The sequence below is a fragment of the Cupressus sempervirens genome, chromosome 6 (assembly GCF_028749045.1).
Source record: "Cupressus sempervirens isolate cs-2001-9-10 chromosome 6, ASM2874904v1, whole genome shotgun sequence".
Taxonomy (NCBI): domain Eukaryota; kingdom Viridiplantae; phylum Streptophyta; class Pinopsida; order Cupressales; family Cupressaceae; genus Cupressus; species Cupressus sempervirens.
In genome coordinates this window covers 208293571-208365659 of record NC_143123.1, presented here as the reverse complement: position 1 = coordinate 208365659, position 72089 = coordinate 208293571, and the positions used below count along the sequence as shown (strand labels likewise).

Genomic DNA, 72089 nt, shown 5'->3' with positions numbered 1-72089 from the left:
GTGTCAAAATTTGTGAATGCTTATTGTGTTGCATGTTTATTTCATGTTAATTCTTCAGTGATGCAACTTGGTATAAGTTGGATGATCACTATGATACTTGGTATAGTAAGGTATATTAAGTTGATAGTTTGATGTAAAGTTTATATTAGTTTGAATTATGATGCTAGATCAACTTACTAAGTTACTGATATGAAAGTTTAAGTTGGTGAAAATTGTTTCTAAGGCCTCTATGATAACTGGTTATAATCGATTCACCCTGCCCCCTTAGTTATCTAATACTAGTAAAGGAAAGAATCAGTTTAAAATGAAGAATTCTAATCATATTAGCACTAACCAACCTACCCATAATGGAATATAAAGATTTAGAAAGAGGATTAAACTTATGATTCATCTGAAAAATAAAGGAAGAAACAGTGGCACCTCGAGATGCAACAACTACTTATTCATCTATTGTATTCATGAATTTGTTAATCTTGAAATAGTTGTTAGGTTTCTAGATTTTTTTATGATTAGGTACAACATCACTCTTATCAACAGGTACAAGATCCATTGGAGTTGTGCTCTCAAACTAACTCACTTGTAATTGATAATGATGAAGCCCTACATAAAGTTGTGAAAAGGAAGTAAAATCAATAAGAAGATTCTTATCTCTAATGTATTCTTGTAAATTCACAATAAACATATGTTGAATATCAATATCAAACACATGATAGAAATATGAGATTGAAAATTCTTAAATCTGTTAATAAAATTAGTCACTTTTTAGTTAGGACTTTATTTACAATTCATCAAATCAATCAAAGACAAAGAAGGACCAATGTTATTATAAAATTGTTGGATAAAGAAATTGGCATGTTTATGAAAGGAAACAATAGAATAAGGTGGCAAAGAGCAATACCATTGCAAAGCTTTGCCATAGAGAGTGAGAGAAAATAAGTTAGCTAAAATCCCATGATCATGAGCATAATCACTACATAGAACTTGGAAAGTCTTAAGATGAGTCAAGTGATCACCTTTACCATTATAAGTATTAAGGCAAGGTATATCAACTTGTTGAGGAGCAGTGGTATGGATAATGTCAAAAGGCAAAGGACTACCCATATCACATCTAGGGACATTAAACTTAGATTGAGTAAAGGAATCAAGTTGTTTTTGTAAAGAATAAATTATTTGAGCAAGACAAAGGATAGTGGAGCCATTAGAGGAAATGAATAGCACAAGCACATTCAATATACTAGGAAGAGTGCATGAATTTTTTGGAATAGAAGGAACTACACATGGGAAACTAGGAACCAAAGTAAGAGGATTGTGATAAGTGAAAGGAACACTATTATTTGAAGCTTGTGAAGTGGGCAATGAAGTAGGTGAAACACTCACAGGAAAAAGAGATAGGAATACTACTAAGAGAAGGATTAGATGACTAAACATAAGTATTCACAATATTAGCAACATAAGCAGGAATGTTAGAGATTGTTGCCAAAATAGGTAATACATGTTCAATGGTATAACAAGCAAAGCTATCCTTGTTCTAGATGTGGCTTGAGTCAAAGGCTTAACATGAGTATGGACAAGGTGAGTAAGACCACTCAAAATATTAACACCATGTTTATCATTAGGGATCACATTTTTAAGAGCATCAAAAGAAACAATAGTCTCACTATTTGATTCTCTTCAAGAAGCCAATCATGCATTTTATCAATCTCAATAGAAATATTATCAACTTGTTTAGGAGAAACTCTCAAAGCCTCATCCTCATCATGAGATGACTAGGAAGATTCATGCTCCATAGAATGATTAAGATCATGAGAAACCATATGGTCACTAAGGTTCCTAAGGAGAGGAAGGAATTTAGATCAAAGAAAGTCATGAGTCTATGACTTCTTTTAATGAAAATATTTTAGGTAGGGTTGAAGGTAATAAAAATCACACACCAAATGAGGCAATAAGACACAAAATAAATCTAACATTTTAATATGAACTAAATAAAAAAGCACACAATATAATCTAATGAATATATACAACATTCAAGGATAAATCTAATGACATAAGAGAAATATTTGAAAAGTTAAGTTCACCAAAGATTTTAAGGTTGGAAATGTGAATCAAAGATAAGAAAACCTAAGTTTGTCACACAACCATGCTTACACAACTCAAAGAGGGAATTCAAGGAGATAGGCTCTTCTAATCACAATCCTAAAGACCTGGATCTAAAAAGATTAGAACTAACCAAATGAGAAAGGATCACCAATGCAAACTAGGTCTAGGGAATAATAGGAGAATAGATAACCAAATCCTTGAAAACCCTAGATGATATCATAAGCTAGGGATAGATATGTAAACAAAATAAGTAGATATGTTGAAAGGACAAAAAGAAGGTAAGAAACAAACCTTTTAAACCTAATTTTATGCTTGATGTACATATCAAAATAGATAAAAATCAACACACCTGGGCTTAAACCATGTGACAAACAAAACCAAAAAATTGTGTGGTAATCTACCAAGGTTGAACTAGATGACCAAGGGTGACTTGGTCAATGTTGGGTACCAATGGTGACCTATTCAACCTTGGAAGAATGAATGCGACAATTTTTTTTTCCTATTCTAAAGAAAGTTGAAAAGGGTACTCAAATCTACAACATGTTCCCAAATTCGATATCCACAACCTGTAATAAAAATGGATTTTTGTTGTTAATGGGGAGTTTTTTGTTGGTCAAACCTTAGTTTAGGAGTTAAACTTGAATTAAAATAATTGAACTTTCATAAATGTAAAGCAAATTCACAAATTCACCTTGAAATAGTAGGATTTTTTGAATCGAATGCAATGTGCTTACTTCACCAATTGATTTGGATCAAGAAAACGAAGATGAATAAATGTAGAAGATGCAACAAAGTATCTTGAATGGATTAAAAAAGATCTTGAATATGGTTCCCTCAATTGATTGAATGCTTGGATCTTTGATCTTTAATAGAGAAATTAGTTGAAGGATGCTCAAAGACTTGAAAACATGAGAGATTGAGTGCTTATGTGTATATGACCTTGGATTTTTTTTTGTGTATGTATCTTTCTCTCTAAAAAAAGGAGGAAATAGAAGGGTTTATAAAGGGTTCAGAATTGACTAACTCTAACACCTTGAGGTTAATTGAGCACGAGATCCAAATGTATTAAAGGAGATCTTGAATATGGGTCCCTCAATCGATTGAATGCTTGGATGCTTGATCTTTAATAGAGGAATTAGTTAAAGGATTCTTGAAGACTTGAAAACATGAGAGATGGAGTGCTTGTGTGTATATGGCCTTGGATTTTTTTGTGTATATATCTTTCTCTCTAAAAAAAGGAGGAAATGGAAGGGTTTATAAAGGGTTAAGAATTGACTAATTCCCGCAAGTTGAACCACCTAGAAATTAACATCTTGAGGTTAATTGAGAATGAGATCCAAGTAGTAGACCTAAAAGGGGACCCAACCAGGGATGCACTACATCGTGTTCCTGGCAAGAAGGGCTAGGAACCATCAAGAGGCCCTCGGGGTCCTAAATTAGGTCCCAAATCCTGAAATATCAAGTACAAAGCTTGAGAAAAGACCATTTTGGTGCAGAGAGTAGATTCTAAGTGATTAAATGAAGGGAATGGAGGACCTAGGTGAATAGATCCTACCTTGAGCTTTATACCGTGAAAATAGGAGATCTTAAAGATGATCTATTAGGTTTTACCCCAATTCTACCTAAGAGATAAGACAAAAAGGGGGAAAATAAGGAAAGATGCAAGGAGATTGGTGATCTCACATTAAATAGGTTTTAAAACTCCATTAAATTGGAGTGATTCCAATTTAAGGTGGTACAAATCTATATTAAACAAAAGGTGTGATTCCTTGATAATCACCTTTAATTCATTTGCAAAACTATATTCATTATAAACATAATACCTTACTTTGGGTTTCAAATTTTGTAATTTGTCATTAAGAATCCCAATCTCACCTATAGATAAGGGGATAAATGGGTGAATTCTTGTTCTCCTCCACCTCTTTGTCTTGAAGATGTTACTTTGCTCAAACATTCCTCTGAAAGGTGGATGCGCTAAAACCAAAATGTTTTCCTTTCAAGGGTTTGTTACCCTAAGCAAAACATCCCTTCATAATTATCTATTTTCTTATCCTATAAGAGTTAACACTCTTGACTAAATTTGTAGCATACATTTTTGTCTTAATGTCATCTCCTTGTTGATGAAAGTAGGTATTCTTGATTCCCTTTAGTATAATGTCTACTATGTGACCACTTATAAGGAGGGGGCATTCATATGGCCTTCGCTATATATTCTCTTGCCATTTTCTTATGAATTTTCATATACAAACCAATCCCCATGATATAAGTGATATGTAGCATCAATGGGGTCCACATACATAAATAAATCCTTGTAACTATAATTTATTTATATCCATCCATGAGGTGTACATATAAAAACTAATTTTCATGGTTACAGGTGATTTGTATCCATATTGAAGTGTGCATATATAAAATTCTTCATGACATAAGAGATTTGTACCCATTCATGAGGTGCAAAGAGACAAATTTGCCAATAGACACTAGATTTTTTATGAAACTAACTGGCATGACATATAACTTGCTAGGAAATTTTAATCATGTCTTTTGTATGATTCATAGTAAGATATACAGTTTTATTAGGGGAGATAATCATCTCTCTCTCTCTCTCTCTCTCTCTCTCTCTCTCTCTCTCTCTCTCTCTCTCTCTCTCTCTCTATATATATATATATATATATATATATATATATATATATATATATGGGCCCATCTGACCTGTCAATTTTGCCCTACCTATCATAGGAGGCCACTTGCCATTATAGATGACTGGATGGGTGGGTGATAAGGGGAGTATTTTTTAGATACCCACTTGGGTTTGGGACCTTAATGGATGATCCATCTACACTAGCCCATAGAATAGTAGGCCTAGTGGGTAGGAGCTATCTAATTTATGGATAGCTGGATGGTAGTTGGGTAGAGTGAGAGGTAGCGGGTGATTGTTAGTAGGGGATCTGGTGTAGCTAACAAAATATTCAAAAAAATAGGCATGCCTCCTTGGCTAGGAAAATGGATAGTGATCCCAAGAATATTAATAATATAGAGGGTCAAGTTAGCTATTGAGTATAGTAAGATATCAAGCTCTATATATCCCTACCTCCTATTATACTAGTGGGTTAGATCATGGAGTTGGTATTGTCATTGGTTATTCTCTTGATGTTCCTATGTGATCACTTGTGCCCTTGCAATAGCTCTCAAGACATGATATTAGTGGATGAGACATTTTCAATTGAGGTCCCTTTCACTAGTTGATTTGAAGTTATATTTTCATATGAACCCCTTTGCCATTTTTTGGTGTCTTTTTTATTTTCTTGTTCTTCTACTTTTTGCTTTATTTGCATGCCCTTGCGTATGGACATGGAGTTAGTATCCTTAGTTTGGAAGCTCACATTCTAGGACTTAGTGATGTATTATCTCTTTGTAACTTGTCACAATCTCTCTCTCTCTCTCTCTCTCTCTCTCTCTCTCTCTCTCTCTCTCTCTCTCTCTCTCTCTCTCTCTCTCTCTCTCTCTCTCTCTCTCACACACACACACACACACACACACACACACACACACACACACACACACAGAGTGAGCACAATTTTGTCTTATAATCTCACTAAAGTGGGGGCTAAATATATTTTCTTGAAAACTAAGCACTTAATTTGTATCCTTTTTTAGACTATTTTTATCCCTCTTTAGTGTGTTTGTTATGTTAGGATCTCACATTTCACCTATTTGTATACATAGTTTAAATTGAAATCTTCCCTTCTCCTTCATTCTTGATCAAAAATCTAAGTTGGCTCTAGTTTCTTTGCATAGTTTCCCATTTATCCATCTTTTCACATGATTCATTTCCCTCTTGGGCCTCAATTTAGAATTTATGATTGTTTTCCCCACTTTTGTTTCTATTCTTCCCCAAAACTCTAAACACTTCTTTAATCCCACAATTCACCAAATATATTAAATCAATTTCAATCAATACCTTGGGGAATTATTTTAGGTGGCCTTCATGCCCAATAGAAAGTATTTTTATTTTCCTTCCTAGTGAGGTCAATCTTCACGAATTCAAACCCTGAAATTATTATAAAAAGAGACTTATCTCCCTTCATTTTCACATCTCATTCAATATATCTTATTCCAATCTATGTATAAATAAAATATAATAATTCAAGGTGTTTATGAAAGAGAAAAATAATTAATTGAACAAATTGATCCATCATCCATAAAAAAATTATTCATTTCCTTCCATAGATCTAGCTAATTTCTCTGTAGGAGAATTGTTCATCAAGGAAGGAGATATAGAGTCATCCCTTCAAGTTTTATTCCTATATTATTCAATTCAACACTAATTCAAATAATGCAGTTGGGTTGTAATGGTGTGTGGAGAGGGAGTGGGAGTAGGAGTAGGAATTGGCAAGATTGGTAATTTGAATTATACTTCAAGTGGGTCAATCTAGGATGGTGCAGAGAAGGGATCTGAAGTTTTCCAGGAGGAGGAAGACTAGGGGAATAAGCCAGCCTCTAGGAATAAGGGCCCATATGAACCAAGGAAGGACCCCAGGAAGGATGCATTGAGAACTAGTCAAACTATGTCGGGCCTGCACTCTGCTCAAAAAGTCCTCAATGCAGATTTGACTAGTCGGTGGTCTTCTCTCTTTGGTATCAAACCTACAAGTAAGCCTTTTTTCCTAGAGATAAAGGACATCTTGAATAAGGAAAAGGGGCAATATGCTATTGAGATTCCTGATGATCGAGTAGACCATAATATTGGTACAATGGCCTCTTCTCTAGTTAGGAAGTATATTGGACCAAGGTCAAATATTGATATTGTGCAGACCTATCCTACAAACAAATGGGACCTGAAAGGTAATGTTGAGATTATGGCTATGGCTAAGGGTTTCCTCTCCTTTATGTTCTCTTATTTGGAATATCTCATATGGATCATTTGAATGGGATCTTGGTCCTTTGGTCGATCCACCCTTGCTCTACAAAAATGGATCACAAATTTGGATCTTAATGATTCTTTCTTTGTTCAAGCTCATGTATTGGTCCACCTTCCTAAAATTCCAATGGAGTTTTGGTATGAAGATGTATTTGATGGCATGGAAAAATCTTTTGGGAAGCTTCTATCCATTCACCCCATAACAGTGTCAAGAAGTCGATTAACCTATACACATATCTATATTGGGGTCAATAAGGGTAGAGACATCTCAGAGGTTGTGTATCTTCACTCCAAATTGGGAATGCATATTGAAGAGCTGGACTTTGAAAGTGTCCCTTTTGCATATTTCCATTTCAAAAGAAAGTAGGCCATGTGTCTAAGATATGCCCTAGATTTTTGGAGGAAAAAGCTAAGAAACAATCGTTGAGTAAGAATGAGACCAAGGGCATTTCCAAAGACAAAATCAAGAATACTAAAGATGGAGATAAGGTATAGAGACAAAAAGAAATTGTGAACCATGAAGGAGGGCCTGAGAAAAAATAGGAGGACCAAGTGGGAGCCCAGTCATCGATAGCTATAGTGTTTCAAGGGGCAAAATCTGGAGGAATCTCCATTATGGAAGCTGATATGGTTAAGCCTTTGGTAGCTCAACAATGGGCTATAGAAGAGGTAAGAACTAAGGTTGTTTCTCATGGAAAAGAATATGAGGATATTGCTATTCCTCATATTTCTTATCCTACGAAGGCTAATTACAAGGTTGATCTTTTTTTTGGGGAGTTAGGGATTGTAAGCACTAATCATGCAGAAGAAGAAGTTATGTCACAAGTTCCTAACACCCAGGCTCTTGAAGGGCGTAGGGATGCTGCTCAAAAGAGTAGACCCTCCCCTAGGGAATCTATTATCAACCTCATCCTAGAGTTAGCATCCCTTAGGAAGGTTTCAAGAGTGATGGAAATGGTTAGATCCTCATTGTCAGGCCAATTAACAAGAATGAAGGCTCTTTTTGTGAGTTGTGTAGATGAGCGATAGGGGGAGAGGACTATGGTTAGAAAGAAAAATAAAAATAGAGACCTTTCTTTGATTTCCCCAACTACTACTAGGAGTAGAGCAAAAGATGATGTTGGAGCAAACCTAAAACCCTTGGAAGGAAGAGTCACAGATAGAATAGGAAAGAGGAGACTAGAAGGAATCTAGCAGGTGGAAATCAAAAGACCATCCAAAAGGCCTAACTTGCAAAGAAGAGATGAAGGTCATATCTTGGAATATACATGGGCTAAATGGAGCCCACAAATAAGAGGTAATGAGAAATATGATTAGGGATCATAGACCAAATTTTATGCTTATTCAAGAAACCAAAATGAAAAAGGAGTCTGTGGAGATAATCTCTTTTAGTAGTAGTTTGGAGTGGTTTGCTACGAATTCTGATGGGGCCTCAGGGGGTCTTCTTACCCTCTGCAACTCTAAATTTTTCAAACCTCAAGTCTTATATGGTGAAGGTAATATTCTTCTCATTCAAGTATTTAATATCAAAAATTATGGAAGTTGGTATCTTTTGAATATATATGCTCCTAATTCTAAGATTGGTAGGAGGAACTATTGGGTAAATATTAGAAATATTTTAACTAGATTCCAAGTGGCAAATTTTATCATTATGGGGGACTTTAATACCCCCTTAAGGGATGATGAGAAATAGGGTGGTTTGGCTCCAAATTTGGATAGTAGGTAGGACCTTTTAGACTTCATCAATGATTTGGCTTTGCTAGATGTTGAACTTCAGGGTGGCCTCTTCACTTGGTCTAATAGAATAGTTTGTAGAGATTGCATCCAAGTGCAGCTAGATATGCTTGTCATGTCTTTAGATTGGATGAATTCCAACAATTTGTCATTATTGGAGTGGACTAGTTCAGATCACTCTCCTATTTCTCTTACTATTGACCCAATTGCCATCAAACGTAACTTCCCCTTTAGATTTAAAAGAATGTGGACTTCCCACCCAACTATCTCTTTCTATATCTCAAAGTGGTGGAATATTTACATAGAGGGCACTGCCATGTTCAAGGTGGCCAAGAAGTTGAAATATATCAAGAACAAAATCAAGAAGTAGAATAAGTCAGATTTTGGTAACATATTCTAATCCAAAACAAAGATCGCACAGGACCTCAACATCATTCAAGGTGTTATTCAAAAGGAGGGCTATAATGACGAGAGGCTAGAGGAGGAAAAAATTATTCTTTCTGAGCTTCACAATATTATTGGTCAAGAGGAAGCTTACTGGAAACAGAGATTGAGATTTGTCTGGTTGAAAGAGGGGGACCAAAACACTAGATTCTTCCACATCTCTACTTTGAAATATAGAGTCCATAATAGAGTTAGCATAATCAAAAAAGGGGTTATTGTTTTGTAGGAAGAAAAAAATATAGAAGTAGAGGCCATCTCTTTCTTCACTAATCTTTTGACTAGAGATCTTAATCTTTCGAAAGATGATCAATATGATATTATCTCTAATATCCCAACTTTGATCTAGCTAGAACACAACTCTATGAGTTATTCCTTCCCCTCTAGAAATTAAGCAGGCAATATTTTCCCTCCTTGTAGACAAATCTTCAGGTTTGGATGGTTTCTCTACTTTCTTCTTTCAATTGTTCTAGGAAGTGGTTCAATGGGATGTTATCAAAGTGGTCCAAGAGTTTTTTGGAGCTAAAAGTCTACTCAAGGAGGTAAATGATACATTATTAACTTGCTTATCCCTAAATTTTTGGGGGTAGATTCTATGGATCTTTTCAGACCTATCAACCTCTGCAACTCTTTCTACAAGATTATTTCTAAAGTCTTGGGTAATAGGATTATCAAGATCCTCCTTATTATTATTGCTCCTCAGTAGTCTAGTTTTGTTCTAGGGAGGCAAATCATGGATTCTATCATAATTGTTCATGAAGTCATCCACTCTTTGGAAGAAGGCAAGAGAGAAGGCTTTCTCCTCAAGTTAGACCTATCCATGGCTTATGATCGGGTTGATTGTCTTTTCTCTTCAAGGTTCTTAGAGCCTTTAGGTTCAATTCTATGGTTTTCAAGATTATAAACTAGTTGATTTCTACTTCCTCCTTGGTTGTTTTGATCAATGGTTCTCCATCAACAATCTTCAAACCCTCAAGGGGGTTAAGGCGAGGGGACCCAGTATCGCTCATTATCTTTATCATTTTAGCTGAGTGTTTGGGAAGGATGACTTCAGCCAACAAAATTTTAGGGGCTTTGAAAGGAATCAGACCTTCTTTTGGTCCCCTAGTCTTCTCTCATCAACAATTTTTGGATGACACCATTATGGGGGGTGAAGCTTTGGTTGGGGAAGCCAGGTGGTCAAAAATATTTTGAGCTCTTACACTAGGGGATCGGGGTAGCTTATCAATTAGAATAAGAGCTCTATCTTCTTCATCAATACTCAAACTATGAGACAGAGAAAGATGGTTGATATTCTAGGATGTGGCATAGGTAGCCTTCCCTTGACCTATTTGGGTCTCCCTATGGGCCTCAAACGACCTGATTCTTTCTAGATTAGTCTTCTTGATAGGTTTAGTAAGAAATTGGTTGGTTGGAAGGGTATCACCCTAAGCCAAGCAGGCAAAATTCAATTGGTCAAATCAACCCTTCAAAATCTTCCAACCTATGTGCTGAGTCTTTCCGAGATTCCCAGTAATTTTTCTGACCTTATGGAGAAAATCCAAAGGAATTTTCTATGGTTTGGTTCTGAAGACCATAAGAGATTTCCTCACATTGCTTGGGACAATGTGTGCCTCCCCAAACAATATGGGGGTTTGGGTATTATAAACTTTTCAATACAGTTCTTCAAGATAAACAAATTTGGAGAATCTTTTCTAGCAAGGGGGATTGGCGAGATATTATGGAGGTTAAATACCTTTGGAGACCTTCCATTAGATACATATTCAATGAAGTCACCATTCCCAATAATTCAAATATTTGGAATGGCATACTCAAAGCCAGAGATACTGCCAAATGCAAGGCAAAGTGGAGAGTGGGAAATGGTAATGACATTCTTTTCTAGTAGGATAATTGGTTGTTCTAGGGACCTCTCCTCAATTTTCCTACTTTTGATAGATGGGCTAATACTTGCATTTAGAGGTTTGGTAGTAAAGTTAGTGATTATAGATTAGGCCAATACTAGAGATACCTTTCTTTAATCTCAGGGGATCTAAAACCTCTTATGACTATCCTCCACTCAATTATTTTGAATGAGGATCAGGACCAGTTAGTGTGGGAGAATACTTCTAGTGGCATTTACTTGGTAGCTTCTGGGTACCAAGCTTTGATGAAGTAGGATTCCAAACCTTTATGGGTGAATACTCGGTACTCTGACCTCATTCCTAAAATCAACATCTTCTTTTGGCTTTTCCTCTAGAATTGGGTTTTAACTATTGATAATCTTAGCAAAAGGGGACCTATATTCCTAATAGATGCATTATATGCAAAAACTAGGTTGAGTTTGTGGACCACTTGTTTATTCATTGCACTTTTTTGAGAGAGGTGTGGTCTAGTTTCAGTCAAGGTTTTGGTTTGGACTGGTGTACCCCTTCCTCAACTACAAATTTCTTTAGGCAATGGAAAAATTCTTGGAAGGGTTCTAGCTTTTATGCCATAAGAAAATGGGATCTTACCCACTTTGGTTGGGGAATATGGAAAGAACACAATAATCATATCTTCAGGGATGCCAGCTTTCTTGCCAAGATTGTGTCAAATAAAATTATAAATTCCCTTACAAAAATTTATCTTTTTTGCAAAGGATCTAACCCATTTGCAAGAGTCAATCACCAATAGAGGTAATGACACACAGAATAGAAGAAAAGAATGCCAATGGTTGTTGCCCCTAGATGGGTGGCACAAAGTGAATTTCAATGGGGTGATAAAAGGTAATCCAAGTGAAGCTAGTAGTGGTGGTGTGATTAGAAATAGCTTTGGTTTTGGTATAGCGGCTATCACCTTCCCTTTGGGGCACCAAACTAACCACTTTGTTGAGGCATGTGCTTCCCTTCATACAACTAAGCTGGCAAAAGGTATTGGTGTTAAATGCCTTTGGCTTGAGGGGAGTTCTAATAACATCATAAAGTGCCTCAAAGGTGAACATTCTCCTTCCTAGTCTATTAAGGATATGGTGGAAGAAACCAAACAAACCCTACTTACTATTGAGAGGGTCTACGTGTCACATGAATATAGAGAGGAAAATTCAGTAGCTAACTAGATGGCTAATGAGGTGGTCAAAAGGGACATGTCATATAGGTGGATTAATGGTGACAGTATCCTAATGACAGTTACAAGCATGATTGAGATTGAAAGAATCTAGGGGAGGACAAGTAGTATAGGGAGTAATGATGAAAGGTAATGTTGTCAGTTCCACATATAACTTAATGAAAGCTAAGAACAAGTTGAACATGGGGAAACTTAATTTGGTGGCTTTTTGGCATGCTTTCTGGGTGTTTTGTATTCTTAATTGCTCGTGTATTCCTGAGGAGAAAAAAAAGTTTAGTTTTGGTGAGATATGTCAGAGGTTTGTTCTTCTCTCAGAGTTTGTAGAGAATTTTCCCTACTCTTATCAACACTATGTTGGGAGAAAGGCATCATAGAGAGTCAGAGGATGAAGTGGCAAAATGGAAAAGGAGGTTGAAGATCTGGTAGAAGTTGAGGGAAGGTGACATTTCAAATTACATTGAGATTGCATGGCTAGAACCCTAAGGTAACAAAAATTATGGTCACGTCTTGGAGAGAAGGGAAAGTAAAGATTGACGAAAAATTGATTTCCAGGTTAATGAAGGTGTTATTGCAAAGGTCATTAACTCCCCTTCTGAGGGCATCAAATTCTTTAGGGATAAGAAAGTTTCCCTTAATGTTGTTAAAGAATTTGCCAAGAATGCAAAGGAGATGAAGGATTTGGTGAAGATGAGAGTGTACTATGAACCAACTTCAATAAAAAAACTCTGGAGGTTTGTTCTTATGGTGATCATCTCTTGCATTACACCGGACACAAGATATGATAGAGTTTGTACCCATAACTTTATCATCCTTAACCACTTCAGGTATGGCACTAAGATCTCCATAAGAATGTCATGGGATATAAGAAAAAAATCTTATGCTAACCTGACTTTCCATGAGAACCTATTGTTACTAATTTATGAGCACTTTAAGGCTCAAATCTATGGCAGATCCATAGCCCAAAAAGTGGAGTCCTTAGAGGACACAGAAAGCTCCTATCTCCCATCTGACACTAAGGATAGTGTTGCACTTCATTCCGATGATGAAGAGGAGGTGGCCAAGATTATAAAGTATTTAGGTAAAAATAAGAAGAAAACTGAACCCAAAAAGAATATAACCAAGGTTGGGAAAGGCTTGGTGGGTAAAATTATTAAGTCTGAAGTTAATTTTGCTGAGGACTATAATGAAGAGGATCAGGGAATGGAAACAAAGGAGGAGAATAATGTGAAAGATGAGGGTACTAGCAAGAACCTAATTTGCAGGAAGGTGGAAAGCCTAGTCAAGAGGAGAAGGGGCAACAAAATGGACCCATATTAGGATTCTAGTAAGGGACAAGAGACCCCTCTCCACACCTAGGAGAAGAGAAATGAGGATTATAGCATGGAAAAAATCACTTGTACATTTGGCTCTAAGGTTAGGAAAATGGTCTGGAGAAAATTTGAAACTCAGACTGTGAAAATGGGCATTGTGAGAGAAACCATCCAACCCAAGGTCTTGGAGCGTAATGGTGGTAGGATTCATTTGGAGAAACTTATTGATTCGACCATGGTGATTCTCAGTGACAATGCCAGGGAGGTGTAGATGAATCTCCTCATAAATTCCCATAACAACATGGTGGACAACTTCCAATCTATCAAGTGGATTTTTCATGAAACAGAGGATATAAAGATTAGGTTACAGGGTCTAGAAAGGAAGGAAGGGGAAGACGAGATTGACAGAATCAACAAACTGGATATCAGGGTTACTGAGGTAGAAAAAAGAATGGAAAGAATGGAGAGCTCTCTCCACAACATTGCTAATCAAAGCTTCAAAATTATCAAAAGCTTAAATTATAATATCAAATAGCTACATGTTATGATAGAGGTTAGCACAGGGTTGAAAGATCACATGGAAAATGAGTACAACATGGAAATAAAAGATGATGTCAACCCCCTTGTTGAGAGCCCGAGCAATAAAACATGATCGAACAAGAAGAACAGTGACAGGGATGATGCTCATATCAGGGTTACTGAGGTAGAAAAAAGAATGGAAAGAATGGAGAGCTCTCTCCACAACATTGCTAATCAAAGCTTCAAAATTATCAAAAGCTTAAATTATAATATCAAATAGCTACATGTTATGATAGAGGTTAGCACAGGGTTGAAAGATGACATGGAAGATGAGTACAACATGGAAATAAAAGATGATGTCAACCCCCTTGTTGAGAGCCCAAGCAATAAAACAAGATCGAACAAGAAGAACAATGACAGGGATGATGCTCATATTGACATATAGTTTATGAGTGAAGTGGCAGAGACCATGGAAATGCTAGAGCTCAAGGCTATAGAGTTGGTCAAAAATACGGTGCCCTGATCGGTTCCCTTGGCTTTTATGTTTTTCCTTTATTTTTTCATTTGCTAGGCTTGCCTGCTCTTTCGGAGGTTGTCTTTTATTTTGTTAAGTTTACTTGGCCTTCTATGGCCTGTTGTTTCTTCTTGCTTCATGCTCCAGACATAATGTCAGTTTCTTTTGTTTATTGTTTGGTTTCAGGCACCCATTAAAACCAGTTTTACTTAATCAAAAATATTGAGGTGAATTATAACATCCACTAGATAATATTTTATCTTACATCATTTCTTTTAATTTTTTTGTTGATTCAAAGCTATTGTATCAGCATACTTGATCAGATATTAAGGATAATTACATTTACATGGCTCAATATTCTTTATTATTGTTTAATCCCTATTATATGAAAGAATTTATTTTATTTCAATTTAAGATTAATTCTAAAATAGGGGCTTGACCAAGGAAATTCCCTTCCCCCTCATAATTTCCCCTTCTCTTGTGTGCATGTGCATATTCATAGAGTTTCAAATTTAGAATTGAAGACTTAGAAGCATAGAATGATTCATAGTATCAAGACCTTCAAACTTATCCCTCTCGAGTATAGGTTGACTTGGTGTGACCTATACCAATATAGGTTGAACAAGGTGTGACCTATTCCTACATATATGATTTTTTTACAGTAGGAAGATACAACCTTTAAGCTTTTGGATTCTGATATGTTTCTAGTTTTGACACAGTTTGACAGGGTTTCTACAAATTTGAAATTGTTTCCTTTGCTAACCCTTAAGGTGAGTAAATATTCATCCTCCTTCTTTTATAAATCTTACTTTAATACTCTTGATCTAATATGTGTTGTTTGTCATGGCATGAATGCTTACATTACTTTACTTGCATTTACACACTCCTTTTGTGATATCCCCGTCAAAATAAATAATATAGAGAAATAATAAACCAAATAATGGTATAGTTGTGATTTATTATAATCATACTATAATATTATATTACTATTAAAATATGAGAATTATATATTATTAATAAGAATATATATCAAGTAAATATATTATGCAATAGTATTAAAATAATAATAAGAAATATAACTTATATTACATATTAATATAATTTAATAATTATTTATGAAAGGACATGGCTCTTAGTATGAGAAACTATATATATAGAATATTATCATTAAGAAATGATCATGAAGAAATGGATAAATAAAAAATACTGAGATATGTGAAGGTATGGAGAAATACCCAAAAAAAAAAATTATATCCAGTCTATAATTGGAAAAAATATAATAAATTACTTAAGGTCCCAATTGGGGGACATTACAATTGGTATCAGAGCATCAATATTGCCATCCTGTGTAGTTGAAATTGATATTCAGAAATATTTGAGGGAAAACATGATCAATGCATAGTAAAATCAAAAAAAGTGTTTATATTTAAATTAGAACTCCTCAAGCACACACATAGGCCTATATTAACAAGCAACACAGAATTAGCAGAAACATGGATATTCAGGCTATGAAGCAACAAAAGAGAACCTCATACTCCCTTTTGTCAATAGCAATAAGGAATTTTTTTTAATAAAATAAATAAATTATTTTTTGAGTAGAGATAAGGAATGGACAAGGATATAGACATGACAACTTCTGCTATCACAGTGTCACCTTGTGTATCTATCAAGCAAGGGAAGAGAAAGAGAAGGTATTAAAATTTAAGAACATTTAAATATATTTTATAAAAGAATTGGACAAGATTCTATACACATTGCAAATATCTAAATAAGGCATCTAAGATGATACAACACTGAGCATGAGCACCATGAATAAAGCGTACAACATTGGCATAGAGCAGACAAGAGCAACACACTTGCTAAGTGTTTGGGTTGAAGGAGTGACCAATTTGTACATAAAGATTAGTCCATGAAGCTATGGCTAAACAAGCAACGATGAGGGTATTGGCAATGGTGGGGCCTGCAAGGGGTCACATGGCCTAACTTTGCCAAGTCCAGCTAGATTTGATATAATCTATGATAAAAGAAGAGAGGCAAAATTGCAATTAAGCCCTATCTCATACTTTATGCATAAAAGGTGGGGTCGTGGTCCAAGCTAAAGGATCATTTTGGTCCTTCTAATTGAAGAAGTCTAAACACCTGGTAAAGGAGAAAATACAGATTTACACGATGAAGAAATAAATAATGCAACCTATTATCTTCCACATGAATTAATATCTATGTGGATGAAAGAGATAGCATAAATGAAAATGAATCCAAACGAATTTACTCGTCAGAAGACACATCAACATGATATGGAGTTGATTAAAAAAATGATAAAGCAAGATAAGCGAATCACAAGTCTAATAAATGATCAAAGATATATCTTCAAAGTTGATAATAGTTGATGCTAACAAGTTGAGAGGGAGTTTGAAGGGAATCCCAAGGAACTGGAAAATCCATTATGCAAGCTTTTCTATAGGATATCGAGTGGATTTGGACCTAGACAAATTTCATTATTGTCAAAAGTACATGATAATCTAAATTGATACTCATGAAAGCATGCTACAGGATTGTACAGAGTAACATTATTGAAGCTAATAAGACAATAAAATAGAGGAAAGAGCAAAATAAAATTTTCTCTACATCGTTTAGTTACAATATGCATCCGCGATAAGATTCCTACCCATTCAAAAAAATAGCAAGGAGAATATAGATGGAAATATGATCACAATATTAAAGTGCCAAACATAGTAGAGATTGGTGACTATTGGAAATTTCACACAACTAAGCTAGTAGTTGTGAATAAATGAAAATAACTCTACCTTCAACCAAGATAGTTTACTCATCAAATTGTGAGGAAGACAAATTGTTGCAATCATCTTGGAACTACAATTTGAAAAGGAACATACTATGGAATCACCCATAATCCATTGCGAGTTTGGTGAAGGCATTCAACAAAAGGGTCACAACAGATATGGCAATAAAGACCATCAAAGCATGGAGTAGAGTATGAGCTAAAATACAACGAATAAGAAAAGATAACAAATCTTTCAATTAATTAGCTTAATGATGTGATTACACGGAACAGTTAGGGAGGAGAGAAGATCACATCCAAGCCTAGAATTTGATAGTTGCCCTTGCCTGTCATATGATTTTTTTAATGGCGGCTAAATTTTTTTCTTACCTTTCATTTTATGTTTTAAGAAAAAAATCGATTGTCAATTTTTTTAATTTTAAGATAATTTAAAAGATCATTTTGAATTTAAATATTTTATAAATGAGAATAATAAATATTAATTAATAATATGTGGAAAATTCTTCATGAATAACTTAAAATTATAAATTAGTAATATATAAAAAATCTCAAATAAAAAAGAAGTTTCTAAATTAGTAATATAAAAATACATAAAAACAAGTTTTTAAATTCATTATATTCTTATTTCAACAAAGATTCTGAATTAATATAAATATACAATCATCAAAATAGAAACATATATAAAATAAAATAATACATTTTTTTTCATGCATATATATTATACATATTATAAAATCATATTTTTGTATACTATTAAATAAAATGCTAAGTTAGTATTGACAATTTATTAATAAATTTATTTGTCATATTGACGGTTCTCTAAAATTTTAACCTATCAATTTATACAATCATACAATTTTTTAGCCTGTCATATACGGTTAAAAAGTGCAAAAACAGCCAATATGGCCATCAAATTCCAAGTCTGATCACGTCCCTTCATACATCACACATAAATACATAAGCTATGGGGTCCACATGAAAAAAAATGCTAAGAGGCAAAAAGTAGGAAAGAAATAAAATAAGAAAGAAAGCTTTATAAAAAACAAGAAACTCTCCTCTCTACGATGTCACATACAAATTGTGGACCTACCACTCACTTGAATAGAGAATTTTTAAAAGGGGATAAAATAAGGCATCAAATGATATAAAGAAGGATTTATGAACATTTCAAATCATGTAAGACTAAATGATTTATGTTAGCATGAAATCTAGCGGTTCCAAAGGAAAGTGTGGTATTCTAATAAAGATAAATTTCGCACCTTGAAAAAGGATGTCACTTATATGAGGAGATCCATCATTGAGGGTCAAATATCAAGTAGAGTTAATATAAAAAAATTGGAAAGGAAGGTTATAAATTGCGATTTTAAAGAACAAACAACATCTGAATTATGAAGAAAGGTCTCGTAAAGGGACATTATTCAAAATTTGTGTGCTTAAAAATTCACGATGGATAGGGAGTGTGCATAGGGGGAGGAGTAAATCAGTCGCATTGGGGCAAGAGAATCCCAATATGGATTAAGATCTGAGGGAGCCCCAAGCTAAGTGTGTCCAATATCGAGAAGTAGTAAATCTACCATCTACATCAAAATTAAACATGTTCCTAGTGGGTAGGGAGTGTGCATAGGGGGAGGAGTAAATTAGTCACGTTGGAGCAAGAGAATCCCAATATGGATTAAAATCTGAGGGAGCCCCAAGCTGAGCGTGTCCAAATTCGAGCAGCAGTAAATCTACCATCCACTATGGAATTATACACCCTATTATAGTACTAGCTATAGAAAAGTTGTTAAAAATATGCATCTTCAAGAACTTTGATTTTGAGACTGGGGAAAGGAGCACGACATTCATGATCAAAGTGGTAAAACATTTCCTTACCTTTTTCTTATTTCCAATTGTAAGTAGGAATATAACATGTATACTATGTGTCTACATCGTGTCTTCATGCATTAATATGTTTGCTTCGTGTCTTCGTGCATTCATGTGTCTACCTCATGTTTGCATTGCATCTTCATGCATTAATGTGTCTACCTTGTGTCTTCATTCATATGTTCTTGTACATGCTATTATATACTAACATGTTTACTTTGCAAGTGCCTAGCACATATGCAAGAAAGAGAATCAATCCAAACTATGAATTAATGAGGATCAAATCAATTTCTTGAGGACAAGCAAATTCAAGAGGGGAAGACTATGATATCCCCGTCAAAATAAATAATATAGAGAAATAATAAACCAATAAAATAATAATAAAAATAATGATATAGCTATGATTTATTATAATCATACTATAATATTATATTGCTATTAAAATATAACAATTAAATATTATTATTAAGAATATATATCAAGTAAATGTATTATGCAATTGTATTAAGATAATAATAAGAAATATAACTTATATTACTTATCAATTACTTATCAATATAATTTAATAATTATTTATGAAAGAACATGACTCTTAGTATGAGAAACTGTATATATAGTATATTGTCATTAAGAAATGATCATGAAGAAATGGATAAATTAGAAATACAGAGATATGTGAAGGTATGGAGAAATACACAAAAAAAAAATAGTTATATCTAGTTTGTAATTGGAAAAAATATACTAAAGGTCTCAATTGGGGGACATTACACCTTTCCTCCTCATCCCCCTCTTGCTCCATTTTCATCATTACATATATTCTTTAAGTGAATTATTCATTTGAATCTATTGCCTTTTTATCTATTCCTCTATTGCATAGATAATATCACTTGCTAAATGGTCTCACTTATTAAATTGTCTACCAATTGACTTCACGTGTTGCACAAATGTGTAAAAAAAGAAATGAGAAAAATTCCTTAGTGACATTCCACACCTCTTTTGTGTACCCATCTTGAGAGTTCAATTATTGGTATATCTCAAGGTTCTACAAGATATTCCTACAAGGATTTTCTTAGGGACAAGTTGAAATGGACAGAGTGTATACACCAAGCAAAAATAATAGGAAAGATTACGAGAGTAGGAACATATAAATATGTGAGAGTTAATTTAAGCAACACAAAGGACATGGTTACGATTCTAAAGAACATAGGGATTCCTAGAGATACATATATATACTTAGATGAATATTTAACATTTTCCCAACAATTTGAGATATGAAGATAATGGGAGAAAGTAAAATTAACAATAGATATAGGAAAGTGGGCATGGTTAAAGAATGGTAAAGCACAAATTACTGACAGGCTAACACACTAGAAATAAGGATTTGGGGACCCATGAGAGTATCTAAATATGATAACTTAGAATTGTAGAGGTTACCCATGGAGAATAGGACCAAGGTTGGGACCCATAGTTAAAGGGAAGGACATTATTTTTCTCATGTAAACAAAAGAACATGAAGGATGTAGAATTCCATAGTTTGAAGGATACAATAAAAGCTTTGTTTAGAATGAAGAGATTGAAATAGGTTAAAGACACAGAGAAATAACAATCTAAATAAAGGAAATATGGAACAAAATTATAATTGTGGAGAAATAAGACCCAATAAATCATACATGGCTGAAAATAATGGACAATGAGGTGTTAATTTGGATAGCTTCTTGTTATTTTTCTCCAAAAAGCTCAAAGTTTTACAAGAAGATAAACATTCACGAATAAAGATTTGTATGCAACATTAAAGAATTATATTTCAACTTTTAGCTCAACTTTTAGCTCTAGAGGAGACATAATCCCAATTAGTGTTTTTAATTATATGACATAAACTATCAATCTATTTATTTGGACAATAATATAAGAGAGTTCAATAATTCCTTATGGCCAAGGGAGAGTGAAGATACCTTTAGTAAAAGGACTTCACATGATGAGAAGGGTAGTGCATCACATTTTGTATAAATATTATTGGGCCTTTTTAGTCTACATGACATAATTATATGCTATGACATGAAAAACTAACTAAGATCAAATAACATCACTTGTAACACATGCAACATGCATATTATGATAGACCATGAGATATGCTTTCAAAAGTCCATTTCCAAATTGAGATTTTTCCTATGGAGTTAAATTCTAACCACAAATTTAGCATAAATATAAATGGTATGTAAGGAGAGATGGTCCAAAATGCTTATACGAAAGTTCATAAGCAGAGTAAATTTCTTATAAACAAGATAATCAAGGACTATTTTGTGTTACTCTTTAAAAAAAACTCCAATTATTTAAAAATAATATTGATTACGAGGATAACAAGGGAAAGAATGAGCATTTGTGCAACAACTTATTGATCCCCTAGTTCATCGAGCCTTAAAAGTGTACAATAGATCTAGGCCATTGACGAGCATCTCAAATACTTTCCTAGCTAATCCTTGATATGATGAGGAATACAAGATTGCCAAGAGACCTCTTACAAGGGGGAGTTGAGCAAAGAAAATATGAGTACATACAAATAATTGATGAATTTTAAAAACGAGTGTTATGTAACTACATGAAGGAATGAGTTAATATCTTTGGGGAACATAATCTTAAGGTTTTTTTGGAGGGAGATAACAAAAGATTTAAAAATAAATAAAAAATTATCAGAGACCATATAATTGGAGTATGCAAACTTTTATACGAATGACCAAGTGGGGAAAATAACCTACCCATATTTAACCCTTTAGTTGAGTTATTTATGACCAAAGACATTAAACATTGCATAAAGAAGATGACAACTAGTAAAGCCCAATACATTGATAGTTTGTAGGCATAAGTTTGAAATGGGAAGTAGAAAACCTCACCACTCACATTAATAACAATTTTATTAGGGTCATATAAGGCAACTTTTTGATTGAATGAACAAATAGTATTGTTATAACTCTCTAAGAGAGTGGAGACATCAATAATCCTTAAAATTACTATAGCATTATGATGAAACTTCTTCTTGAAAAGCTCCATGGGAGTATGTTGGACCGTATTAACAATTGGGCAAAAAGAGAAGAAAACAGAGGAAGGGGTAGGCTGACTTTAGAATAAAACATTCTATAACTAATCATTGGATCACTTCAAGATATTTCATTGAAAAAGTTTGGGACAAACAAGATGGAGAAGTATTTTGTTGTTTTATTGATTTTAAGAAAGCTTTTGACACCATTTATAGGGATAAGTTGTGGTACAAATTAGAAGAGTTGAAGGTTTGAAAAGAGAATAGGGTTATTGTTTATAAGCTGTATGAGTGAGTCAATAGAAAAATTAGAACTAAGGAGGGCATGTCTAAATGCTTTGGAAGTGTAATGCCTACCCTTACTTGACTTTTCTGTTGTATTGTTGAATTCTTTTAGGTCAATTTTCTGATTGTGTTTTATGATTATCAGTACTAGTTACCAGATTTGATTAGATGATGTTTTATACTCAGTTGATTATATATTGAGTTATCTAGCTATTTCATGTATGAATAATTGTTCGATGATAATATATATGTTCATGTAGTGACTTTCAGTTATTGAATGATGTTAGTTAGATGAATGATTTTTATGCAGTTTCTATGGATACTTACCCCATACTTGCATGTGTATGGTGTGCGTGTATGTTTTCTTTATGTTTGATGTTTTTGATGTGGTAGAGGAAGGGAGTCGTAGTCACTTGCTAGTCGGGATCTACACGATGCACCACTTCTTGCCATTGCCTATTTAGTTTAGAATATCGTATTTGTACATGCGTGTTTTTTATGCAGATTGCAAGGATCAGGTATCAACTTCCCTAAATTGCCAGGATGAATGTACCTTATCGTAGTATTCCAATGGTATAAGTGGGGAGATAACTCTTGAGTCCAAATCCTAACCTAAGTTGATCGTTTTAGAAAATAGGACAAGTATCTGAGTTAGTTTCACCTTTCTAAATTCATACGTAACATGAATTCATGATTATGACCTTGGTGTTTGATTTAGTTTTATGTTTTGTATGATGGGTTTTCGTAATCAGTCTTGTGGGCATGTGATGATTTTTTGTTATAATTAAATCAAATTATAAGATAATTTAATGATTTAATTTAATGGAAATTTAATAAAGAAAATTCACTATTTAATTATATTTAATTAATTGAGAAATTAATTAAATAAAATAATTAAATTTAAAAGATTACAATAAAGTTTTTTTTTTAATGTATTTATATCAATTTAATTTAATGATAATTATTTAAGAGTTTTATTTTAATAATAAACTCTCAATAATATTATTAGTTGAATTAATAAATATATTATTAAAACATATTGTGAATTTATTTAAATAAAAAGAATGAAACTTAAAGATAAAGTTATGGTTCTAATTTAGGCGTAATTATATTTATTTAATTTAATAATATTTATTTAGGAGTTTCATTTCAAATAATAAACTCTAAATAATACTATTAGTTGAATTAATAAATATATATAATTAAAGTGTCTCATGATTTAATAAAAGAGATAAAACATAATTTAATAAAGTTTACTTTAATTAAATTGCATAAAGCTTATGCATGAAATTAAAATATAATTAATTAAAGAGAGAAAGCAAATTAATTTAATAAAGATATTTTAAATTGCTAAAAGTGTGCATGAAGATGTAAAAGATAAGAAGTAATAAACAATAAATGATCAGTGAGTTCCCTCGCGTTATTGCACAATCAGACCCCCAAATTATGGGAGAACTCTTTATCAGAGATCTAGAGCTCATTTTGCAATTACACAGGTTTTGGAGGAGCAATTTTAGAGAGGATGGTTTTTAGAAAAAGGGAATTGTTGCATGTTCTGTGCATCTGTCATTTTAGCATAAGATCCAAGTAGGATCTCATGGTTTAATTGTACAGTGGTTTTCATTCTTTGAACTTATGTCTTCATTGTGTCTGTTGCATGCTCTAGTTTTAGAATGTTATTAGGTTGAAACCCTTCTATGCAAGTTAATTGTTCTTTGATTGAGAAATTATTGTTTATGCCTTGAGAATTTGAAATCCCTCGTATGGAAATTATCACTCTTTGTTCTTGAAAATATCAATGAATGAATTTAAGTTTTAAAACCCTTGTGTGAAAGGAAATTGCTTTTCATTTTATGTTGTCTACGATTTAATTTAAAAGCCTTGTATGCAAACTATCATTCTTCGATTGAGAAATATCTGTATATGAGTATGGTGAATTTAGAAACCCTCGTTTGATTAATTTGATAATTTGTAGTTTGAATCAATTAAGAAATTTGTGTTTTCGAGATAGGGTTTGGGAAAGTTTCTGATTTTAGCAAGTTTTCATTTTTGGGAAAGTTTCTATTTTTTAGTAAGTTTTTGTTTTTGGAAAGTTTTGTTATTAGTAAGTTTCTATCTTTAGTAAGTTTTCATTTTAGGAAAGTCTCTATTTTGAGCAGGTTCTATTTTGGGAAAGTTTCTATTTTAACAAGTTTCTATTTTTGTAAAGTTTTGTTTTTAGTAGGTTTCCATTTTTGAAAAGTTTCTATTTTTTGGTAGGTTTCTATTTTTAGAAATATCTATTTTTAGCAGGATTCCTTTTTGGGAAAGTTTTTCCAAAGTTTAATAAATTTAAAATTATTATGGTAATAATTGATAATAATTATTATTAATAATCTTAATAAGTATTGTTACATTTTTAAATTTAATTATTTAAAATTTTGATTTATTACTTTATTATTTAAATATAACTCTAAAGTAAATTGAAAATCAAAGATATTAATTGAGAGAATTAATGGTTATCTTTAGTAAACATGGGTTGCGCTTGATGATTCAATTTTATATGAAAATGATTTATATTGCTAGAGAAACTTTCTTATTTGAAAACCTAAGTAATTAACATACTTTAAAAAGACAAAAAGTATGATGTGTATGTTCATTGAACTCTTATGTTTTGATAACAAATTGAATTATGAAACAATGTTTAAACAACTTTATATGATTTGTTGAATTGTCTAGAATTCTAGTGAATTTAGAAACCTTAGTAAATTTGGTAACTAGAGAAATGGAATCTGAAAGCCTGTTTGAGAACACAAACTTTATGAACTATAATATTTGAAAAAAAAAAATGAAAACTCGAAACCTTTGTGTTTTTAAAATGTAATGAATTGTGAAAATGACTTTTGCATGTGCTCCTTTTATGACGTGTGATTTTATTGTTGGGTGTCGGGTTGACTTAGTACTTTAACCAAATCAAGATGTTTACTAGAGGCTCAGGAGTTCTATTTTGTGATGTCATGGTGATGTTTTGATCATGATCTTTTATACTCAACCATGGTAATGTGTCTTGTATGCTCTATGAGATGTTTTGATCTATTGATCATTATGCTTTCTAGTGTTCTTGTGTGAAACTGAGGTGAATGGTGTGACCTATCTTATGTTGGGTGATGCAACGCGCTCCCCTGCCCACAGGTGGTTAATTATGTGGTGTTCCATGTTCACTAATAGTCATGGCTTTTGGTGCAATAGAAAATGGGAGTAGTGGAGCCTCCAAAGTGTAAACACTTATTGTAAATCCCCTTGGACTCTTTGCTACACATCATAGAGGTTATTTCATTGATTATGTCCAAGGGGATTTTGGGCTTGTTTATTTGGGAGATAATAAACCCTATCAGATTGTTGGAAAGGGAAAAATTAAGATTAAGTTGCAGAATGAGAATCATTGGCTACTACATGAGGTAAGACATGTTCCAAGGCTGAGTAGAAATTTAATTTCAGCCGGACAACTTGGTGATGAGGGTTGTGTAGTTACTTTTAATGATAAAAATTGGAAGGTTTCAAAAGGTTCCCTTGTAGTAGCAAAAGGTGTGAAAGTAGGCACCTTATATCTTTGTACATGTCATATTGTTCCTACTACTTTGATTGTTTATGAGAAAAATGAATGTTCAAGAACAATTGTTGCAGTTGAGCAGGGAGAACAAATAGCTGTTGTAGATTCTGATACAGCGCTGTGGCACAACAGACTTGGGCACATGAGTGAGAAAGGTATGAAAGTACTTCATTCAAAGAAAGTTTTACCAGGTCTGAAATGTGTTAATATGGATTTCTGTGAAAGTTGTGTGTATGGAAAACAAAAGAGAGTGAGTTTTGTAAAGACTAGGAAGGAAAACAAAAAGGAGAAATTAGAGCTTGTGCATACAGATGTATGGGGACCAGCTCAGGTATCTTCCCTTGGTGGCTCTCATTATTATGTTACATTTATTGATGATGCAACTAGAAAAGTATGAGTTTATTTCCTTAGACAGAAATTTGATGTATTTCAAACTTTTAAGAAATGGAAATGCTTGGTTGAAAATGAGACTGGTAAGAAATTAAAATGTCTTAGATCTGATAATGGTGGTGAGTATTGCAGTCATGAATTTGAAGATTATTGCTCCACTAATGGTATTCGTAGACAGAAAACTGTTCCAAGGACTCCACAGGAAAATGGAGTGGCTGAACGCATGAACAGGACTATAATGGAGCACGCAAGGAGCATGAGGTTGCATGTTGGGTTGCCCTTACACATGCGGGCGAAGGCTGTCAATACTGCAGTATATTTGATTAATAGAGGTTCTTCTACTCCTTTGGGCTGTGGTATTCTAGAGGAAGCATGGACTGGTAAGAAGGTGAGTTATTCTTTTCTCAAGACCTTCGGTTGTGAAGCTTTTGCTCATATAGACTCTGAAAATAGAACCAAGCTAGAAGCTAAATCAAAGAAATGTGTTTTTGTTGGATATGGCATTAATGAATTTGGTTATATTTGCATGTAGTTTTTATTTATGTCCGTTGTTTATCCTAACATCTTATATAACCTTCGAGTCTTCAATTAGTTGTATTTGGAATGCTTTCCAATCGGTTGTAGAGGACTCAGGTGTTGGTATGATTTGTTCTTGGTGATGTCATGTTATGACGTGGATTGGTTTATGTGTACTGTCTTGGATCGGTCTTGTTAGGATGATCATTTTAGTGATGCTTGTATTTTACCTAGTGATATTTTAGTGCTTGTCAGTTGCTTGTTTAAGAACTAATGTATGGTATATGGTCTTTTGAGATCTTTTTGATTTTACTGAGCTTAGGGTAGGTTATCTGTATGCCATGTTGGGAAGTGGCTTGCAATGGAGGTTGAGGCCCTAAAGAGGCTGACAGGTAGGCCATTGTAGGTTATTTAATAAGTGATAACATTTCATTAAATGAGTTTAAAATGAATTAATAAGAGTCATTGTTTTCCTCACCCATGCCTCAAGTGCTAATATAGGCTAGGATGAGAGTAGAGAGGATGCTTGGTTGCGACCATGCTTCATTAATATGCCTTGTCAATACAAAAGGATACTAGGGCCACATAGAGTCACTAGGGTGTCGGAGGATTAAAAGACTAGTCGGGTAACCTTAGAGTTGGTTCGTGTGATGACACTTGCCCACATGCATAATAGATTTCCTACGTGTCTATGTTGCCTCTGGGATTAGTTGATACTTTTATCTTGGTACCCTTTGAGTTAGTTTACTTTCAGGTGATTCCTTGAACCTAGATGTTGGTTTTGACTTTTGAGTTTGTTATCCTGTTTGGGACTTGAGACTATCTCCTTAGCACGGTGGGAGTGGACCTTTTTGGGTTCCATGAGGTCTGGTGGTAGTGGTTTTTCTTATACCATTGAGATCCAATAGTTCGATGTCGTGTCTAGAGTTTCCTTATTCTACATTCCTTTATCTGAACTTGTATTTATGATGGATCGTTATACCTTTTGTATTGTATTTTATTTCATGAATCTTATGAGATGTTGTTGTAATCTATTTTTATGTTGTATATCCTTTCAACCCTTCATACCCTATGACCTATACAATGGATGATGGTGCATTATGATTATTGCCAATTGACATTCGAGATGATTGTATATTATTTAAATGGATTCATATTTGTATATTATTATTTGATGTGGATTTATTATATATTGGATTTAGTGTTAATTAAACTTAAATGCGATTCAACGTCATGGGACCCTTAAAGAGTTGTAACCTGTTTATGTGTTGTTGATGTATGAGTGTATGTTAACTACTTCCGCTATTCTATTACTATTGTTGTATGTTATCTTAATAATTTTTAAAAAAATGTTTATCAAACTTAGATAAACTTTAGGTTAATTTATTTTGGGGCACATGGCGGGGCGTTACAGGAAGTGACATTGGAGTTAAACAAGGGTGCCTTTATCCCCTACTTTGGTTGGTCTATACATTGATAAACTTAAAAATTGGTTAAACAAGGCCAATGGAGAAGACATACATTTGGTAGGTTATGTGGTGAGACTACCTTTGTACATCGATGACCTTATTTTTATTGCTAAATTTGCCCAAATTTGAGAGGACATCTTTTGCCAAGAAGTGGGGATGCAAGTAAACAATGCCAAGACCAAAGTCATGATCTTTTCTTTGAAAAAAGGAAAAATAACAAGATTACATTTATATCTAAAGGAAACTTTTTGGAGATTGTGGAGTAGTATAAATATCTAGGAATTTATTTCCAATATAGACTCAATTGGAAGATGAGTAGATCAAAAAGAATTCAAGGGGGATGGAAAACCTCATACCTTCTCTAGAATAGGTACAAGAAGGCTGAGTTGTAGGATTGGAAGACTAAGAAGACTCTCTTTGGCCAATTAGCAATACCAAACATTCTTTATGGGTGTGAGGTTTCAAGAAATAACATGTGAAATCACAAAGGACGACAAATAGAAAGAATTCAAAAAAAATCCAATCATTAGCAACTTCAAGGTCAAGTCAACAATCCCTTACAAGATCCTCTTGGTGGAAGTTGCTACGTTTCCAATCAAGGCTTCAACGATCATTCATTTGCAAAGTTACTTAAAAAAGGTTGGAAATATGAATAAGCATTGACGACGAAAGATGATTGTTGAAAAGGAGCTCAAATGTAGAAAAAAAATGAAAGAAACAAAATATAAAGTGGACGGACATATGGAACATAGATCTTCATGAGTGTGTGAACACTAATGAGAAGATTAAAAAGTGAGTGTTAGAAAAATTCAAGAATGCCATGTGGACAAAACGACTTGGTAGGAAAAATAAATATTATGTCAAAGAATTTAATTCCATGTGAAAACATAATGATAAAAACTATTTAATATCCACAATAAAAGGAATGCCCAAAATTATAATTACACAATTGACCATTAGATTTCATCATGTGAAATGCCAAACTGGGATTTTGACAATATCCAAAGAAATGTCTCTTGCACTAAAGAACAATAGAAATTTAATTACATTTTATCAAAGAATATGCACCATACAAGAATATCTAATATGAATGGTCAAACTAAAATTTACAAGATTGTAGGACAAGTAGTTTCAACTTGAAATCCACAACCAAAACAAATTCAATATTATTTAAAAAATTCCAACATTTGTTATCTCCTCATCTTCTCTTCTGGTCGTTGGAAGTCATTAAAAGTCCTTCATCTATTTAAACGTCTCAATTAATTCACTACGGTAAAAAAAAACAGGAAATTACCCGCTCAGAACAAGTTTCCATCGAGACATTCGGAAGGATTTTTTCACATCTAGGGTTTTTAATTTTTAATTTTTTTCGAAACATTCGAGTTTCCCTCTAAATCCTTTCTGTGGACAATTCTTGATGTAAGTTTGAACGATGCTCACTCAAACTGGAACCAAGAGTGACAGCGAGGAATACCCATTCATGTCCTCTGTTATCAATAATCTGACGTAAGGGTAAACATTTTCAGGGCCAGACTTTTATCAACAAGTTCACAATCAGGTAGAGATATGCAATTTTGAATTCAAGTCTGTTAATTTAAAATTGTTTTTCCATCTTTTAAAATTAACCATGGCTGCATCCCTGCATTTCAATGCAGAGCACTCTTGTCATATTAGATACGTGACGGGCTTCGTTTAAAAGGGCTCAACAGTTGCACAAGTTATTTGTCACGAGTGCGTAAAGAAAGTCTCTTTTGTCTTCCTTTATCTTTTGGTAGGATTTGGTAATAACATATATTTAGATATTTGATTGGAAACAGGAATTGCTAGAAAATGAACAATACAAGTACGGTACAGAGGACTTCGAGGTCTGGGAGATCATCGGTGTTTCGCAGAGATTTATCGACACCCTCTTCCATTTCAAGGAGTATATCCCAGAGAAATGCATTCGGTACACCCGCCCAAACAGCAACAGGCACTCCATCGAGGGAAAACAGTTCCATTGGTGGCACTGATACCCCCCCTCCGCCAAATTTTACTCTGGACGAGCGCCTTGATTCCTCTCCAGAGGCTGTCGGTTCATGGGATTACACTGTGGCCTCTCCCGAGTCCAGGCCATCACACCAATCCAGATCAAGTTTGTCTTTCTTCGGTACTAATGGAGGCGGCTCATTTACACCTACTAGAAACTACAGTGGTAACGGTCTGAGGTCAGGACTGGTGAATGCTTCCATTGAAACACCAAGTACAACCCAAGAATCAGTACCAAATTATGCAGTGGGATCTAGTAATCAAGGTGCTCCACAAAACCGTGCTTCTGGGATTAGCATATCCAGTTGGCGGCCTCTGGGGAACGAGGGGAGCTGGGAGGCTGGAGAGAAAGGGGAGAGAGTGATTAATATGTCGGGAGTGGTTCAACAGCAACAGCAGCAGCAGGAGCGGCAGTCTGGTGGGTTGCTTACGCTTCCATCTTCGGGGGATATTGTGAGACCAGATATCCATAGGGATGGTGGCTATAGTGATAGAGTCGCAGACGACGAAGAATGGGTTACTGTTTTTGGGTATGTTAACTTGTCAAGTTTTCCTCTAAGTACTGTTTTACTTTTTCCAAGCTTGCCTTTTCAGTTAATATGATGTATTGGACGAATGTTCTTGTATCTTTTTTGGTTATTATTTGCTTCTGTGATCTAGGATAGTTTTTGTTAGACATGACTCAGCTATACGAGCTTCCATATCAAACCTTCGAGCAATGTACGTATCAGACCATGTTGCAATGTTATGCCCACTGTGTCTTTCCGTGCTGGAAAGTGTGCACTGTGTTGTTAGACCCTTATCAGTGGTACCAGTCTCCTAATTAACATTCAGGTCATATTTATATCAGACTACAATGAAATGTTTTTATTTAATAATATTCGATGACCTGGAGGTAATTGCAGCTAGATGTTATTCAACGATATCAATCTCCTAAACAAACATTTGGTAATTTTCGTATTTTGAAAAATGCAATTTTATGGAATGACGCTATGTAAAAGCAGTGTAATGAGATGGGATATTTGTTGCCAGATTCGCTTTGCATTAGATTTTCTCCCATTTAATTTTTTCCTTTTTATATTATACATTTTGTATATATGGTGCGAGACTCCGAAGTGTTGATTATATCTGTTGAAAATTGGGTGTTTATTACATTGTACAGGGTTAAGCATGTTTTCTCAAGGTCAACTTTTCTCTGAATGTTTTTTTGTTGCCTCTTTAGCAACATCTTTTTTTTGTTGCCTGTTAATTCTTGTTTGTTGTTTTTTGACAGCTTCAGTCCAAGCGATACTAATCTAGTGTTGAGGGAATTTGAAAAATGTGGCATAATATTGAAACACATTCCAGGGCCAGGAGACTCCAATTGGATGCATATTCTATATCAGGTTAGTTATCCATCTTTGTTTTTTCCGGATTCCAGTTACGTGCACATGTTTCTGATATTTTGAAAGGTACTGTTTGGTAGTCATGTCCTGATAATATTTTTTCGTATGGAACAGATGAAAGAAATGGTACTGAAATTTATAAATGCAGTAAACTTATACACATCGTAAGCAATTTGAGGTTTAGGTAAATCTGTTTGAAAGGTAATGCATGTCTTTGGTATGGCGACTATGTAAGTTTTTCAGTTCAATTTTCCTGTGCCGGGGATTAGTTTCAACCATATTGAAGATGAAATTTCTAGCCTAAATGCAAGTTATTGCCCATTGATTTTGCTAATTCTATTTGGCTATGATCGGGACCCCAAACCCCAAAATAAATATGATAGCTGACTGCCACTGTAAGTCTAAAATAATTCTACATTAAAACAAGACGTTCTTGTGAGGAGCCATCTGCTGTGATTATGATTGAGTTTTGCTGCAATGAGGCAGGGGAGTAACAGCCACAATGCCAATGATGTCCAAACAAGATAATTTACCAATTAAAACTTTGTTCCGCAGCAAATTAAAATTCTATGCATGTGCCCTAGGTAATGAGTTTGTTGGGTGTAAACTGTAAACACATAAAACAAATCCAAAGGTGGTCTCCAGTGATTCCTAGGCCGAATTGCTAAAAGTCATCCAATTTGTAGCTATTCAAGCAGCTTATGCTCTAATGAATATCGCGATATGTTCTTTATTTGATTCACATGTCTATCACTTTATCCAATAGTACCATTAGAGGTAGGGGTTAGTACCATTAGAGGTAGGGGTTGGGGGCGGGCACTGGGGTTCAGAATAGTCGGGCGGAAGGAGATAGCAGTCGAGCCCGCCCTTATATTAAAGAAACCAAATAACCATGACCTTCAACCAAGAAGATATACCACCATAACTAAATCAGGAAAACAAACCAATGATCATAATAAAATACCTATATATTTAATCATGTCATGCCAAAATCCATGGAACCATGATCACATCTATGACTTGAGCATTTAACTTTCAAAGTGTCTAACCTTCAAGCATAAAATAGTCAGCTGCAATCCTCCACCGTGATTGTATCCCATGGCATCAACATGCTGCTTAAATGGATGTTTAATCTTACTTCTCGATCAGTTCCCATTACAACCAACTCATTCCCACTATTATCGTCCAGTCTATTGCCCATCGTGTTATCTTTCATTGATTGAACCACATCCCTTGTTTTTTTATACAGATTATAGATTTGTGAATGCAAAAATGTGCATATCCTTTTATGTGGGATATGAGCATAATCTCCAAGACAGGAGCTGCCATCATTGTCCTGTTTCTTCTGAGCTCTGATAACTGGCAACGACTCCTTTCATCATACTCATTTTTTACTCCAAGCCTTGTTTTCTGCTTTTCTCCTCTCTTGCCAGGAGAACACCTCTTTTTTTCAGTAATGTATCTATAGACTACAAGTGTGTAACAGGCTTGCACTTACACTGTTTCTGACAATTTACAAGGGTTAGTCACAGGATTACTGGATTCAAGCAGGATGTCCTTGCCGAGCAAAATGACCTACACTTTTTATTTTGATGATGCGTTCTGTTCTCATAGTGAAACAAAGGTCTACTAGAGTTTGAAATTTGTAATCTTCCTTATTGCACTTGCAATATTCACATTCAATCCCTAGTGTAGTAGGTTAGGCTATTGTTATGAGACCGTTCAACAATGAAATGTTCATGAAGGAATATTAGGTTGATCTTGGAATGTTGTGTTGGTGCTTCTTCTACAGTCCAATTGTAATACTTTTGTTTCTCTTTGGCCTTAGAAATGGTTTTATCATGGGTGGGAATATTTGCAGTACAGATACATCTACTTTATCAAGAAAGAAAGCCTCACTCACTATCAGAGTTGTAACAATACTAGTGAATATTTCATCAACTGAACCCCTTGCACATATAAGTCTATATATCCTATGCCCATATTGCCCATTATTGCATACACCATCACTAGAGAGTCTTTATTTTCTTTATGGAATATTTTTTAGATTCTCATTTTGAAAATGATCCCATAGAGTTAATATTTTGCCTAGAAATAAAGATAAACAACAATAAACAAAATGAAGAGCAATGGGACACAACAATTTATCTTGGGCCTCCAACTCGAGGGGAAAAACCCAGCCACACCAAAAATATATCTCTTTTCTCAAATAATAGAGGTCTGTATTCAATGCTTCTAGCTGAATACAATACTCATCGCACAAAGCAATCATATATATGTTGACTTGAGAGACTCTACATGTTATAACCAAAAGAATCTTCATTTTCCAAATGCAAGTCTCTTCATATTTCCAAACTCATGTCTCTTTGCATGTTGCATATCTTTTCATATTTCCAAACATGTGTCTCTTTGCTTGTCACATGTCTCTTCATATAAAGAACAGCAGATGAATCTCAAGAAACTACGAAATATCATCTTAGGTAGATATTCTCTCGCACAACTATAAAACTTCAACACTCCCTCTTAGCAAGGGATAGAATATTTATGTCTTGCCATCTCTAACATGAGAAACATAAGAAGCTTTGACAAAAATCAGTAACAAAATCTCATAATCGGTGTTCTTGACATAAAATTGTCATTTGAGCATGGCATTCACCATGGCTTCTCCCAGAGGGTGAAATAAAACAAAACAAGTCATGGAGTCTCACACATGACTTCCACCATGCCTACTTGCAGAGTGTGGAGCAAGGGATTTCACCTCGAACTCCTCTTGTAGAGAAGAACTCATTAACAAGGGATTTCACCTCAGACTTTTCTCATAGAGAAGAACTCATTAACAAGGGATTGCACCTTGAACTTCTCCCTCTCAGAGAAGAACTCATTAACAAAGGATTGCACCTCGAACTTCTCCTTCATAGAGAAGAACTCATTAAAAAGGGATTGCACCTCGAACTTCTTTCTCACAAAGAAGAACTCATTAATAAGGGATTGCACCTCGAACTTTTTTCTCACAGAGAAGAACTCATTAACAAGAGATTGCACTTCAAACTTTTTCTTCTTAGAGAATAATTCATTAACAAGGGATTGCACCTCAAACATCTCCCTCACAAAGAAGAACTCATTATAGTACATAATAAGAACAACTAAATCTTGAGACTCCCTCTCAACAGTGCCAGCATCACAATGAATTAATTGTCTCTAATGTTTGACCAAGCAAGGAGCTTTTGCAGTCACACTGTTACATGAGCTTGCTGATCCTCTGCAAAGGACTTCGTACTCTCCCTCTGCTACACAAGCTCCCTCTGAATCTTCAAGCACTTGGATCAAGCTCCCAACCTCCTTGTACAAGGTTGCCTGCAATTCTTGTTTAAGAGGAATGGTGTTCTACACGCACCTTTAGAACTTCTAACGTACTCTATTCCTGAACTGTCTTCCTTGATCTCATTCTAGATCATCCATTCTAGAGCTACCGATTTCAAATTCAGATTGACTATGCAAATCTGTTCTCTGCAGCTGAAGAATCTCCCTCTAACTATCATTTCTTCCTTTTCGAAGAAACTAAATGCAAATACACTTTGTAGGTTCCTCCTCTTCTACGAAGTTATGTGCCATCAATTCAGTCTCATGGCTGCAAACAAAGTCCTGATGATTGTTCATTTCTACAGCTTGCATGACTTCCTCACTGGATGTCTTAAGCTCTTCCTCCTTTGAATTCCTTATGCAATTTTGGATCATTAAATCATCATCCTTTTGCTCCTCGATCCATCTTGCATTTAGATAGATTAGCAATAATTCAAAGAATGAAACTAATCTGAAGAGAAATATGCGGACCAATGCTTAAGGCATACATGATTCATTATTCTCAATATTATTTATTGAATTATTCATGAACATCATTCACAAATGCAAACATAAAATACTTATCTCTTTAATGCCATATTTCCTCACAATTCACCAATTGTACTTTCCTGATCTTTACATCTAAATATTCAGATTTCCAGATACATCCAAAATAGGAACAGCAGCCCGAGAAATTCAGGAACATCAACAGATCTCACAAATAATGTGGCATCAATTATTAAAAATGCAGCTATGTCACAGTTGCTTGAATTCATATCAGTTTTATTGTTTAATTGATGCAGCAGCAGGCAAGTTGCCTAGACAATGAAGCAATGTTTTCTGATGTATACGACAGAGAGATGCAGTAGTGTCTCAAGAATCAGTGATTCCCAGCCCAAACATTTCTCAATTCTGAAGAAACCAACAAGAAAAGTTTTGTTTGCTTCCTTCAGTTTGGTGTGGCTCTCAGTCACAATATCTAAATAGCACCAGTTTGTTACTACCTCCTTACAATGATAAATAAAATAACTAAGATGTTACTACCCCACTATGATGATAAATAACATTTATAGGAATTGACCAACTCAATTCATTGTGATGTTTCCATATGGTTCTTAGACAAGACGAACATCTCAAATAATGATTTGCTCTTCATTAAAAAAATGAGAAACATGTTTAGAAAAGATTGCACAATATTCATGTCTACAGAAGTTGTAAAACGTCTCTGCAACTATCTGCCTATGCTAAATGTTTAATATAGTTCATTTTGACTTCTAAGAGAGAACCAGACCTTCTTGATGCAACTGCACGTCTGTTAACCATGAACTCAGAAGAGCCGTTTTGAATGTAATTCGTCTTCAATCCGATCTGAGCCCCTGTAACTGTAGTATTCTAGAAGAGGATATTGCCAATAGTCAAGCTTGAAGGCTGTAATGCTTAGGAAGGCAACTTTTGCCTTTTAAATTTTTTTACAATTATTATTCCCTGTTATCCTTAGGCACATGGCAACCGGCTTCAGCAATACATTAAAAATCAACAAACTGAGGTCCATGTTGTTCCAAAGTCTAAAGTTTTTAAAACTTTAAGAGGTCTATATTTATATATTTGATCAGCATATTTGATAAGACTTCATTTTCAGTCCTCTAAGCAAGCGTAATGATTCAGAACTCATGATCTTTCTCTGAAATGTTTTAATGCCCCCCTTTTGACATGGGACTTCACGGGCGGATTGTTTAATCTCTATCTCCATTAATTATCAAAGCTAGGATAATCTTATGTTTGAATTGCAAAAACTTCAATAAAAACAGAGATAGTGATGTATCAATAAAAAAACTAAATACAATTCATACCGCTACAGGGCAGCTGAATGGAGAGGCAGTCCAGAAGGAATACCTGGTGTCGAAGGGAAACAATGTTGTATTAAATGTTTGTTGGCAGTTACCCAACAAGAGTTGCAGCTTTCCTACAAGCACAGACAAATAAGTCCCATATCAGATCAAATATTTTATGACCAGAAAAACTCTGCAAAGACTTTTCATTTCATTTTTCCCCAATTTCGATTTGATTTCATCACCTGTTGTGATGGGCGTTTGAAAGGCTTTCCTATGGCTCTTGTGGTCATCGTTGCCATATTTGTGGAGCCTTGGAAGGTGGTCTTTTACTGCCAGTTCGCCATGGGGAGCAGGCTAGCAGTGCTTGCTGTCCATCGCTGTGCACCGGAAGCTGCACGTTGTGCATTTGTGAACAGGTTTCTCCTACCTGAACAGGACATCAGAGAAGGGCCGGATTGTGGTGCTACTGAAAGTAGACTGGTGTCTTGGAAGCTCGGTTGCAAGCAGCTCTGTGTCTCTTGCCCATCTTCTCAGTGCTCTACATCGGCGGCCACCCCACCCCCCCCCTGAAGATAAGATAAAATAAAACTTGAAGCATTACCAACCACATTTCCTGACAGTGTGAACCCCTGTTTTTTTTTCTCTATTTGAACAGGACACTTCTTGGTGGAGGATCCCATAGGAGATAGCCTAATCGATTAAAAATCAACTTTGAGTTTTTAAGACTGATTTGATATTTTACTCAATATATTTCAAACTTATGACAATCCCCTCAAATAAGAACCTCTGCTCCATGGGACGCGTCCCTTGCCGAATTTCCCCCGCTCCTGTCTTGGGGATAGTTTGGGCACAGGAATTTCCCATCCCCAAATTTGTTTTCTTTTCCCGAAAAAGGGGATGTAATGGCACTTTGAGAGCAGCAGGGTACGGGGGGACAGCTAGAAGCTCCGTACCCGTCTTGGGGACTTCTAGCTGTCCCCTATGGTTCAGCCATTTTTGGACTGTCAATGTCAAAAATAAGACACTAAATTTAAAAAGCAAGTTTGGGTTGTCCCCAAAGACATCCAAACCACATTTAACAATACCAAAACCTAATCTAAGCATAAAATAGCCAAAAAATGAAAAAGAAATTCATTTTCACATTTGCAAACGAGAAGAGCAGGAAGAGGAGCAACTAGTCAAGGAGTGAACAATAGTTGAAAGAGGAGGTTATGGCATCAAATTTAGACTCTTAGACATACCACCTATTGATTATAGACAGCTATATATTGTTGCGAGCTTGTATGTATACTGTTTAGTGGTTTAGTTATAGTTTTGACATATTAATATTATTATGGACAGCTGATTATGGAGTTAATACTTCTATGCTATTGTTCATTGTTAAGTATTTTAGTTATAATAGAATGTCCATTGTTTACATTTCAATATTTTATGTCATTTCATGCATGAAACTTAAGCCTTTGGGCATTTTTGCTATATGTACACCATATTTTTACAATGAAATTATTTGAATTTTGTAAATTTGCTATGTATTGAGCCTCTTAAGTGTCTATAGTGAATGGTTTATCAATGTTATGATATGCATATTTGAATTCTCACTCTATATATCAAAATTCTCCTATTTTTTTATTAGCTCTACCCTGACGTCCTGTCTCCTAAATTTTGGCTTTGATCTGTCCCCATACCGGAAACATGTCCCCATCTTGGAAATTCCTTGGAACATAGATAAGAACCGATCCTGGTCATAATGCTCAGTAATAAATAAAGCAATCAGCTCTTAATAACTTTTTACTATATACTAATTAATTACATCGCTAGCAAATAAGTATCAAATTAATTCTGACCTGCACAGATCTACAAGACCTTCAACTGGAATGGTTTCATCCTCAGAATTAATTCTGAACTGAAAGCCAGTAGCTCCCAACTTCCAAAAGAAATATCAAAACCAAGCATAGGAAAATGAAGGTGTCTCATCCCCCAAGAGACACACTCCCTGTTAACTGCAATCACCTGCAATCAGATATCTTTCCTTCAAACGATTACATAACAATCTGATACAGCCCCCAATCAATCTTGAAAACTGCCTAAATTTGAATACCCTTATTTATTGTTATCCAACCTGCTCTGATGCCATGTTAATGTTTTGCCCAGAAATAAAGATAAACAACAATAAACAAAATGAAGAACAATAAGACACAGAGAGAAAACAATTTCTCCTGGTAAATTCCCCCCAATTCGAGGGGAAAAACCCAACCACACCAAAATTATCTCTCTTTTATTAAATAATAGAGGTTTGAGTACAATGCGTCTAATTGAATACAATACTCATCACACAAAACAATCATATATATCTTGAATTGAGAGACTCTTCATATCATAACTGAAAGTCTCTTCATTTTCCAATGCGAGTGTCTTCATATTTCCAAATGTATGTCTCTTCGCATGTTGCATATCTTTTCATATTTTCAAACATGTGTCTCTTCGCATGTCGCATGTCTCTTCATATAAATAACAGCAAATGAATCTCAAGAAAACACTACATATCATCTCAGGTAGATATTCTCTCTCACAGCTATAAAACATCAACACATAGAACAATATGTCTCTGCATATAGCCACTTGTATGAGGCATTTTAGCTTGAGAAATAAAAAGATGCAGGTGAGAATCATGAAGAAATAGCCAAACCGAAAAGCATGAAGGTAGAAGTAGGAACTTATAATGAGGCATTGATGATCTGTGATATTCTCAACTTTGTCATTCAGTATGGTACACCTATTATCAATATCATTCCATCAATGGTGTACTCTAATAAATAAGTAATTACAAAAGAAAAAGACTCCAATGATTAAAAATGAGATTACACCTATGGAGAAACGTGAGTCTCAATAAACTCATTTGAATACCAATTTGTTAATCAATTTATCCTCAAAAGTAGAGTATGATGACTTTCATGATTCTATAGTGAATGCATGGAAGATATCATTTAAGCTATCCCATTCATTGGGATTTGTGTTGCTGATTAGGATAATGAGGTCTAAATCTGCCTTGATGTTGGCAAGACAATCTATTGGTTTTTTAGCTCTTCCTATCATTCCCTTAAATTTGATAACTTTGGAAGAGATTAAATTACATGCCTTAGATCAGATTTTCTGAAGCTTCTCTCTCAAACTGACTCTTTTTGGCATTCTGTTGATTGTAAGATTGACATCTCCTTCCAGATTAAATCCTTTCCCAATGAGATTGCCAAATTGAAACCTTTGCCAAGGCTTATTGCAGTTGCTGCATTTGTAGTTCCTCTTGGGTTTAGTATTGGAAAGGTTCCTACGAATGGGCCTTTCCCATCCCTTAGTTGTAACCGGCACCTGCCTTATTGTGGATTCTCTTGATGGTCCATCAAAGTTAAGCTTGGAGATATTTGATGGAGGATCCTTTATTGTTCCCATTGCAAAATTATGCAATTTTTTTGTTTTTTATGAAATTAATTGAAACTAAATAGCAAATGCTCAACTGATCACCAATTTCAAACCCTAGTTTATAGAAAAATATTAAAAATCAAAACTTGCTGATGAAATCTGAGGAGGTTGGGAAACTCAATGAAACCCTCAAATAAGATATTTTAGTTATTGCAAATATGGTGAAAGCTGATCAGAATTTTGCAATTCCAAAATCGATTTTATATCAATCTTTTTTTTTTTTGCACTCACAAGTATTTTGTATGACTTGATACAACTGTATGACCTGGTTAGGCATTTTTGTAAATACAATATGGCGTGATCCATGGTTTGGCCTGCTGCCTCAGACATTTCAGAAATGATAGTAACCCTGTTTCTCCCTTGAAATCAACCACAACAATATTTTCTGTTTCTCTTTTATTCAAAAAACTCATAGAAGCCTGTAACAACTAGCAATGATGCAGAGGGATGTGGCTGTCTGATGATATGATAGATTAAATTACAACAAACTCTAGTATCAAAGAATGATAGATTTAATTCCTTACAACTGTTGCAATCTCCTTGAATTCTCAAACACCTCTCCGATGTTTTGCAGAGTATAGTATGACTAAACTTAGCAGCAATGGTGTGGCTAACAAGTCTTCTATCATCCATTAATGGTACTCAAAATGAATAGCAGCAAGAACATGAATGAGCTATATACCTCCAAATATTTGTTTGATGCATTCTGGTAAAACAAACAATAGCAAATTGCAATTCCTCCACTAAACATTAGAAATTACTGGACCCAACTTAATTAATATTTAATATTATTTTAAAATATTTTAATCCAAGAAAGGGGACATGACATCATTGGAAGAACCTACCAACAAAGGGTGTTTGTGAAAATGTTTGAGGGCTTGAATATCTGAATTCGCATTGCTTGAGGACAAGAAATTTTGAGTGGCATGTTCTTATCATGCCCCATTTTTGTAACAATCTAGGTAATGGACCAAATCACCCATTTCTTATTTTTTGTATCTTCCTTGGTTGCATTTTGTGTGCTACTTCTTCTTTCTCCTAGTGTTTGTATAAGATCCCTAAAGTTTTTGAGTTTGAAGGAATGTTCAACCTTCTAAGTGTTTCAGTCATTGGAGTTTCAGAGTTCCTTTTCTAAGCATGCTTTCCAGTCTAAGTCTGACCTTAACTTGGTCATTGGACTTTCAGACTTAATAATGTCATGCCTTTCATCCTTTCCCCACTCTTCCTTTTTATTTGTTGGACTTTTGGACGTATTTATTGGTATACTGTATACCCACTGTTCGGCCACCAACACACTGACTTGTGGTAGACAAGTTTTGTGGCATCTCAGACTTTGATATAGGAATAGAGTGGGAACTATGGTGCCATTGTTGATTGTAGTGTAATGAATTGTTGATTTATTAACAGTAATTTAAATCTGAGTTGCATAATATCTCACTAAATTAGGGCTTGCTAGAGTTGTAACTTGTTATTCAACTAATAGGTATTTGTGGTCGTTAAGAGTTAGACTCTTACATTATTGTTTTGGCGCATGACATTGGAGTACTACAATAAGCAAATGAATGGTTGAAGAAACATTACACGGCAAGCACCAAATTGCTGTTTATTTGTCTGCCAACTTAAGGGGTTCCCTTTGGTGGAAAACATACTTGGCTATGAGACATTGTATTTCAACCAAAGCATTTAGATGCAACATGTATGCAAAGGAAAACAGCCAAATATAGGTGCTGTTATAGCAAGCAATGATGTGCTTGATACCATTCTCCATGTTAGGAGATTCTGTCTCCTTCAATAGAAAAAATGCATTAATCTGAAATCTATGATCTGTTTTTATGCAGCATTTCCTGTTACACTGCTTCCTGCTATGGCCATTTATTAGCTACAGAATGTAGCTGTTAGTTTGTAATCTTTGTTTATCTAATCATACTATGTGCCTTATTCTAGCACATCCAGGAGATTGGCAGCTCTAAATGGCCTCTGGATACTGCTATATCTCACATAGATGCAAATAGACCTGTGAAACAACATGTTTGACAACTTTTTACCAAAAATGTTCCCCCTGAGCATTGTGGTCTTGTTTGATGACGTGGTTTGGCTTCTTGCTGGCATAGATCTACTCGTCTCCACCTAATCACAAGGAAAAATGCATATTACTAGCTATTTCGCTAGTACAGGGGTTGCTTCAGCCTAGTATGCTAGGTGTGATCCTAGGGAGAGTAGCTTCCTTTGACACTTCTCAATGAGCATGGTTGCATCTTGTATCAGTCCCTTCCCAATGATTGAGGATAGCACCAGTCACCACCTTTTTTGGCCCAAATAGTGGTATTTGACAATCTCTAATTTTCTTTAGTGTTTGATATTTGGCATTATTGTTTTCCTTTGGCTATTTGTACTAGTTTCTTGACCACTTGTGTTGGTGTGGTCCTCTGGTGTTTAGAATTTTATTTGTTTTTATTCATCCTTTTTTGTGGGGCCTTTTGAGCTTTCTATTGCAAATTGCTGTACTCTTAGTCCCATTTAATTACTCTTTGTCATTTTTGGATATCAATATAACTTTTCTGAATTACTTTGTTTCTTATTATTTGTTACTCTCCACATGAATAATGGACGCGGCTATCCTCCCTACAAACTGTATAGTTGACCAATTTTCAAAAAATCAAAAAAATAATGGATGTTTCAAAAAATTTCAGTATTTGATCTTCATGATCTGCATAGTTTGTAGTCACAAACAACAAAAAAATTGGAAAAAATCACTATGTTTTTGAATCTGGAAAAAAAGAAAGCTTTGTTTTGTCTTTAGTGCATTTTTTCTGGACATTAGCCTGTCCCATGAATAATTACTATTACCCATGGCTTTTTGTTATCTGTCATTCAGCATGAATACATTTCAATAGTATATCTTAAAAATAAATTTAGATGTGTTTTTAACTTCAACAATAAAAGAATGATAGGGGGCACATAACTATATTTATATTGCTTAGACAAAAAAAAGTGCAAAATAATAGAATGCTATGCCAGAATTGCAAGAGAAAGTTGTGTTATGTACTCTCTGTATCCAAGTAGTCTGATTTATGGTGCAAGCTATTCAAGCTGTGTTATGCGATTTCTCCGCCTAATGGTCATTCAGAGTCTGCCAATGATACCTTAACATACAAGCTGTGGGAGATAAAGTGACATCATCATAGTTAGAAGAAATACAACCCTCTTACTTTTAACAGTTCATTTCTTTTTATTTTACTGGATTTTATAAACTCTGTTAAATAGCTGCATGGGCCAGCGAGGGCACTATCCGAGTTATTTAGCATAGAATAAGAGGAGTTTGACCATGTATGCTTGGGAAGGTCATGAAGCTTGTAGTGAGTCTGGTGATAATGTCATGCAGCATACAGCACCATTGTTGTGCTGTGCAGTGATCAAATGCCAGATTCTATTGCATCGATAAATGTTGAAAGAAACACATGAGAAATATAGGAATTTAGTGATTTTTTTATTACAATTGAAAAGTTATCAATTTGCCTCTTTGTCTTATGCATGTCAGAAGCTCAGTGTTGGATCAAAATTTGTGCAAATGTGAAGGTCCTATGTGCAAAATATATAGAAAAGAAATTAAGTGGCTACTTAAATTTTCTACTGCAAAGGATATGGATCCAAGGGACAGCTGCTAGTTGTAACATGGAACAATTTGCTGAGAGAATGAACGGGCCTGGCTTTAAGTTGTGTAGGTTGATATAAATGCAAAAGCCACACACAGAGTTTCCTACAAGGGACAGATTTTATTGCTAAAACATTGTGAGATAATTAGAACGCTTTACATATTAACTTTTGCAAATACGGGTGAAGGGGGATGAATTATAACTTCATGATCAATAGGAAAATAATTATTGATGATCCAAAATCATAGCACACCTCCTTTGTTGTTATGATAGATATATGTTCTACCGTCATTCCTTGAAACCAGGAATGATGTCTCGAATGGATGAAGATGACCATTGACTGGCTGTGATTATCCACATGCTGAGTTTTATACATTCAGTTGTTATATGGGCAGAAGCCAGAATGCCTACTTATGGCTTCGGTTTTCATGTACAGTCTGGTTCTTTATCTCCTGCCAGAGATTATTTGGTTTTGGTGCATTAGTGTTAACATATTATATTAGCGTTTGATTTTATGGTAAAAATCAATATCTAATTGAATGTATTTTGAATTGTTTGGATACATTGTTCATCAAAAGACTGAAATGCAAAATTCTTTAAGCCCTTCAGAATAATGCCAATTTATTAGATCACACCTGCTTTTTTTAATTCAGATATACTTGAGATTGTAAATCTGCTGATTCCTGTCAGCATGGTGACATATTGGAGTTCCAGAGGTTCAATGAGAGGTTATTAATCTTTAAAGAACAGTTGTTATGGCCATTCATGATGGTCATAGATATGTAAGTTGATGCTGAACTATGCACATAAGATTGCAACCACAAGTATTAAAAATTTAAAAGAACTCATGTTTACACAATGCCAAAGGTCATTTGTCCTAGTTAATGAATCATTATCCCAAAGTTCTGATTCAAATTTCATTACATATCAAACTGTCATAATGAAATTTATACAAATGGAAAATATGTACGGTCATTCTCCTTGAGTGTGTTCTCACACTATTTTAAAAGCTTGCGTTTCATAATCAACAGAGAAATGTTGATAGAGCATTGTTGTCGGAGGCCATTATTAAAATAATTCTTCAAGCTTGAAGCTTTATTTTAGCAGTATGAGTGGGTCTCTTAAGTTACCTGTGGTTGCAATGTGTTTCCAAAACAACCTGTGCTTGTTTTGGAGAGCACATGCTTCTTGATGTATACCAAATGTAAATTCCCTTTCACCTGTGGGTTAGTGGGTGCTATTTAATTAGGTGAAGTGATGATGTTTTGTCGTGCTCTGTTTGCATTCAATGTTATGAATTCCGTTTACATTCTTGTTACTCTTATAGGAACTTTCATTCATCCGTGTTGTTTTACTATTTAATAAAGAATTCTTATATTTTAACCATCATGAGTGTTTATGTCAATTCTTTATCTTAAAATTTCATATTTAACCAATTTAGCAGGCCTACAAAACCTATATTTGTCAAGCAAATCTATCTATGTTTTTTAAACATGAAATAACGATGTGCAATCTAACAGATTTGGACAGTTCTTGGAGTAATCAACTTGCCAGTATAAATTGCTAAAATTAACTCTATGGTTGGGATGAATGATGAGAATGTTTTTAACAATTTTTTTTCATGTGACATGGATCCAAGCTTTTATTCATATATGGCAGGTGTTGTCCTCTCATTTATTTTTCATTTTAGTTTTGAGACATATTATAGATCACAGTAATATATGCAAATGGTTAAATGCTGGCAGTTCTAATCTTTATTTGTTCAATTTGCCTTTGTACTTGCAGAATCACTATGATGCGCAAAAAGCCCTCCAAAAGAATGGAATACAAATTAATGGGATATTGATTATAGGTGTGAAACCCACTGATACTCATCAACGAATGGCTTTAAGTGAGAAATCTAGTAATGGCTTCATGATATTGCCTCCCCAATCACATGGGAGGACTTTGGCATTAGACTCATCTGCAAAGACAATTTCTCGACCTTACTATCTTCAATCAAAAGAAACAGCCCAACATCCTACGAGTGCCATGGCTTCACCTTCTAAGTCAACCATATCAAAAGTAGTTGACTATATGTTTGGAATTTAGACATTTTGCTTACATAACAAGGTATGATAAAGTCAATCATGATTCGGTATAATTTTTCCCAGTTAAAATTTGCATTTGGAAGTTTTCGCTCATTCATGATTTGGTATTGTTTTACCTTGTCAAATTTTGCATTTGACACTTTGGCTCATTCATGATTTGGTGTTCACTTTCTAAAGAAATCCTGCATTTTACATGTGCCCACTCATGGCTAGATATTATTTTCCCATTTAAAGAGTGCATTTGGCATTTGTTGCATTCACAAGCTGCGATTTAACGGATATTTAGTTACCATGTTCAGAGCAGATTGTTGGTATTAGTTGTATTGACTGTTTTATGCCCCTATGCTATCATTGAGACTTTGCCACAGCTATATGTATGTTCAATTTATAAGTGATCATATTAGCACTTTTACTCCCATATGGAGATCATGTGACAATTTTGTAAAGTTGTGTAAATATTTTACTTATTAGGAAATTTAAATGTAGAAAATATAATGTATTTATAAAGATGGATTTTTATCTGAGGTTTTGGAATGTCCAGGATAGGCCCTTCCATAGGGTTCAATTTCTCTATTCATGTATAAGTTTCTAATGATAATTAGGATAGAGCATTGCAAGTCTGTTTATGTAAACAGTAGACAGTGTAGGAGATTGTAACGTTATATTAAAAGTTGTTACACTGTAATAATCAATTCTAAAGTTTTATTTATTCTCTTCCTTGTCTGATGCCATATTCTATATTTTGTTTTGATGTCTAAAAAGATCTTGACTTATTGTTTTCAAGATGATTGTCCTTTTGGTATAAAGGTGTTGGTTTAATTTTTATTTGAAAAGGTATTGCAATGAAATATAAAGGAATTCTTGTCAAAGCTTAACTCTAAAATGGCCCAACCTATTCTTTGCTGTCACTTAAAAATGAAGAACATGCTGAATCTTTATGTTTTCTAAAACAAAAAACTTGTATGGTACAAAAGTTGTTGGATCATTATTTCCCAAGCTTGGAATTTAATCACAGTGCACTTCCTCATTATTGAAGATTACACCCAACTTCATATGGTGTTAGTATCAACATATTTTGCTTATTACTGAATATATTAAAAGTCCGTTTCTTACTATCTAATTGGGATTTTTCCCAAGTGAGAATGGCTTGATTGTTTGTATCCAAGTTTAGATACTTACAGCAACTCATTTATTGTGTATTTAGATCACGCCTCTTGTAAATGTTTAGTAAACACTCACAAGGTTTGAAGTGCCACTAAAATATTTTATTAGAAATATAATAGTATCCATTAGGAAATGTTTATGATATGTTTGAGTCAAATGGATCTGCAAGAAGTTCGGTATTTTTGACTTGTTGAAAATTGCAGTACTTGTGAACATTGATAAGAAAGTGTGGTGTCTAGGATCATCAATTTATTTCTATGAGAGTTTATTGACATGAGATGATCCAAGAAAACTAGAAACATTGACATATAAGTGCACATCAAACCTTTGGATGGCTTACATTATTGGCCCTATCAAAGACCAAAAAATTGAAATACTAAATAGATGAGGGCTACTTAAAATAAATGATACTATTGAATGCCAATAGTGTTGTAACTTTCCTTTTAGAAAGGAATGTTTCCAGCTGCTCTTGTTATGCATTGAGTGTTTACTTCCAATTGTGTGTTGGCTGTCAATTTTGGTTGCACTCATGGTGACACTTAGCTTGTAGGTATTAAGTGCATGTTTGAGGAGGAGGATGTTCTCTTTGTAGATGATCTTTCTCAAGATTTTGGTAGATTTGTATTGGGTTCTTCAAATTGGTTGGAGGCTGATGCTAAAGTGGAGGAGGGTTGGACTGCTATCAAGGTTAAGGAACTTAAGAATATGTGCCCTCTTTTGATATGACTCTTTGCTCCCACAAGGGCAGTACTAAAGGGAAATCTTTAGGGTCCTTGGTATGGATATTTGGGTTGGAGTTTTTGTTGGCCCCTTATTTGTTTTTGACTACATGTTGGTGTTTTGTGCAACTTTTGCTTCGAGTTGTGGGGAGCTTGTTGGTAAAACCCACTTTAAAGTCTTCTTCCATTCTTTCTTGTTTTGGTGGGCTTTTATGGTTTATCTTTTGTGAGCCCCTTGAAAAGGTATTGGGCCCCTTCAAAACTTGTGATTTCCTTAATAAAAAACACTTTTAGAAAGGATGGAGTTCTCCATGTCAATCTTAAGTAAGAATAATTGTGGAAAAATAAAATGATTCATATTTTGTTGTACTTTAATTTTTTGTCAAAAGTCCAGTCTTAGAAAGGCATCTAGCCTTGCCCTCAAAAATTCATCATTCTTAAACATGTTTTATCATAATGTGCATTTATATTGTTAAATTTTATAGCATAGGTAGTTCTAATGCATGCATGACTAGTTTAAGATAAATAATCATACATATTTACATGTTCATAATGGAGATGATTATTGAGGGATCCTAAGATAGATAAAGATAAGATAAATATATTAATGTCCAACAAAAGACGACAAATGGGTCTATGGGATTGAGAGCTTACAACCAAGTAGACAACCTAAAACAGGAACACCAAATGACATTTGCAAAAAAACAAGAACAAAGTCAAACAACAAAGGAGAGAACGAAGTCAAACAACAAAGGAGAGAGAGAGAGAGAGAGAGAGAGAGAGAGAGAGAGAGAGAGGATGTGTGTGGTGAAGCTGTATAGATTGTGCACATCATTTGGCCTTAGAGGTCGACCTTGACTCCCAACTTGCAAGAAAAGTGCCATGAATTATTGCCTTGAGGTTTCTGATCACTACCCACTTACCCTCTCGTTCGACAACCATAACAAGAACTTGAGCTTGCTAAGTTCTGTCACTTGTGATCTACTAAGATCCTCATCAAGATAAATGTTGGTAGAGAGGGAAAAGCTTCCTCTTTGCCCTAAGAACTTGAAGGCGGTCAACAAGTGAGAGGAACTAGATAAAGAGGGTGCTATCATGCCCAACCAAGCACAATTTAGTGTGATGTCAGTGATATCCAATTGGTCCTTGAGGAAAGAGTAACTCGTTGCAAGAGGTTTTGAAGGAGGAAGAGGGAGACCATGAACTTGCAAGTTGAGCACATGGGCGCACTTGACCCTTTCATTTGCTATCTTAGTTTGGACTGGCTTCTCCACACCAAGGAGAGAAGTGGAAGTGGAGATGGGGTTGTTACAAATAGATGCCCATGATTTTATTAGTTGTTCTGTTTCGGTTTTTAAGGAGGATTGTTTGTTGTCGAGTTCAAATTGTTTTTTTCCTCGGTTGATATCAAACAATTGCAAATTGATCATTTGAAGTTGGAGTTGAACAATATCCATATTAGTTGTACTTAGCTTTTTAGGTACATCTAGGTTCTGTTGCATATGAAAGTCAAGTTGCCTCTTCAAATCAATCGGTGTTTTTGAAAGTGTCTCACGTAGGGACTGCATAGTACCCCAGAAAGATTTATTCTCAGCTTCAACCTTAATCAACCTATCACCGAGACTAAGAGATAATGAGGATGAAGAAAGAGCTGCGACTTGCAAGGCCTTGTGATCAATCTCCAATTTTTTCAAGCAAGCAACTATTTGTTGGAATGTGATTGGGTTGGGTTGGGGATCCAAAGTAGACAGATAAACTTGCACTCATCCAGGAAATGTGCCCTTCACTGGATATTGTTACACAACTTTCAAAATAGGTTTGGCAATCTGTTAAACAGTTTGCAAACAACTCGTAGACACCAGCACACCAATGGTTCTCTACCTCTCTGAGTTAGGGACCAACGACGAACAATTATGGTATGGCAGTGGACACACCTTAACAATAGGAGACACCAACGAACAAGATCCCAACACAACAATGCACTACAAAGAGGAGCGACTTTGCAACAACGACTAGGGCAACGTGAACAAACCTACAGAATTTGTAAAACAATGAAAGAAAGAAATAAATGTTTTAACCATCACTCACGACTCACTAGGGTTGCAACGACTTTGCATCACAACATCTAGGGCAACGACTCTGTAACACAGCGATCGAAAAGATCTATCTCAACATAAGCCAACTTTGCATCACGGCTTTGCACTGGCTCACTTTGGCTCATGGATTTGATCTGCACCATGACAGTTGACCACGACATCAGTAGAGAAAATAATAAGGGAGTCTGAGTCAAATCATGAAGCACTTCTTGCAAAAGCTTAAAAGCCCCACCCTTGCTATTCTTCTGTGGATCCAATTTTGACATTTTCGACCTAAACATTTTGCAAATTTGTGTCAAGATATTGAACAAGTGAGGCCATGATGTTGCTTTTAATCGAGAAGTTGCCTATGCATCATATAGACATGATTTAAGAGGTTTCGTTCTTAGGGGGACTATATTATATGCAAAGGATTATTTGGGGATGATCTAAAGTGGCATAGAGAACTTCAAATGTAAGGTCTCGCTAGAGAACCGAAAAGAAATTAACCTAAAGTTTCACTAAGTTTGTCAAACACATTTAAGAAAGAAGATAATAACAATAAGAGGTAAAATATAGTGGATGTATTAACTCACATACATAACAACCATCATAAAACAAATTACATCTCTTAAGGGTCCCATGATGTTGAATTGCATTTAAGTCTAATTAAATATTAAATCCAATACATAACAAATCAACATCAATGAATAATCATAAGTACAAATCCATTTAAATAATATACAATTATAGGATGCCACTTGGCATAATCAGAATGCTTAATCATCCACTGTACAAGTCACAGGGTATGAAAAGCTCAAAGACATTATGAATATAATACATCATCTAATAAGATCACTAATAATCAAATACATACAATAGAGTATAACCATTTATCAGATAACACAATATTAGAAAGAAAGGTATAACTGCACAGGTATATCCAACAACGACATCCAACAGTCAGATCTCAATGGTATAAGAATAATGCACTACCACCCAACTTCAAGTCCCATACATATATCAATCCACAAGTCATAACCAACATCTAGGTCAAGGAAACATTTGAAAGCAAATTATTTCAAAGGGTACCAAGACACAAGTATCATCTAATCCCATAGGCAACAAAGGCACGTAGGAAATCTACTATATAAGTGGGCAAGTGTCGTCGCATGAGCCAACTCCAAGGTTACCCTGACAACCTCTCTAGAGTCCGCCCCCTAGTGTCTCTGTGCGACATCGGTATCTTTTCGTATAGACAAGACATACTAACAAAGCAAGGTTGCAACCAAGCATCTTCTCTACTCCCATCCTAGTTTGTACTAGCACTCGAAGCATGGGCGAGGAAAAACAATGACTCTTATTAATTCATTTTAAAACTCATTTAATAAAATGTTTTTGATTAAGGAAAACTAGTCTTGAAAGGTGCCTGAAACCCTTTAAACATCTCCATATCTTCAATGGAGCCCAAAAAAAAGACGCAACAGACCAAACGTGGTACAGGTCACCAACCAAAATAAGGTGACCATGGTGGCCTCACAGATAACACAATACACTTTTGCCACCAAATAAAACTCAATAAAACCATTTAGGACCCTTTAATCCCAAAAGAGTGAGATCTAAGAAGTTGATTAGAGGACTGATGGGAACGTTTATATTTTTTTTCTCTAACCTTTGTCCAACCTTCCTCCACCAAAGAAGCCTCATTTTCCCAAACCAAAGCATCAACATCTAATCCAACCGGAGAAACAGACACAACCACATAAGAAAAATTACCCATGGGAACCCGACTCGCAAAGGGAGGGGCGACCGTGACATCCACATCCAACAACAGATCAATAGCTTGTTCAAACAAGGCAGAGCTACAGGCACCTGCAGCAACCATAGTTGTGGGGGAATCCATAGGAGTAGAGTCTTTAAGGATAGAGTAATGCTGAACTAGAGTCTGAATCTAGGAACCATTAGGGATCTCAAGTTTGATCTTCTCAGGAAGGCCCTTCAAAGTATCAACCACCACGAGGATGCGAGCGAAACTTTGGGGGAAAAGTGTAGTCTTATACCCCAGGCCAGTGGAACAGGTACTTGGCACGAAAGTCAAGTAAGGGAAATTGGCATGCAACCATTCTCCATTATGAGGGGGAGTCGAAAAATAAACTTTGGGGGAAAAGTCCAGTCCTATACCCCAGGCCAACGAAGTAGGTACTTGGCACGAAAGTCCCGTAAGGGAAATTGGCCTACAACCATTCTCCATTTAATGAAATGTTATCACTTATTAAAACAACTTACAATGGGTTACTCAGGCAACCACTCTAGGCTCCGGCCTCCATTGCAGGCCACTTCCCAATGTACACATAGATTACCTACCCTAGGCTCATACAAAGTACAAATCATAGAATCACAATTTTCACCTCAGTCCTTTACAAGCAATTGGAAAGCACCTTTAGAGAAAACACAATAATCACCTCAGTCCTATACAAGCAACTAGAAAGAACCACAAGACAAATCACAATAATCACCTCAGTCCTATAAAGCAACTAGAAAGCATCCAAAAGACAATTGATCAAAAACTCAAAGGTTACATCAGGAAAATATCACAATTCACCTTAGTTCTACACAAGAATTGGAAAGCACTAACACACATTGATTAGAACTCAACATAGACTACGTGTCACTACATCAAAATTGTCGAGTAGAAAAGATCATACACATGACATCATCACAGAACAAAACCCCCAAGCCTCTAGTAAACATCTTGATTGGTCAAAGAATTAAGTCAAATCCGAACCCAACATCAATAAACTTCACATCACATAAAGTGCCAAAGAATGTTGCTTTCATAATTCATCAGGTTTTTGGGAAACACGAGTTCAATTTTCACTTATTGGTTTTCATAGCTCAATTCGTTTTCAATATACAAGATTCATGTACAATCAGGGTTTCAATTTTCATTCTTATCATAGTGTTATGTCTGACAAAATATTCGAGTCCACGTGAACCTCAAAAGACTCCATCATTCGTTAAAAGTCATTTAAAAATAAAACCCCATTTTAATACAAAAACAATGAACTTGTGAGTTCAATAACACCAATATCCTTTCAAAATACTTTAATCAAAATATCATTATATTTTCTGAATTTTAGGGATATTGTTATAACTGCGCTTTTAATCATTATTATTACAATTAAATAACAATTATTAAACTATCGTAATAATTAAATTATTAATAAATACTTTTAATCTATTAATAATAATTACCATAATTTTTAATAATATAATGAAATTTATTAACGCATAATAATTATAACAATAATTATTAGTTTAAACCAACTAATAATATTAATTGTAAACTATATTATATATTTTAAATATTACAAAAAAAACTATATTAAAAATCTTAAATTAAAATTTAATAACATTAAATTAAAAAAAGAAAGAAAGCAAATGTACTAAGTGTTTATGGCCTGCCAACCGACTGTACATGTCGCGACAAGCCGGTACTGTAGCATCAGTAGCGTACTGCCATAGGCAGTAGCTATTGCTACAGTAGCAATAGGTTGCCGTGCAGCTTGCATTTGCAGTCAATGTGTGGATGGGGAATTGGTGGCCCCGTCTACCTTCAAACTATGAATTTTTTAAATAGTTTTTTTAAAAAAAATTTATTAAAAACAAACAAATAAATACCCCCCTTGCAATACAAACAATATTATAATATATTACCACAGTAATATTTAATTACTCTGGTAATTGTATTATTAGTATTATTTTGATAAATTTTTGATATATATCTGATAGGAAAACTACATGCAACCAATCAAATTATCTATATAAAATTCATGATTTTCTTCTTCAAACCCTACTCGAATCCAAACATCCAATTACAAATTATCAAATTAATCAAACAAGAGTTTCAATTCCTCCATTAATTTATAGATGCTTTTGAAAACAAAGAATAATAAAAATACAAACAAGGTGTTGGAATTCATTAGAATAACTAAGAGAGGGGGGGTGGCGGGGAGGCAGAGGGGGGGGTGAATTAGTTATCCAAAGTCTAGATGTACAAATTAAACTTTTCACAGCATAATTAACCCATATCCATAAATCATATTCCTGCATGCATCTATTAAATATACAATCATTTAAACTTTATAGGTTACTGTCAAATCAACTTTGCAGAAATGTAAGCATGAAACATAACATATTCATTAACACATTTGACATAATGATTTTATGTAGAAACCCAATTTGGGAAAAACCACCAGTAACATGCTACTCATTCTCACTCTTATGAAGTGATGTGCTGTGAAAAGCCAACCCTGTTAAAGGTTACAATACACACTGTTAAATGTGACTTGGTTAGAGGATTTCAATCACTTTGTTAGGAGTGGGCCTTGTTAGAGAACTTTAAATCATTCACTTGGAATGTCACCCAGTTAAAGGATTTACAAATGACTGTTAGATCAACTTTAATCCAAAGGATTTACCCTACACTGGTAAAATAATTAGAAAGTAACAATAAGACTTGATCTGATAACAAATTACAAGTCACTTGCAGATTACAAATCTCTATTTTAGTCCTCCATTCTACTTGGCTTTCACACACTTTAGTTTTGATAGCTTGTTCACCCTTCAAGCATTCATACTGTTAAGCCTTCTTGCTTTGCTTGCCAATAGCAATCTCTTTTGTTCGGTCTCTGAATGAAGCAATACCTTAAACCTCTTGTCTAACTTAGATTCTCAAACATTGACCAATCTTACTTCTGACTAGCCCTCTCTTTAAATAGGAAAAAAGATCTTTTGTAGTTCATCCTCTATCTTCCATTTTAGGGTTAGGTAGGATTCAATGAATCTATCCATCCTTTCATTTTAGTCCTTTCTAGAAACTTCTCCTTCAATCCTCTTTAAATTCACCTCAAAACAGTTTACCATGAATTCTGTGCCACCAACTCATCATAGTTATCTTCCACACACTTCACAAAATTCAAGAAAATAAAATAGTTGGCTCAAATTCGTCAAATCCACGATTTAACATGAATACTGGCACTCAACATCAATATGTTGTCACTTGGTTTCCATACCGTTCTTCCACTATCTTCAAGTAGATCACTCAACAAACACTAAAGTTACTGGTGCTTGATATCAACTAAACTTTACTCGGCTTACACTGTATCACTCGACATACACTAAACTTTGACTTTGTTCGGCTCCAACTGATTTTCTGTTCGGCTTGCACTAACTTTGCTCGACACTTACTGTCCACTCGGTCAAGCTTGGCAAACTCAATTCTTCTTATTTGTACTTCTAGACTTTGTTAATGTATCCAACCTTTGCAATCTTAAGTAGATAATCAATGCACTAAATCATCATTGTCTTAATTGATCTTTGTACTCCTTTTTACATACCATAACTCAACCTTTTCTCTAGGTGCTTTTGTTATCTCATTTGATAAAATCCTCCTCATCAATCAAACAAATGATAGTACTCAAATCAACTAAGCAGTTGTCTTAGAAACATAAAAAAGACAACGAGGATCTCTTGCTCATGGCTTCCGTTTGAAATTCTGGATCTCCCACTCATGGGGCTCCTGCTGCTTTAGCGCTCGGTAATGCGGAGGTATCTGCTCCCGCCGGTCATTCGTGTGGAGGAGTTGATTTTTGTGGGTGTTCTGCGGATGGGGTTAGGGCTCTGATTGCCCTTTGCTCGGCTTCTTCTGCAGGTGGGGATAGGGCTTTTGCCCTTGGTTCGGTTCTTGGGTCTCTTGCTCCTCATTTACGGTTTCTTGGTTCAGGGGGAAGGACTTTCGCAGATGTGGCTGCCTTTGAAGCTGGTTTACATGGAGCTCTCCCTCATGCTGTTTCATTTGAGCCCTCTCATGTGACACCTGTAAGTGCTTTAAAGCCTATTAAAGTTTCTCTTGACTCAGAATCAATTGAAGATATTTTCCATATGACAGAAGAGCTTTCTTCTTTTACTGCCATTTTTTGCTTCCGGGGTTATTGGCCCTCTCTTGCTGATCTACATGATTGGATCTCCAAGAACTGGGTGCCACTTATATACAATAACATCCACATCTTTCCATGTGCGAAAGGCTTCTTTATAACTAAGTTTGAAAGTACTGATGATAGGAAGATTATTTCGTGTCATAATAGTTTTTCCTGGCAGGGCAGATTTCCACTTATGGCCAAATCGTGGTATATGGATTTCGATCCACTTTCAGAGTCCTTTAACAAGTTCCCTATCTGGGTCTTGCTTCCAAATCTCTCGATACATCTTTGGCATGATTCGGTTTTTGAAACTATTGGGAATGCTATTGGTGATTTCTTATATGTGGATTCTGACACGTCTGATATTTTCCACTCGACCTGTGCGCTTTTTTTTGTTGAGTTGGATGTTTCTAAGGGCCTCCGTGAGGCAATTTTCTTGGATTCCTCGAAGGGTTCTTGGACACAAATGCTGGATTTCGAAGGTATCCCCTTTCGATACAGGAATTGCCACTTGACTGGTCACATTGCTGCTAGGTGTGTTGCTGGGAAGTCTAAATCTAGGCGACCACCTTCTTGGTGATCAGGGGCCTCTTTTGAGCACTATACGGTGAAACAATCCTTGGATACTTATGTGGATTTTGTGGCTGAAGTCTCTCCTGGCGATCATTTGGAGCCGGTGGTAGAGGAGGTGGTCTCTACCCCTATTTCGGATGCTCTTCCTAAGAGCCAGGTGTCGTTTGATTCTCATAGGGAGATTGGTGTGGCTTCGACACCCCTTAGGTTCCGTTGTTCTATTTCCTCTGAGGCTTGGGTTGCTGAGGTTGCGAAGATTGAGGATGGGTGGATAGCGGTTAAGAGTAAGAGATCTAAGCCTTCTGCTCCTCCTTTAGATATGAACCTTCGATCGCGTAAGGGAAACTTCAAATCAAAAGAAAAATCTTAAGTTCCCCTGTTTTGACTGGTTTTTTTGTGGTGGTAAGCGGGTTGTGGCATTGGCTTGCTGGTTACTGGTCTGGGAGGTTTTTTTGGTTGCTTTGCTTTCCAATCTGTTTACTTTCCAGGTTTCGGTGTATTTTCTGGACACATATGTTGGTTTCAGGTCCCAGTAAAACCTGGTTTAGATGTTCAACTGGTTTCAGGTCCTTTTATAACTTGGTAGGGCTTCATGGTATATCTTTCTTTTTGATGTAAAGGGTTTCGAGGCCCCTTCAAAACCTGTTTATACCTTAATCTAAAACTAAGCAGTTGTCTTACTAACAAGTAGCAAATTTGACATCAGTGAGAACAATGATTGAAACACATTCTCATACTTGTATCAATTTGTTTTCAACACAAGGGTTTCATCCCAATTGAATTCTGAAAACAATTTCCATCAATCACGAAGTAGATAGATATGTCAAAAAACAAATCTATTGCGTAAAACCCACAAGATCCTACCTAGATCCGATGCTAAACAATCAGATGCACAGAACTCGCAAGCAATTCCCCTTTCCTTTTGGAAACCCTCTTCTTAGAAATCGGCTCCTCCAAACCTATGTGTGGAGAAATGAGCTCTGATTGCCTAATAAAGATTTTTCTCCAAATTAGGGCTTCGATTGTGCAATCACGTGAAACCCCTTTTTCTTTATTTCTTTATTATATTTTAGTTTTCATGTGCAACCTTTTGCAATTTAATTAAAAATATCTTTAATAAATAAAATGCTCTCTCTCTTTAATTAATTGTCGAGACGTTTTTGATAAAATAATTATTAACTTAAATAATAATAATATTTAGAGTTTATTATAAAAAATGAAACTTCTAAATATGTTATTATTAAATTAAATAAATATGATTACGCCATAATTAGAATTTTAACTATATCTTTAAATTTAATTCTTTTATTTAATTGATTTCTCAGTTAATTAAATATAATTAAATACTGATTTTTTCTTTATAAAATTTTCATTAAATTAAATAATTAAATTATCTTTTAATTTGATTTAATTATAACTAAAAATCACAACAAACCCACAAGACTAAATACAATAACTCAACTGGAGACAAAAAACTTAATCAAACTCCAGAATGAAAATCATGAATTCACGTCACTTGATGAATTTGAACAGGTAAAGAACTCAGATACTTGTCCTATTTTCTAGGACAATTGGATTTGTTAGGGTTTGGACTCCAGAATTATTTCTCCACTTTTACCATTGAGATACTACAATAGGGCACACTCATCATGGCAATTCAAGGAAGTCAATGTCTGGTACCTACAATCTGCATAAAATCTGAGCATGTACATACACATATAATCTAAACTAAATAGACAATGGTAGGGAGTGCTGCATCGTGTAAATCCCAACTAGCAGGTGATTATGACTCCCTCTCTCAACTACATCAAGAACGTCAATCATAAAGTAAAACATACAAGTACACCATACACATGCAAATATGGAGTAAGTATCCATAGAAACTACATATATCTCATCCATCTAACTATCATGATGAACTAACAAAAATCCCTAAATGAACATGAAATAACTAAGTAACTAATCAAATAAATCAACTAAGTCTGAAATAAAATAAAATCAAATCCAGTAACTGTAATCACCTAAAAATGGTCATCTAGACTATTAGCCCCCTTCTCAGCATTTTGGCTAAATTAATTTAATCATTTATCTAGACCAAATTGCTAATAATCAATTTATTTGATTATAACTTATAGTTTGACTATGCTATCCTAAGTTCATTATTTGATTAAAAGAACATGTCCCCTTTTAATTAAATAAAATACCCCATTCTTCTAACCCACTTAAAGTGCACACATAAAGTCCTTTTTCTATTTTGCAATTAAAAGAAAAGGCTTTGTGACTTTTGTCTTATATGACAAGTCAACTTATATTCTATTGGTTGATTTGTGTGTGCACATGGATCACTCCTCTTTTCAAATTCCACCGTTGATCATCCACCATCTTCATCTTGATCTCTACCGTCCATACATCTTTAAAAGGGAGAGAGCTTTCCCCCTCAATCAATCCTCATTTTTGAATATTGTTATGTTGCAGGTTTTCTAACAGGTTTCTTTGGAGCTTTGTGGAGAACTTCTATTTCTTGTCTACATTCTCTCATCCATGGCATCCATGGCATTTTAGCTTAGCTTAGCTTCATTTTTACATTTAGCTTAAATCATATAGTCTAATATTTGGATTGTAACACTCTCATTCATATTCTAGCATAGCTGCATTTGACATTCTCATTCTAGCTTAATCTTCATTTGCATTGCATCCTTGAGGAACTCCTTGGGACATTTGCATTCTTGCATCTTGTCTTTGGAACCTCCCATTGCATGGTTTACTAGCAAGAAGAGTATCTCTAAGGCTCATCTGAGAGCCTTTTTATTCTTGAAATATACTCTCTTGCACTCCATGGATAGGGAGCTCTAAGCCGGCATCTAAGCATTCCAACTCAAGGAATTGTTTGGATAGAAGGGTTTAGAGTGGGACACTTTCGAGTGTACATTTTTGGCGCCCACCGTGGGGCTTGAATCAAATTTTCAGCTCCATTTGCTTTCATTTCTTATCTCTGGTTTTTTACAGCAGCATATTGGATCTAATGAAATGCTTTTGTAGAATTATTAATTTGGTTTTAAGGCCAACCCATAAGTAAATTGGTTTGAAGGCCAAAAACTTAGTTGGTTTAAAGATTTGATCATATCTTTTAAACCGCTTGGAGTTTGGTTCTGAATTTTCTTTTGCAAGTTGGGTATATGCTCAAAATGTCTCAGTCCGATTTTCAGAGCATTTTGACGTGATTTTTGGGAGTTATGATTTTTTCTTTATTTTTCATAAAAAGCCGTTTTTGATCGCAAATCAGTGCATTTTTTAGAAAAGCTTACATTTTCAGAAATATTTTTGAATTCTAATGGGGGTTCTTTCTTTGTGTTTTGAATTTTGAGATCGTATTAAGGATCAAAAACTCGATTTGATAAATTTGGCCTGTTTTGACAAAATCAATCTCTAGGGATCAAATGAAGAGATTTTTTAAAATTTCTTACATTTTTGGAAAGCTCTCTGATTTTTAACAGGGGTCTCTTCTTTTTATTTATGTTTTTGGATCCGAAATAATAGCAAAAAAGTCTAATCTTGTTGACTAGATCAAAAGCAAAGAGTAAAAATGAGAGCATTTGTGATTAGTTTGCACTTTCTTTGCATACACTTGATTGGAAGATAACTTGGATATTTGAGGCAACTATCCACTTTTTATTGTACTATTTTATGTTATTTCACACTAAATTTTGTTGCTAACAAGTTGTGATTTCAGGTTGCCATCCTTGTGAAAAAAATTGAAACATTGCATAAAAAGAACGCATGTCAAAGCTTCAAATGCACAAGGGCTACTAATGATTGTTTGTAGGGTTGCCCAAAGCATAAAAACTCAAAATTTCTTGCTTTTTTGTTTTCATGTGTGGCATTGAATAATTGTTCATTTTCTTTAGGCACATAAAACTTGTGATTGAAGTCTTTTGGTAATAGGAGAGTATGCTCTTCACTCTTGTGGTGAATAAGAAATCTTGACTTGCCATTTGGCTTCAAAAGCAAGGGGTAACAGAATCTTCTTGGTGTGTTTGGGAGAAAATGATTGGAATAGGAGAGTATGCTCTTCACCCTTATGGTGAATCAGAAAGCTTGACTTTCAAAAGTTGATCCACTCTTTGTGTAGTTTAGAATCCTTTAGAGGGCCTGCTCTCGGACAACCTGAGAGGAACGACCCAAGTGGGGACAAGCAGATTACCTGGCTCTTCCAACCCACTATAAACTCAAGGCTATCAAGGACACAAAACCTTGGTAGACGTAGTGTTTATCTTCGTCTAGTGTGATCGCATATGGGATTTCGACCATAGGGAGATCACTAGGCAAGAATGCTTAAGGTACTCTTGTGATCGCAAGATCGGTTACTCATCGCAAGGTGAGGTGTCCCGTAATTGGGAGCAAGAGGAACACTATGAACGGAAGCCCTATCTAAACACCCTAAGTTAGTAACTACCCTTTTCAAGCCGCTCAACTTCTTGGTGCAAGGATTGATCCTAGTGGACTACCCGGATCACCCCAAGATTTACACTCACCATATGTGTTCCCTTGGTTATGCTTATGGCATTTCCATGACAAAGCCAATATCTCTTGTGGGCAACCACTTGGTGTGAGGCAAAGGAGCATCAAGTGTGGGCTAAGTTGTTGAGTAATGAACCATGACTTCTAGGTAGATATTGCTTGATGTGTTCTTGAATGTGCTAGACCTGTGAAAATCTTTGGAACATACACATGATGATAATTTTAGGGAATTATTTTGAGACCTCAAATATGCTTGTATCATGCAAGGTTGCTTTGTCCCTTGCTTGATTGTTTGAAGAATACTCCATGTGTCACTATCTTGCTTGGAAAGAAATTGTTTTTGAACATCAAACTTGCTATGCTATCAACTATTGTCAAACTTTGTCAACCAAGTTAAAACATCAAATGCAAACATTTTCTTGTGTTGCTTGCTAAGGGGAGTCTCATCATTTAACTTTGATTTGCTATGTCTCTTGTTCTTGAACATGCTTAAAGTGACTCTTTGGTCTTGGTTCTCTTGGTCTTTCTATCTTCATGGTCTATGCATGCTTGCTAGTTATCCTTTTACTAAAATGGTTACCTTGATTTCTTGACTACACTCTTGGGTTGGGAAAGTTGTTCACTTGTCACCCTGCTTGCTCTATCTATTTGGCTATTTGGGCATCTTGCCTAGCTATTGACTTGAGTCATTCATGTCGTAAGTTTCTTGGACATATTGTTTGACAAGTCACTTTAATCTCTCTCTACTATATTGGCAAGTGAACACTCTACCTCTCTAGTTTGGACATCAAGTTATCTTGTGTCACCCTATTAGCTTCCTTAGTCTCCTTCATGCTTGATTATCTATCTACCACTATGGAATTCAAAGCTTGTGCTACCAAACCTCAACCAAATCTAGATGATCATGATATCCTCCATGTCACTAAAGAGTTTCAAGATCTATATGCACAATACAAAGAACTAGAAGAGACAAATGATCTTTCTTACCTTCTTCTATCTAAACGCATGACAGAAATGAAGTCTAAACTTGAGAAAAGGTTAGATGAGAAGATTGCATCATTACATGAATCTTCCTTAAGGTCTTTACATGCATGTGAGTCACCTTCTTTGAGGTCATCCTCTTCTTCTAGGTCTACATGCTCTACTTCAAGACATCAAATGTCTTCATCTTCTAGATCTAAAGACCTCCTTAGAGAGAAAAAAATTGATACGTCCTTTGAGCCTATGTTAAAATTTCATGATGGACCTATCTTTGACCAAGCTAATGATGAAGATATGCATGCATACCATTCACTTGAGAAACAACAAAAGGACTCTAGACATAATTTTGATAAAACTTTTTCTCCCTTGGAAGATTCTTATGATGACACTTTGCAAAAACTTCTTGGCAATAAGATCATCATGTTACCTAAGTCTAGCTCATATGGAAACCCATTCTTGGATATCTATTGTGCTTATCATCAACATAATGAGCATAGTACTTCGGATTGCATTGAGCTAAAACATAAAATTCAAGATCTTATTGATAATGGAATTATTGATACCTCTAATGATTCATGTGATGAGGATACTTTTCTTGAGCAAGATCATATTAATGAACCTATGTCTAGTGATGGTTTCCTTGATACCTCCACTTCTTCCAACACTCGTGCATCTCCCAACACTTCAAATCTTTCCAACATGCCTCCATCAAACAAAGAACCTAATGCTTTCCACATTGACTATGTGTATCCTCAAGGGCTATCTCTAAAAGAAACTCAAGCTAACCTTCACTTGGTTGCAAACCTTTTGCATGCTACCAATCTTAAGCATCCTCAACCTTCATGCACTACTCCATTCACTCTTGATTCTCCCTTGTCCTTAGAAGTGGCTCCATGTCAAGAGGACTCTCAAAAAGAAAAAGCTATAAATGTCAAGAAAGATCAAGATCAAGCACCCTTTCATCTCCTTCAAAATTTCACCCCTCCATATCCTATATCTTTTCCACCTCCTAAGTATGATGAAGATACCACTTCCATTATCTCCCTTGAGCTTACTGAAAATTATGAGAAAAGTTCTCTTCATATGCTATCCAAGGCTACTTGTCAAGATCAAAGCATCCCCTCATGTTCTACTTCTCCACATCCACTTCAAAATTGTGCTCAAGCTTCAAGTGCTTCTATTAAAAATGTTGTTCCTATCAAAGGTACTCATGAGTCTATTGATGGCTTTGACCATGTTGCTCATTCTAAAGATGTTGATATCCCTTCCCACTATCCCTTTGCATCTTCTAAATCTATCCTTGGTCCTTATCCATCTAAGCTAAAGCATTCAAACCTTCCATCCATATTGGGGCCTTATGTTCCTCCATCTCCTACATTCACTCATAGCTCATTCCCTAGCTCTCCTATATTACCTCAAGATCAGCAAAGACACTCATCCTTAATGACTTTTCACCCATCTATACATGTAAACCAGTCATATCAGCCTTATTCGTCCACAAATCCCAAGTACTTTGGAAGTGAGAATAAACATAAGAATCCATTCAAAAAGAAAGATCACTATGTCCCATCTAATCGACATGTGAATGCTAAGAAGGAGAATGCACAAAAGAGACCACAAAGGTCCACTATTAAGAGAGCTAAATCAAAGCAAATGTGGGTTCCTAAACCCATTATTGAAGAAATGTGTTTTGAAGTATCGAAAGGAAAATCTAAAGCTATATGGATTCCCAAGTCTCTTTTAAAAGACTTGAATATTGAAAATATTTCAAAGTTGACATTCAAGCTTCCAAAGGCTTCCATTCCATCTTCTTCCAAAAAAATTTCTAAAAATATTCCAAAGCCTTCCACTCCACTTTTTTCCAAATCTCTTCTACCACCTCATACATCTAAATCTCAAGCTATTTCATCCATGATTCCTCCATTGTTCCAATACCCTTCAAGGTGTGTGTCAATGTTGATCTTGTCCAATATTTTAGCTACCCGCATGAAATCCTCTAAAGCTTACACCTCCTTTCTATACATGAACTCTTATCCTCCATATATTCTTCCTACTACCATTTCCCTTTCATCACCCTATCAACATCTTTAAGCATACCTTTCTATGGCCTTGGCTTATCATGACTTATCTTTTTTATAGAAGCACTATCTACATTCAAAAAGCTTGAGCTCTTTCTAAAAATTCAAAAAAAAAAAAAATGAAAAAATGAAAAAAAATTGAAAATGTGCCTTGGTGAAAACCACTTCTTGTGGCACCTTGGTAGCAAAAGTAAAGAGAAATAAATGCATCCTATGGTGAAAACTACTTCTTGTGGCACCTTGGATAAGTACCATGATGAAAACTTGGCAAACAGGCATCATGCGTAATTCTTCCATCATCCATCTATCCCCTCTTCTCTCTTTGATCTTGACAATGTTGAGCTATCTTTGCATATTGGCTATCTTATCCACGAGATTTTCTATTGTGCTCTCCGATTCACTCATGGCCTCCATCTTGAGCTTTATTTTTATTGCTCTATCCCATCGCTATCCTATCTAGTTGACCCCTTGGTCTTGATCATAATAAATTAAACATGGTTCTCATAGGTCTCTTGACATGGCTACTCTTTTGGACTACACACTTCATGCTATCTCACTTGTTGGCTTCATTGCTTATCCTACATGCTATCTTTCTCATTTCTTCTATTGCTTATCCAAAACTTACTTTATATGGCTATCTTTCCCTAGCTTGGGTACTCTTGAGGAGTCAGTCCTTGAGGATCACTTTCACTTGCTTCACATTCCTTTCTTATGCATCTTTGCTTATCCACTCAGCTTGTTTCTCCATCGTGTCCTATACCTTGCTAGACATTGGGAGAAAATTATGTGATCTTGCTTGAGAACTAGTGATCTCTAAAACCTTTTAAAAAATCCAAAAAATCATATATGATGCTAAAAAATCTTAAAAATCAAAAAATGTCATGAAAAAATGATCATCTTAGTGAAAACTTAGCAATAGGTACTTTGATGTATCACCAAAAAAAAAAAATCAAAAATACAAAAATACAAAAAATTGAAAAAAGTTCTGAAAAAATCTGTCAAGTGGTGAAAACCTGGAAACAGGCGCTACTTGAAACCCTTGCACCTATGTCTATTAGTCTCAATCATCCACTTCGCTACACATTTCCTGGCTTGGAATTGTTTCTTGTCCTCATCTTGGGGGCACAACTGCTTAGCCTATTGAGGTTTTCTTGTGCATTAGGGTTTCTTTGACAACTCACAAAATAGTGTTTCTCAACACTTCCCCCACCTTGACATCAAGTGTTTTTCAACACTTTTCAGATAGTTTACCTACAGTCTTCGATGTTGCGATATTTCTCCCTATCAAAATCAAGTCTTGAAGAAATGACCAAGTAACTTGCACACATGCACTTTTGTAATGTCCCCTGTTTAACCAGTTTGGATATATGTTGTCGTTAGCCTACTTCTATGTGGTGCCAAGGGCTAACAAGGACATGGACGGGATCTTGTGGTGTTTTGGCCTAGTCGATTTTGTTCTGGGGCCAACTAAGTTCGTTTGGAGGCATTTACAATGTGACTTACTATTTTTAGTAAGTCAACCAGGCTAGCCGGATGATAATTTTGATGATGGGGTTGGATGTGTTTTTCTTAGCTCTTTCTAACGAGCTATCATTTGTGGTGTTTCGAGATCATTTGCTATGGAATTTTAATGCCGGAAGTTATTTAATAAAGTAACTTCAATTAAATTAATATTATAAGGTTACTTTATTATATTTTGTATTTATATGTGTGCCCAAGAGTGGGACACCAAATGATCTCCTTGGGACTTTAAAGTGATAAATGGAAACAATATATTAAAATGCAAATATGAGATTTAATCCCACATTGCTTGTGGAGTGGGGGTCGACCCTCTAAGAGGACTTTATATACAACCATGAATGGGGTGTGGAGATATGAAGAGATTGATGAATTCAAGCTTAGTTTGGTTGGTTTGGTTGCTGGCTTTTGGAGACGAAATCCTCCATTGGTGACAATCCTTTCGCTCTTGGAAGACAGAGTCAAGGGATTTAAGATCTATTAGCTTCATACTGTGTGCATTCAGCTTCAATTTTTCAGCTACAGGTAAGATTGAAATTGTTCCATTTCCAAAGGCATATCATTGCAGACATTGAACAGCATGGACAACAGATTTGGAGGTGAGATTTGGAGCAGGTTTGTGGGTAAACAGTGCTGCTACAGTGCGCGTGAACAGTGCATGTGAATAGTGCGCATGAACAATCCTCATTCTGTGTACTTGGAGGTCATATTTCATACCCTAACCGAGCAGCTATTAGATGGGTTGCTAAACTGGACATCCATCCTCAAATTTCGAACAGCAGCGATCATATTATTTCCAGGTTCTTCTACACCCGATTATAATAGTTCAATGAATGTATAGGTGTCATAATTATAAAGAGTTTTGCATATTCAGTCACTGTGTAACAGTCTTTGCACTACAAACTCAGTCACTTTTGTACACAGCTATATGAAGTTTGTATATCTTGAATAGAGGAATAAGTGTACGGAACATTTACGATCAGTCCATAAGAACTCTTTACATTGCATATTTGTAGTAGTGTTCAAGTGCCAAGATATTTGTCCTTGCTATTCTTCAGATCATATGGTCATTGTTTGGCAGAGAAGTATTATAACATCTGAACAAGAACTCAGAAATTATAAATCAGACTTTGCACACCAACTGTTTGACAAAATGTTGTTGAATCAAAACTAAAAAATTCAAGGTAGAATTAGTAGGGTATGTTACAGTGGTATCAGAGCTATAAGTCCTGCCATCCTGTGGAGGTCTTATAGGAAATTTGGAACTGGCGGATAGAGGGGAAAGTGTTTTTGTCAAAACACTAAAATCAGAGCATTTATGTTTGAGCATGCGACAGGGGCCTTATAATTTCCGCAATACCAGAGCAAGACAAAGTAGGAGTTCAGACCTGCAAAGCAAACAGTCTAGTTCATCCGTACAGGGGGGTATAGAATCCAGTCATACAGACACAGCGGAGGTATTTTTTGATCAAGACAGCAATATGGGTGACCGAGATGACAGGAATACAAGATTAGGTGGAGGCGGGAATGCCGGTCCAGAGCCTGGAGAGGAAAGATTTTTACAATTATTAGAGACCTTGGCACAGGGACAGCGATTAGCAGAACAAAGGGCACAGGAACAGAATCAGAGATTGGAGCTTATGATGCAGATGATGGCTCGTCAAATGGGGTTGAATGCTAACATGGGTGGAGGTAATAATCAGAATGGTAACAATCAGAATGGGAATAATCAGGATGGGACACATAATGGAGGTGAACAAGTTGGGAACAATTTCGGTCATGCACCCCAGCAAGCTAGGACCGTGAGTTCGAGGCCCATGATTCCCACATTCCCTCCTAGAGCTCCAGAGTAGCCCGTACCAGAACCCCAGATCATTGATATACAGGACCAGTTGAGGAGAGATTGGGAAGCCGGAGGTCCAGATTTTACTGCTGCAATTACCTTTAGGGAGTATATGGATGTGCGGATGAAACATATGCCACGTGGACATGACAGGAACCAGAACTATGAGCTACGGAAGAAAGTAGGGAAACTTCAGTTACCATATTATGATGGCTCGGGGAAGTCTTCAGCAAGAGCTTGGGTTCAAAAGCTTGACACATACTTTCAATTGAACCCTATGCCTGAGGAAGAAGCTATTAAGTACGCAGCAATTCATCTGGAGGGGTTAGCACACGAGTGGTGGCATCATGGTATGGTCACTATGGGTCATGCACACATTACCTCATATGTGGAGTTCACGGAAAGACTGATTGAACGTTTTGATAGGAAGGATCCAGAACTCCATTTCAAGGAGTTAGCTCAGCTTAAACAATGGGGATCATTGGAGACATACATTTCAGAGTTTCAGAAACTTGCAGTGTTAGTAACAGATGTATCTGAACGGAGGATACTGGTTCTATTTATGGATGGGTTAGCTGATCCGTTGAGAGGGTGGATTAAAGCTCTCAACCCTCCCACTTTGCAGGAAGCCATTAAGAAAGCTCGTGACATGGATTCCTCTTCAACTTCTAAAAATAAATTCCTGGCAAAGAGTTTCCCTTCAAGGAAAGATAAGGACAGGAAACCTTTTCATAGAGAGCCTCCGCCACCTAAGGAGGAAAGTAAGAGGTTGGACAATGAAACACTTAATGATCTCAGGAAGAAGAAGCTTTGTTTTCATTGCAGGGAGCCTTGGGATTTGTCACATAAGTGTCCATTGAAAGCAAAAGCTAAGCAGATGGAGTACTTTTCAGTTGAAGAGTCAGTGGATGGAGATTCAGAGCAGTCATCAGAATCAGATGGAGATGATGATAATTCTTCACATGAGGAAGCACGTAGTGATGGCACGATAGCTCAGTTGTCTAGTATACAGGAGGCCGTCACTTTCAGAGTTAGGGGAACTTTGGATGGACAGAGATTTGTGGCACTCATTGATACAGGGGCAACACATAACTTCATTGATGAGAAGTTTGTGACACGCAGAGGGCTACATACAGAGGAGCATAGGGGATTTAAGGTGATGGTTGCCGATGGCTTCAAAATTGACTGTACCAAGAAAATCTCCAACTTGCAGCTTCGTTTGGGAGATTATGACATGACAGGAGATTTCTTTGTGGTCAACATTGGTGATCAGGATATGGTGCTTGGAATGAACTGGATGAAGTCTCTGGAAGAGTTTACATTTAACCTCCAGAAAATGGAAATGAGGTTTGAGGCAAATGGTAAGAAGATAGTGCTCAGAGGTTTGTCAGATGGGAGACTTCGAGTGGTCTCACTCAAACGAATGCAGAGTTTCTTTAGACATGATCAGGTGCAGTGGGCAACAGAGTTCAAAGTAATGCCTGAGGTGACAGAGCAGCATAAACAGGAGTATCCACCTGATGTACAAAAAATAATAACCAAACATACTAAGGTGTTTGATGAGATACCTCCAGGAAGACCCCCAGATAGGGGAATCGAGCATGTTATTGAGTTAGAGGAAGGGGCTAAGCCAGTTATCATCACACCTTACCGCCACCCCAAGAGATATAAGGATGAAATAGAAAAGGCAATCAAGGAGTTGATTGACATGGGGCACATACGGCCAAGCAAGAGTCCTTTTGCTTCTTCAGTAGTATTGGTGAAGAAGAAGGATGGTACAATGAGGATGTGCATTGATTATAGGGAGCTAAACAAGAAGACAATCAAGAACCGATACCCTATCCCGCGCATCGATGAGCTTATTGATGAATTGCACGGTGCATGCTACTTCTCTAAGATTGATTTGAGATCTGGCTACCACCAGATACGGGTTAGAGAGGGGGATGTGGAGAAGACAGCTTTTAGATGCCACTACGGACATTTTGAGTTCTTAGTCATGCCTTTCGGGTTGACTAATGCTCCCGCCACTTTCCAGTCCTGTATGAATAGAGTGTTCAGAGATCAGCTGAGGAATTTTGTATTGATATTCTTTGATGATATACTGATATACAGCCATACTTGGGAGGAACATTTGAAGCATATTGATACAGTGCTCAGTATTCTAGAGAGGGAGTCATTATATGCCAAGATGAGTAAATGCGAGTTCGGGATGACAGAGTTGCTCTATCTAGGGCATATTATTAGTGCAGGAAGTGTTCGGGTTGACCCAGACAAGATCAGGGCCATTCTGGATTGGCCACCGCCGAGGAACACTTCACAACTCAAGGGATTTCTCGGGCTTTGTGGGTTCTACCGCAGATTTGTGAAGGGATTTTCACAGATAGCAGCACCACTTACAGATTTGACACGGAGAGACAGTTTCAAGTGGTCAGAGAGGGCTTAGGATTGTTTTGACAGGTTCAAGGAGCTGATGAGTACGTGTCCTGTTTTAGCCATTCCAGATTTCACCAGGCCTTTTGAGCTGCAGTGTGATGCCTCGGGAGAGGGTGTAGGAGCTGTCCTCATGCAGGACAAACATCCCATCGCATATGAGAGCAGGAAATTACGAGGTGTTGAGAGAACTTACAGCATCTATGACAAAGAAATGCTAGCAATCATGCACGCGCTAGCTAAGTTCAGGCAATATTTAGCAGGGAGCCGATTCACAGTAAAAACAGATCACAACAGCTTGAAACATTTCCTTGGGCAGAAGGATCTTAATGACAGGCAACAGAAATGGGTGAGTAAGTTACAAGCTTATGATTTCGACATAGTCTATGTCAAAGGGAAGAAAAATATTGTCGCAGATGCTTTATCCAGAAGGCCTCATTTGCTTGCTGTTGGGATAGTCATGGATGATTGGAGAGAGTTGATCTTGGCAGAGTATGCCAAGGATAGTTGGGCATCTAGTATTATTGAAGGAACTATTCAGGATAGCCGATACACTGTTGTAAATGATCTGATCATCTACAAGGAAAGGATTTATTTAGTACCCGGGTCTGCTATGAAGCAGAAGATTTTGAGGGCGTTTCATGATTCACCATTGGCAGGACATCCTGGATTCTTTAAGACATATCGGCAGGTGAGAGAGCGCTTCACTTGGAAAGGACTCAAAACAGAGGTGCTTCAATTTGTTAGAGAGTGCCAAGTATGTCAGCAGAACAAACAGGAACATTCCTTTCCAGGTGGTTTACTACAGCCCCTACCCATACCAGAGAAGAAGTGGGATAGCATTTCCATGGATTTCATCACAGGCCTCCCCAAGGCACAGGGTCGGGATTGTATCTTTGTTGTGGTAGACAGATTGACGAAATTTGCACATTTCTTTGCAATTTCGTCTACGTATTCAGCAACACAAACAGCAGAACTATTTTTTCGAGAGGTATTCAGACTACATGGGATACCAAGAAGCATAGTCAGTGACAGAGACAGCAGATTTATGAGCCACTTTTGGCAGGAGTTGTTCAAGTTATGTGGAACAGAGCTCACTCCGAGTACCAGTTACCACCCCCAAACTGATGGGCAAACAGAGATAGTGAACAAGTGGGTTGAGGGATATCTCCGAAACTATATTGCAGGGCAGCAGAGGGCTTGGGTGAAGTGGCTACATCTAGGGGAGTACTGCTATAATACCTCTTACCATATGTCTATTCAAATGTCCCCTTTTATGGCACTATACGGGTATGATGCTCCTAATTTCTTGGATTTGTTATTTGGGGACAGTAGGGTGCCTAAGGCCAAGGATCTTTTGCAAGAGTGTCAGGACATTATGCGATCCTTGAAGGAAAACTTGCAAAAGGCACAAAATCAGCAGAAGCAATATGCTGATCAGCACAGGGTTGAGAGGTCTTTTGAGGTGGGAGACATGGTGTACCTCATGTTACAGCCGTATAGGCAGTCCTCTCTCAAGAGGAGTGGAACAGAGAAATTGAAACCGCGCTACTATGGACCATTCAGAGTAATCAGGAGAGTGGGCGAGGTAGCTTATGAGTTGGAACTGCCTGCAGACAGTAAAGTGCATAATGTGTTCCATGTGTCACGCCTTAAAAAGGCATTGGGGCACAATGTGGTGCCTTCAGTAGTATTGCCACCTCTCGATGATGAGGGAAAGCTTATCTTGGTTCCTGAAGCTATACTTGACACCCGGGAGAGGGTGCTTCGCAGGAGGACTATCAGGGAGTACCTAGTGAAGTGGAGGAACCTACCTATTGAGGATGCAACATGGGAGGCAGAGCAGGTTCT

At 35.8% G+C, this 72089-nt stretch overlaps 1 protein-coding gene across 2 annotated transcripts; it reads left to right on the top strand.

The window, feature by feature from the left end:
• Positions 1 to 29826: 29826 nt before the first annotated feature.
• Positions 29827 to 46776, top strand: LOC149551980 (mitotic phosphoprotein N' end (MPPN) family protein). Of its 2 annotated transcripts, XM_089787472.1 has the most exons (5): positions 29827 to 30115; positions 30213 to 30288; positions 30375 to 31115; positions 31859 to 31970; positions 46054 to 46776. In XM_089787472.1, exons 3-5 carry the CDS (start codon positions 30388 to 30390, stop codon positions 46357 to 46359), a joined length of 1146 nt encoding a protein of 381 aa, XP_089643598.1. In that variant the 5' UTR covers positions 29827 to 30115; positions 30213 to 30288; positions 30375 to 30387; the 3' UTR covers positions 46360 to 46776. The 2 variants fall into 2 exon arrangements, with proteins under 2 accessions (XP_089643598.1, XP_089643599.1); XM_089787473.1 differs by lacking the exon at positions 30213 to 30288 and having other exon boundaries at positions 29906 to 30115.
• The last annotated feature ends 25313 nt before the right edge of the window (positions 46777 to 72089 follow it).

What these genes read in the sequence shown, in the direction of transcription:
- LOC149551980 (XM_089787472.1), top strand. Translation starts at nt 30,388, where the DNA reads ATGAACAATACAAGTACGGTACAGAGGACTTCGAGGTCTGGGAGATCA. An exon ending in GAATGGGTTACTGTTTTTGG is followed by an intron (nt 31,116 to 31,858) that starts GTATGTTAACTT and finishes GTTTTTTGACAG; the next exon opens with CTTCAGTCCAAGCGATACTA. An exon ending in GGATGCATATTCTATATCAG is followed by an intron (nt 31,971 to 46,053) that starts GTTAGTTATCCA and finishes TTGTACTTGCAG; the next exon opens with AATCACTATGATGCGCAAAA.